This window comes from Zingiber officinale, chromosome 3B (assembly GCF_018446385.1).
Source record: "Zingiber officinale cultivar Zhangliang chromosome 3B, Zo_v1.1, whole genome shotgun sequence".
In the NCBI taxonomy this organism is placed as follows: Eukaryota; Viridiplantae; Streptophyta; class Magnoliopsida; order Zingiberales; family Zingiberaceae; genus Zingiber; species Zingiber officinale.
In genome coordinates, this window is record NC_055991.1 from 94,489,842 (window position 1) to 94,556,129 (window position 66,288).

Consider the following 66,288-nt stretch of genomic DNA (forward strand, 5'->3'; position numbering starts at 1 on the left):
CATGGCATATTACATAACATAATTTCATTTCTTCTCATTATGTATAGCATTTCCTATGCTATAACATATCATAGCATATTACCTAACATAATTTCATTTCTTAAATTTGTTTCTAGCTTTAAAAATCCTCATAAAAATATATGAAAATACATAAGAAACCTTGTACCACAGGTGAGGGGAAGCTTACCTTCTTTGCTTAAGTTTCCTAGAGTTGAGAACTTGCTTGTGGACCTTTCTTCCTTGCTTGCTTTGTTCGGCACCAATGGAGGAAGAAGTGGCTAGGTCTTTTGGTGGAGAGGAGGAGGAAGAAGAGGAGGCTTCTTCCTCTTGTGTTGCTCGGCAACAAAAAGAAAGAAAGAAAAGAGGGAGTGTCTCGGCACCTCTAGGAGAAGAGGAGGAGAGTGAGTTGAGGATGAAGCCACCCCTCCATGCCTATTTATACTAAAATGAGGGGAGGAAAACTTGACTTGATTCATCCTCCTTATTTATTTCTCCTCTTTAATGATAAGAATATTCTAGAGAAATGCTTCTTGAGTTCTCTCTTTTCTTTCCTTTAATTTCTCTCTTTTCTTTCCTTTAATTAAAATTCCTATCTCTCCTCTTACAATATCCTCTCCTATCACACTTGGTTAACATATGCATGCATCCACAAGAGAACCAAGGATCAAAACTTGGTTATGTATATTTTTACTTCTTTTTACTTCCTTTTCCTTTTAAGTAAAAAGAATCCTTTCTTATTCTTAACTACTTAGTCCTTTTTCTCCTTATCAATAATTCTCCTATCCCCTTTGATATCCTATACATGTTCCTTACAAGAGGTCCAATGTTCAATCCTATTTCTCTTCTAACATATTATTGATATTCTTTTTGTACATAATAATTCATATATCACCATATTATGCATTATGCATAAATATTTCATACACATATATATTATCTCATATTCCTTCCTTTTGTTTACATTAATTCCATGTATTATAAATATAGATGATTTATATTCTCAACTTTATTTTCTTTCATAAAGTTTTAATCATCTAAATCCTTCCCATCTTAATATTCAACTTAGAATATTTACACCTTCTTTTCACTACCTTCAAACTCTCATTATCCTTACTTTCTTATCTAGGCTTTCTAGGGGTGTTACAGGGGGTGTGAATAGCCGACCTCAAATTATCGTTTCTTCCTACAATTTAGGTTAGCGCAGCGGAAATACAATGTAGAAACGAAAGTGGAGAAGATCAAACCTCAAACACGATGATGTAACGAGGTTCGGAGATGATACTCCTACTCCTCGGCGTGTCCGTAAGGTGGACGAAGCCTATCAATCCGTCGGTGGATGAGACCCCGGAAAACCGGATAACAACAACTCCTTCTGGGTGGAGAAACCTCGCCACAAACTCTTTTGCAACAGCAATAAAAGAGTACAAGATAGAGCAAGAAAACAAGAAGAATATGAATGTAACAACACTTTGCTTGCCTTCTTGTCGACTGGAGTTCGATGAAGCAAAAACTTCACGATGCCAGCAGCAACTTATCAGCAAACCAGCCGAGGGAAGCTCACACGAAGCTTCAGAAACACAGAGCTCAGCAAAGCTCAGATCATAAGAGTGAGGAACAAGAAGAACCATTTCTGTAGAGGCCCTCGACCTCGATATATATCCTGCACCTGCTGCACCTTTGAAGAAGACAAAGAGCAACACAGAAATCTAGCCGTTGTGTCGCAACGGCTAGGCCTGGACCGATCAGGCTCCAACCTGATCGTTCTGGGAGACTCCTGATCGGTCCCCAGACCGATCAACCAACTCTCACAGAGAGTTGGCTTCGAAGTCTGATCGGTCTGTGGACCGATCAGACTATAGGTGGATCGGTCCACTGACCGATCCCCTCCTATCGCTCTCTGAAGTCCATCACTTCCTAAACGGTCTACAGACCGATCAGTTAACCCACAGAAATATTCTGTTTGGTTACTGATCGGTCACCAGACCGATCCAGACAATCAGAGTATCACTGGATCGGTCACCAGACCGATCCAATGCCTTAGAGCTTCCCAGCCCTAAACCCTAAAGCCTTCCCGGTCTAGAGAACGAGCTACCGAGCCCTCTCTGACCTAGTCCGGAGAACGAGCTACCGAGCCCTCTCCGACTTCCACGTTCGGTCCAGAGAACGAGCTACCGAGCCCTCTCAGAGCTAGTCTGGAGAACGAGCTACCGAGCCCTCTCCGACTTCATCCGGTCCAGAGAACGAGCTCCCGAGCCCTCTCCGACCTAGTCCGGAGAACGAGCTACCGAGCCCTCTCCGACTTCGTCCGGTCCAGAGAACTAGCTCCCGAGCCCTCTCTGATCTAGTCCGGAGAACGAGCTACCGAGCCCTCTCCGACTTCGTCCGGTCCAGAGAACGAGCTACCGAGCCCTCTCCGACTTCGTCCGGTCCAGAGAACGAGCTACCGAGCCCTCTCCGACTTCGTCCGGTCTAGAGAACGAGCTACCGAGCCCTCTCTGACCTAGCCCGGAGAACGAGCTGCCGAGCCCTCTCCGACTTCGTCATGCCAAGCTTCCATACTTGGACTTTTCCAGTGCCAAGCTCCCTGCTTGGACTTTTCCGTGCCAAGTCTCCATACTTGGACTTTTCCCGTGCCAAGTCTCCATACTTGGACTTTTCCCGTGCCAAGATCCCTGCTTGGACTTTTCCGTGCCAAGTCTCCATACTTGGACTTCTCCGTGCCAAGTCTCCATACTTGGACTTCTCCGTGCCAAGTCTCCATACTTGGACTTTTCCGAATCAGGTCAACTCAAGTCAGGTCAACCAGGTCAACCTTGACCAAAGGTTGCACCCACAATCTCCCAAGTTTGTATTCTTGTCAAACATCAAGATACAACTTTTCTATTCTCGTCAAACATCAAAATACAACTCGAGTCAGGTCAACTCGAGTCAGGTCAACCAGGTCAACCTTGACCTAAGGTTGCACCAACACTATGCCCTTGGCAAAACATATTTCTAATCTCGTGCATAGCATACATTAGGCTTCCGACAGCCGAAGCATAAGGAACTGCCTTCATTTCCTCTATCTCCTTTGATATCTTCGGAGACATCTCTTTAGATAAAGCTACTCCATGCTGAAAAGGTAAGAAACCTTTCTTGAAGTTTTGCATGCTTAAAATGAGCAAGGATTGTTTCGATATATGAAGCTTGGGATAAGTAAAATATATTCTTTTCTTGCGATCCCTTTGATTCCAAGAATATATGCATTCTCCCAAGTCCTTCATATCGAATTGTTTGGACAACCATACCCTTACTTCTGACAACACTTTGATATTGTTTCCAACTACCAAAAATATTATCTACGTATAGTACAAGAAATACCACAATGTTTCCATCACACTTCTTGTATACATAAAATTAATTTGATTATAAAATAAATCCATAGGTCTAGATTACTTTATTAAACCGGATGTACCAAGACCTTGAAGCTTTACTTCAGTCCATAGACTGATTGAGCTTACACACAAGATGCCCTTTGCTCTTTGCAATGAACCCTTCTGGTTGCTTTATATGGATGTTTTCTTCAAGACTTCCATTAAGGAAAGCTGTCTTGACATCCACTTGCTAAATCTCATAGATAAAAGAATCCGGGTAGACTTAAGCATGGCTACTAGTAAAAAAGTTTCCTTTTTCAACAAGCCTTGCTTTGAAAGTTTCTACCTTCCTGTCTATCCCTCTTTTCCTATTGTAGACTTATTTTCACCCAATGGCTTTTACACCATTTGGTGATTTTATAAGCTCCCAAACTATACATATATTCTAATTCTGTATTCTTTGCAAAGATGCTGCATCTTTATCTTGGAGTGTTTCGTCATATGTCTGGGGATCAGGTTCATGTCTACCAGGGATCAAGTCCAAAGACTCTTCCAAAACATGAATCTTTTAGGTTGCCTAACAACCCTCCCACTACGACGAAACACTTTCTGTAATTGTGCATCATTTGTGATACGTGTTGCAGTTTCTTGTGATATTTCATCTTGTACAGTTGGTACTAGATTAGACGTGTCCTTTAAGAGCAATTTTTTTACTCATGGGTTAGTGGTTCATAGTATAGTCCTTTTCTAAAATCGGGCATTGGTGCCAACAATGACCTTCCGATTTTAAGGACTATAAACCTCTTTTCATTTTTCTAGGATAACTCACAAACAAGTGAACCCATGTCTAACTTATCAGTGTCTCTCATGTGCTAGACCACCCAAATCCGAATATGCTTCAAACTAGGCTTACGCTCATTCTACAATTCTATGGGAGTAGAAAGTTCTGTCTTAGAAGGTACTACGTTCACTTCCGTTTCCAGTGTATATCCTTAAAACGAATTTGGTAATTTTCTGAATAACTCATCTTCGATCTAATTATTCTATAAGAGCTTTATACCTTCTTTCTACTACACCATTCTGTTGGGGTGTATCAGGTGCAGTTAGTTGGGATTAAATCCCGACTTCTGATAAGTGACTCCTAAACTCTCCTAAGAGGTACTCATTTCTACGATTTCACCGTAGTGTCTTGATACTTTTATTTTGATGTTACTCCTCATCAGCTTAGTACTCTTTGAACTAATCAAAGCACTTAGACTTGTGGCGCGTCAAGTAAATGTATCCTTATCTCAAATAGTCATCTATAAAAGAGATGAAATATTCGAAACAACCTCTTGCCTGGATAGTCAAAGGTCTACACAAATCAGAATGAACCAATTCCAACATATCTTTAGCTCCATACCCCTTAGACTTAAAACCTTCTTGGTTATTTTTCCTTCCAAGTAAGACTCGCAGGTTGGAAATATTTCCACTACCAATGAACCCAAGAGTTCATTGGTTATTATCCTTTGAATCCTACTCAAGTTAATATAACCTAGCCTTAGATGCCAAAAATATGATTGGTTCATTTCCAAAGGTTACTTTCTCTTATTAAAGTTAGAAAATGTGTTATTAATTTCCATTTATTGCATCGTGGGAGTTATTGGATTATAAATTGTCAACCAACGTACCAGAACAGATAACTTCCTATTTTCTTTATAACAATTTTGTTACCAAAATAGAAAGAATAGTTTTAGAAATCGAAATCAAATTCTTTCTAAACTTAGTACGTAAAGATAATTTCTTAAAATCCATATTTTATTCCTATCAGAAGATAAACATCTCCCACTGCAACAGCTACTACTATTGCAGCAGTGCTCATGTAGATGGTGATTTATATAGTTGTCAGGTTTCCTGGAACCCCTGTAATGAATTGCAGACATAATCAGTGGTTCATGTATCTACACACCAGGTACCGGTAGATAACACTACTAAATATGTTTCAACAACTAATAAAATACACCTAAATTGTTCTTAGTTCTAAGAAGTCAGTCTACCTTAATGTCCAAGTCCTATTTCCAATCATTATAATTGAAATACTAAGTCTTTTCTATAGTATAACAACTAGGGGATTGACTAACATTTGAAAAACTTAAGAATCACAAAAATATTTGGTCAAGACCAACATCTCAAAATCCCCGTATACAAATTCTAAAAGGAGATTTTATCCATTAATTTTATTATCTTATCAACTTATGACAAATAAAATTAATAGTTGGTCTGTCTTTAATCAAATATTTATTTGGTCAAGACTCTAAATTTAAAATAATATTGATTCCTCTAACAATACTATTTAAATTTACCAACACCTCAAAACACCGTGAATTTTGCATGCCACGTTAGTGTGGACGTATACAAAATCAACATTTGTAAGAGGAGGGTTTTACCCATTAATTATTTTGTCAACCTAACTTTATGACAAATAAAATTATCTGTAACGACCACCCTTCTTACTACTACTACTACTCTCTAAGAGTGACCGTTACTTAACTACTAACTCTACTTAACCGGTATAATTAAAAACCACGAGGAATTCCTACCGAAAATTTTGACAAAATCTCCCCTGTACCGGTGACCAAATCAACAATACAAACAAATTATACTCAGCCACAGGCGGCTGGAACGTATATTTTCACAACCACGCAGTGTAATATCACAAATAAAAGAAGGAAACTACTCTACCAATATCAAACAACTATATCACTCCATCAATAGAACCAAACTACAAGTGCGGAATAAACTTAATTACAATCTTAACTCATAATAACATTTAAAGAAAACTAAAAGAACTCTAAACAGAAAAGTCTTGACAATTCCTTAGCAAACTCTTGATCTCCCCATAGTCCAACCATCACACACCTTCATCACCACCACCTTGTCGCCTTCCTTGCTAAATCTTTTCCTTTCCTTTATCTGCAGTAGGAGGAAATGCAGTCTATAAGCATAAAGCTTAGTGAGCGCTATCTACTCACAAAAACTCGATATGCATGTATATAAATAAAAACATGCTAAAACTGAATGCTAACATATAAAACTACTCATGCTCATAAATAGCAAAGGAACCATACTAACTGAAATACTAAACATGTATAGCTAATCATGCTCAAAAACCAATAAAGGAATCATACTAATTGAAATACTAAACATGTAAAGCTACTAAACATGTAAAGCTACTCACGCTCACAAGAATAAAACTATAACTGCATGCTAAAAGCAAATAAAGCTAAACATGCTGAATAATCTAATAGCAAGAAACAAATAAAACTACTACTGCATGCTTCAAATAACAAGAAACTAAACTTTCTAATTCTAAACATATTTGAAGCTTGTTTCATTTGTTTCAAAACTTATACTTTAATACTTCAAAATAATAATAAACTTCTTTTGGGCCCGGCATTGTACCAATTTGCGCGCATCCTTAATAAGAGTCGAGGTAGCTAATCCCGAAACTACTAAGGTACTTCTAGGCGATCTTGTGCCTAGGGGCGATCTAGGAGCCCACCCAATGGACCTTGTGTCCTGGACCTTGTGTCCGGTACATGCCATTAAAAGTAAAATACTTTCTTTTTAACTATAACTTCTTTATACTTGCCCTTACTTGGCATTTAAGCAAACACTTTGTGTGCGCTTTTGATATTCAACTTCTGGAATTGAAATCAAGCCTAGACCTTGGTCTTTCTGGCTTATAGTTACTCAAAGACAGAAACTCATGCTTATGAAATAGCAAAGAAACTAATCATTGCATGCTCAAGATATACTAATAATCTAAATCTGCATATATTCATGTTATTTATTAAATCCAAATAGCAAAGGAACTGAATGAATATAAATGCTCACTTGAATGAATCTGCTCATGCTCATGCTCATGCCTACTAGTGGGAGCTGTCTATAGTTCCACGGCAAGAAAGCAATACAAGGGAAACAAAATGCTATACATAGCTATTCCAACTAGCTGTTCTTTTTCATTGCAGCAAGGAGAAAGAAAGAACAAAATCTAAAACCGAGATAAACAAATCCTTTTCCTTTCATGTTCACTGCCTAAACAACAAAACCAAAATTTCCAAGGCTACATATAATCCGATCAACACTTATATAACAATAGAACCAAAAACTTAGCTGCTCTTAATAAATCTGTACTACTACAACCAGAAACTGCTCATATTTAATCTGCAAAAGATCTAAAACTAGTATGAAATTTGTGGCTGTTTCTTGCTTATGGAGATATAAAAGAAATCCGGACTGCACACTTGAATTAAAGTTGTTCATGCTCAAAATTAACGCTGATCTAAAACTAATCTGGATTTGGCACTAATCTGAGATCAAGCTAAACTGAGGAATTGTAAAGCATGATCCGGAAACAAGAAAAGAAACTAAATCCCTAATCAACTCCAATTCTGTACAACATGATCCGTAGACAAGGAAGAACTAAATCAAAGCTTGAAACTGATCAGATCATCTACATGTTCCGAAACAAGCAAGAAGGCTAAATCCCTAACAACTAAATTCCGAAATCAAAAGGAAAAGAAGATCAATGTCGCGGAACTACTCCTACTGCATGTGAGAAGTAACTCACTGAGCGTTCTTGGACTTACAACCGACGGAGACGACCTCTAGGGCTTCGGAGGTGTGGCTGTTTCGGCGAGCCCTTGACACCCGTGTGCTCTCCTCAACGAGGTGACCACCACCGTGTGAAGATCTCACGGAAAAGGTGCTCGGCCGGCCGTCGAAGTCGATGCCCTAGGCTCGGCGTTGTTTCCGCCCGAGCACAGGAACGCCGTCGCGCGTGAAGAGAAAGAAGAGAAGAAAAATCGGGTTCTCGGCAAGAAAGAAAACCTAATCCCTTTATAGCTAGGTTTTCTATTACTAACTATACTTTAAATATAACCCGTTCTTTCCTTAATTAACAAAAACTAGCTGGCTCAGCTGGTTAACCGGCTTTTAACCGAAGCAAGGGGTCTCGGCTTCAATCCCTCAGCCGCGCATTTTTTCCCAATTTATTCCCTAATCATTAACTCTGTTATAAATTTAATTCTCACTATATAAGGTTAACAAAAGCATGTAGCTCAGCTGGTTGGGTCGGTTTTGCTTGGGTCAGCCCGACCCGAGGTCGTGGGTTCTAATCTCACCTTCAATATTTTTTTTAAAAACTTCTTTCTTTTTGTAACCCTACTAAACGACCTCTAAAAATTACGTAAAAATCTCTAGAATATTTTAAAAGTATTTCCAAATATTTTTATGGACTTTTAGAACTTGAAATAGGGAAAATTGGGTCGTTACATTATCTCAAACACCGTTAATTTTGTATGCCACGTTCGTGTGGACGTATACAAAATCAATCATTTGTAAGAGGGGTTTTAACCCATTAATTTTATTATCTTGTCAACCTAGTTTTATGACAAATTAATAGTTGGTTTCCTTTTGGTCACACAAGTAATAGCAGTGACTCCGTTGGGGAGGATACTATTAGATGCATCTAAGTGTATACCATTACTTTGATACTAAGTCCATTAAATAGAATTGTGCCCCTTCAGTTGGAGAAGATCACACACATCCTAAATAATTTCCTATAACCATCCATTAAGGAAGTTTGATCTAGTGATCCGCAAACAAACTCATCCGTTGTGGAGGGAGGCACTCAGAGCCAACACGCAAGCTTGTTGCATCACTTACAAACTAGTAATGGAGACCGTGGGATTTATATACTAATCCCTCTCCCACTTAGTTATTTAAAATGAGGAATTTTCACCTATGTAGCATATAACACATGCACACACACAGTAAATAAAAGTAATAAATTTGAAAATTAATTTTCCAACTATTATGGCATTTTCATCACTGTCCTCCGTGTGCTCCAACCCTAGCTGCTGCCATCTTTAGCCACCTCCATCAGGTCGAGTTGTTGCATCTATCTTGCTTCTTATTCCGCTACGCCTCTGGTCCTCCGATAGCACCACGCCTCACAAAGATACGATCCACGACAAATATAGAATTTTACATACATCGATCCTATATTCCATAAAGGAATGTACATGTATTCTAGATCGAACAAAAATAAAATTCTAAAAATAATACAACTCCTGTTGTATTTGATACATACAATCATGCACACAAAATAATGCCCTTGACATGTCCAAGGGTCCAATCACACAAAATATCTATATGTCATAATAGTTGGAGCCTGCAACCAAAGAGTCTGCCTAAATTATGTATGACATGTGCATAATCTATTTGAAAACCAAACACACAGAGGCAAACCCTAGCTCTGATATCAATTGTTGGTTAGTCCTATGAAAACGTATCGGTTCCACTGTACAAAATTTTTTTGTACAAGTGTCGAACCTTTCCTTAAATAACCTATTGTGTTCTTTAGAAGTTAAATTAGGAATCGCAGACGGAACTTAACATCATTGATTCCAAATTTAACTTATCTGTTCTTAATGGTTTAGATTTGAATCGCAAGTGGAACTTAACACTATTGATTCAAATCCACCTATGTTATTAATTTCATTAAATAATAATTTCCAAAATTAGCTTCCAGAACTGCATGACGAGGCACATGACCTTCTTGGATATGGGAGCAACCACCACCGCCTAGACAAAGCCTTTTAAGGAAAGCTAATATTTAATTTCCTTAAATAACTCTAGGTTAACTAAAAGGAACAATCGAATAACAAATTCAAAAAAGAAGAAAACACAAACTAAAAAAAATTATTCGAAAAACTAGATCTAATGCCTCTTGTGTTTGGAATTCATACAAAGAAAAATAAACTAGCATGATGCGGAAAATAAATACTAGTAATACCTTTCTTTGTAAACTTTAATGACCTCTTGATCTTCTACCGTATTCCTCTTCTAACCTCGGACGTTGTGTGGGCAACGATCTTCCGAGATGAGAACCACCAAACACCTTCTTCTTCCTTCTAGCTTTCGGCCACCAAGAGTCCTTCTTGATAGATAGGTTCGGCCACCACCAATACTCCAAGGGATGCTAGAGACTAGGCTTCCTTTCTCTCCTTCTTCTCCTTGCTTGATCCGGCCACCAAGAGAACTCCACCAATGAAGAAGTTTTGGCCACAATAAGGAGAGGAGAGAAAAAGAGGGGGCCGGCCACACCACCAAGGAAGAGAGGGAGGAAGAAAAATAATAGAGTTGTTCACCATGAAGGCACCTCACCCCTTTTTTATATTCTTTGGTCTTGGCAAATAAGGAAATTTTAATAAAAACTTCCTTAATTCCTTTTCCATGAAAAAGAAAACTTATTTAATTAAAAACAATTTTCTTTTCTTAATTATAATGGTTGGCCACTTTTAAACCCCAATCAAGGAAAGTTTAATTCACACAAGAATTAAAACTTCCTAATTTGTTTCCGGAAATTTATAAAAAATTTCTCTAATAACTTTTCCCTTCATGGTGGTTTGTAAAAAGGAAATTTTATAAATTAAATTCTTTCTTTTAAACATGTGGATGATTTCCAAAAGAGAAAGTTATCTCTAAAAATTAAAATCTCCTTTTATTCTACAAATAAGGAAAGATATCAAATCTTTTCTTAATCTTTTGTAGAATCTAATAAAAGAGAATATTTAATTTTTAAACTCTCTTTTAAATCATAAACATGGTTAAAAAAGGAACGTTTTCTCAAAATTAAAATCTACCATTCAATCTACAAATAAGGAAAGATTTCAAATTTTTTCTTAATCTTTTATAGAAATCTATAAAAGGAAAGATTTAAATTTTAAATTCTCTTTTAAAACTATGGAATCCACATAAGAAAAATTTTTAAAAATAAAATTACTTTTTATTTTAATAGGGGCGGCCACCTAAGCTTGGGTTCAAGCTAGGGCCGGCCACATCATGAACCCATGAACCATGCCTTTGGCCGGCCCTAGCTTGGACTCCAAGCTAGCTTGGCCGACCCCTATAGGATGGGTAAGAAGGTGGGTATAGATGGATATAGTACTCTATAATTAAGAGGCTACGATAGGGACCGAGAGGAGGAATTGGTTTTGGTCTCCCGATGAAATTAAGCATCCCGTGTTCGCCCCGAACACATAACTTAATTTCATCAATAATAATTCATTCTACTAAAGAACTATTATTGAACTACCTCACCAATCCCAAATTACATTTTGGGCTCCTTCTTATTATGAGTGTGTTAGTCTCCCTGTGTTTAAGATATCGAATGTCCATTAATTCAAATGAGTTACTGACAACTCACTTAATTAATATCTAGTTCCAAGAATAGTACCACTCAACTTTATCGTCATGTCAGACTAAGTCCACCTGCAGGGTTTAACATGAAAATCCTTATGAGCTCCTCTTGGGGTCATTCTCAGCCTAGATTACTAGGACACAGTTTCCTTCTATAATCAACAACATACACTATAAGTTATATCATTTCCCAACTTATCGGCCTTATTGATTTATCGAGCTAAATCTCACCAATTGATAAGTCAAAGAAATAAATACTAAATATATATGTTTCTTATTATATTAGGATTAAGAGCACACACTTCCATAATAACTAAGGTCTAGTTCTTTTATCTAGTCAGTATAAAAAGAACTTACCTAAAATGGTCCTACTCAATACACTTAGAGTGTACTAGTGTAATTTATTAGTAAAGATAAACTAATACCTAATTACACTACGACTATTCCGATGGTTTGTTCCTTTCTATCTTAGTCGTGAGCAACTATTTATAATTTATAAAGAACTGATAACATGATCTTCTATGTGTGACACCACACACTATGTTATCTACAATATAAATTAATTGAACATCTACATTTGGTATATATAAATGTAGTCACTTGACCAATGTGATTCTTATAAATGTTTATACAAAAGCTAGGCTTTTAGTATACACTTTAACAGCCTTTTCCATCACTGTCCTTCGCGTGCTGTCAGCCCTAGGGTTCATGTCGTCAGGTCCATTGAGCTTCCTTTTTTGCTGCGCCTCTGGTCCTCCAATAGTACCACGCCTCGCAAGGATACGATCCATGACAAATATAGAATTTTACATATATCGATCCTATATTCCACAATGGAATGTACATGTAATCTAGATCGAAACAAAAATGTAAAATCCTAATAACTAATACAGCTCCTGCTATATTTAATATTACAATCATGCACACACAATAAAATGCCCTTAATATGTCCAAGGGTCCAATCACACATAATATCTATAAGCCATAATAGTTGGAGCCTGCATGTCACGCCCCAGAGGAGTCCCTGTCCGAAGAAATTTCGGCAGCATCTCCCCTGTACTGAACTAGATAATAATTAAATAATAAGATTAATGGGCGAATAATCTTATTGGAATTTTTAGAAATTTTTAGAAATTTTTCTGGAATTAATCAGAGCTCGTACGACGTATTTAATGGGGATGCATTACAGGGCTTGAGAAAAAGTCTGTTTGGAATACCTATTTATTAGGGAGTCGATTATTTTAATTAAGCTAAGGTTTATATTAATTACCCTAAGTTTTATTCCTCGTGCCCAAGCTAGTACCGCTGCCCAAACTCCCTCTCCCGATTCCACCTTCGTCCCGCGCCCTCTGCTCGCGCCGCCAAACCTCTCCCTCTGTCGAACTCCTGCCTTCTTCGTTCTCCCTTGCACGGGCACCCCCGGACGCCGCCGGCCTTTCCTCCTTCCGCCAGCACCAAAGATGCAGCATCAGCGCCGGTCACGATGAGTCCCAGCCGCCGGTCCTCCTTCCCTCAGGCGAGCACCAGCCTTCGCCTCTCCCTCGCGATCTCGCTACGAAAAATGCCTTCTTGCGCCGACCCTTCACCTGTGCCCTAGTTGTCCCCGACGCCGAGCTCTTCTTCTTCTTCTTCCTGCTCGTGTCGCCACGGTGGCCACGACCAACATCGGTCGCCAGCCAAGTCTTCCATCATCGCTGCCCTCTGCTCAGGTTCATCATCGTAGCAGAGGCGCCATTAGCAGCTGTCGGCAGAGCAGCTAACCCTTTCTGGCAACAAAACCCTAAACTGTGCAGTGGTAGTGAGCTTGAGGTAAGATGCTTAATTTTGGTTGATTTAGGTTTAGACGTAAATCAATTGTATAGTGGGTTGTCTAGGGTTAAGGAAACTATTTCTAGTTAACCAATTGATTGTATTTAATGAGATGATGTTTTGCTCTTTCCAATCTTTGCTCCAAAGTTTTAATCTGACTATTAGTGATTTGAACCTTGAATGAAGACACACAGGTCTGTTTGGAAGTGATGGGTTCATTTGATTGTTGTTTTCATTCATCGAATAATTGTGGGTGTTGTGTGATGTATTCCGTTGATGAGTTGTTTCTTCAGATAGTTATGGGATAGCGCGATTGCGATTGGAGGTTTGTTCTGTGGTATCCTTGTCTTTGAGTTAGCAATGAACTTGTGGTCTAATCTAGTAGGTTGAGGTGTGGACCCAATATGGTTTTTGCTCTTAGTATTGGCTCTTGAAAGGTAGTTGGGAATTTTGATAGATTTAAGTGAATTGAGATTCGTTGGATTAGGGTTTTTCCTTAATTAAGTTGGGTTTCGGTTTAGTTAGTGTTGTTTATGAAATTAGCTAAATTGTACATCACATGATTTGCAGGACATTGATTGAAGACGGTTAGCTCGATCTCCACATAAGGTGAGTACTTCTTGCTTTGTTTTCTTTTAGTACTTTGACCTTAGTGCATGAATTATTTTGGATAAGGACTGTTTACCTTGACTCCACTCTTACTTTCTTGCGCTTGATACTTCCACGCAATCTTTGAGAAATTCGTTCCATATCTATACAGTCTCTTGTTGTTATCCATGATCAGTAGCAAATACTAGATACCATGTTTGTATGCTTGAACTGTTGCTTATTTATGTACGATATTGAGCATGCTGGCTTCATGTAGCATACCTGTTTCTGCTTATATATATATGATGAATGTTGCATTGTTCGCATCATGTCGTTACATGCATGCCGCATCCTCGGCCACTCGAGAGAGTGGTAGCTGGAGTTGATGTCGCTTGTCCTATCGTGCCGCACTCGGCCACTCATGGAGAGTGGTAGCTAGAGTTACGAGCAACAGGGACCCCGTCGCAGATGTAGCTAGTTAGCTACTATGCAACTGTCCCCTCGGCCACTCGTGTGAGTGGTAGCTGGAGTGGTGTACAGTCTGTCACTAACCCGGCATCTCGACCATACAGGGGTCATGGTGCGGAGAGGTGGGCGGGAGTGGCCATCCGTGCATACGCTGTTTATTATTATATTTGCTTTGGCTGCTGCTGTCTATATATGTTGTTATTGCTTACTGTTGTTGTTCACATATGCTGATATACTTACTTAGGTTGAGATATATTCTCATTGTAGATGTTTAGTCACTAGAAATTTGTATATACCTTGCTTATTACCTCTTTAGTATGAACAGTACTGTAGCAGATTAGTACCAGTTCTGACCTATTATACCTAGCATAGGATATGGTTTCAGGTATGAGCATTTATTTTGGTTCTATTATAGTATATGCTATTTCTCTTATGAGACTATATACTGTTGACACTCTCTACTTACATGTTCATGCACTATCTCTTTCCTTACCCGCTGAGTTCTAATACTCACCACCCCATAAAATGGTTTTCTTTCGCCAGGTAACAGGTAGATGAGTCATGGATGCTTGGAGAGATGTCGGCTGCCAGTCCTGGGTCCTACGTCACACTCGAGGATAGTTTTCGTTTTGGTTTTGTTATCGTTTCGGGTGGTATATTGATTTTGTGTATTCTGTTTTCCAATAAGTCGATGTGAATTTTGGGTCAAGTCTGTGATGACAGGTATTTTGGTTAGTGTCGTTGTTGGTTTTACGTTCGTATCATTTTATGTCTTCCGCTGCTGTGTGCTTACGTTCAGCCGTGTAGGCTTGTTAAACTGTGTGGTTGTATTTATTTTGTTCCAACCGAGTGGGCTGATGCTATAAACTGCGTGGTTGTGTTTATTTCATTTTGTATATATATTCCAACCGAGTGTGGCTGAGGTATATTTTGTATGTAGTAATGCTTCACATTGTCACCCGTACAGAGGAGTCCCTGTCCGAATAAATTTTGACAGCATCTCCCCTGTACGGGTGACAATATGAAGCATTACTACATACAAAATATACCTCAGCTACACTCGGCTAGAATATATATACAAAATGAAATAAACACAACCACGCAGTTTATAGCATCAGCCCACTCGGCTGGAACAAAATAAATACAACCACACAGTTTAACAAGCCTACACGGCTGGACGTAAGCACACAGCAGCGGAAGACATAAAACGATACGAACTTAAAACCAACAACGACACTAACCAAAATACCTGTCATCACAGACTTGACCCAAAATTCACATCGACTTATTGGAAAACAGAATACACAAAATCAATATACCACCCCAAACGATAACAAAACCAAAACAAAAACTATCCTCGAGTGTGACGTAGGACCCAGGACTGGCAGCCGACATCTCTCCAGAAAACCATTTTATGGGGTAGTGAGTATTAGAACTCAGCGGGTAAGGAAAGAGATAGTGCATGAACATGTAAGTAGAGAGTGTCAACAGTATACAGTCTCATAAGAGAAATAGCATATACTATAATAGAACCAAAATAAATGCTCATACCTGAAACCATATCCTATGCTAGGTATAATAGGTCAGAACTGGTACTAATCTGCTACAGTACTGTTCATACTAAAGAGGTAATAAGCAAGGTATATACAAATTTCTAATGACTAAACATCTACAATGAGAATATATCTCAACCTAAGTAAGCATATCAGCATATGTGAACAACAACAGTAAGCAATAACAGCATATATAGACAGCAGCAGCCAAAGCAAATATAATAATAAACAGTGTATGCACGGATGGCCACTCCCGCCCACCTCTCCACACCATGACCCCTGTATGGTCGAGATGCCGGGTCAGTGACAGACTGTACACCACTCCAGCTACCACTCACACGAGTGGCCGAGGGGACAGTTGCATAGTAGCTAACTAGCTACATCTGCGACGGGGTCCCTGTTGCTCATAACTCTAGCTACCACTCTCCATGAGTGGCCGAGTGCGGCACGATAGGACAAGCGACATCAACTCCAGCTACCACTCTCTCGAGTGGCTGAGGATGCGGCATGCATGTAACGACATGATGCGAACAATGCAACATTCATCATATATATATAAGCAAAAACAGGTATGCTACATGAAGCCAGCATGCTCAATATCGTACATAAATAAGCAACAGTTCAAGCATACAAACATGGTATCTAGTATCTGCTACTGATAATGGACAACAACAAGAGACTGTATAGATATGGAACGAATTTCTCAAAGATTGCGTGGAAGTATCAAACGCAAGAAAGTAAGTGTGGAGTCAAGGTAAACAGTCCTTATCCAAAATAATTCATGCACTAAGGTCAAAGTACTAAAAGAAAACAAAGCAAGAAGTACCCGCCTTATGTGGAGATCGAGCTAACCGTCTTCAATCAATGTCCTGCAAATCACGTGATATACAATTTAGCTAATTTCATAAACAACACTAACTAAACCGAAACCCAACTTAATTAAGGAAAAACCCTAATCCAACGAATCTCAATTCACTTAAATCTATCAAAATTCCCAACTACCTTTCAAAAGCCAATACTAAGAGCAAAAACCATATTGGGTCCACACCTCAACCTACTAGATTAGACCACAAGTTCATTGCTAACTCAAAGACAAGGATACCATAGAACAAACCTCCAATCGCAATCGCGCTATCCCATAACTATCTGAAGAAACAACTCATCAACGGAATACATCACACAACACCCACAATTATTCGATGAATGAAAACAACAATCAAATGAACCCATCACTTCCAAACAGACCTGTGTGTCTTCATTCAAGGTTCAAATCACTAATAGTCGGATTAAAACTTTAGAGAAAAGATTGGAAAGAGCAAAACATCATCTCATTAAATACAATCAATTGGTTAACTAGAAATAGTTTCCTTAACCCTAGACAACCCACTATACAATTGATTTACATCTAAACCTAAATCAACCAAAATTAAGCATCTTACCTCAAGCTCACTACCACTACACAGTTTAGGGTTTTGCTGCCGGAAAGGGTTAGCTTCTCTGCCGACAGCTGCTAAGGGCGCCTCTGCTACGATGATGAACCCGAGCAGAGGGCAGCGGCGATGGAAGACTTGGCTGGCGACCGGTGTTGGTCGTGGCCACCGCGGTGACACGAGCAGGAAAAAGAAGAAGAAGAGCTCGTCGTCGGGGACAACTAGGGCACAGGTGAGGGGTCGGCGCACGAAGGCATTTGTCGTAGCGAGATCGCGAGGGAGAGGCGAAGGCTGGTGCTCGCCTGAGGGAAGGAGGACCAGCGGCTGGGGCTCATCGTGACCGGCTCTAATGCTGCATCTTTGGTGCTGGCGGAAGGAGGAAAGGCCGTCGGCGTCCGGGGGTGCCCGTGCAAGGGAGAACGAAGAAGGCAGGAGTTCGGCAGAGGGAGAGGTTTGGCGGCGTGAGGAGAGGGCGCGGGACGAAGGTGGAATCGGGAGAGGGAGTTCGGGCGGCGGTGCTGGCTAGGGCACGAGGAATAAAACTTAGGGTAATTAATATAAACCTTAGGTTAATTAAAATAATCAACTCCCTAATAAATAGGTATTCCAAACAGACTTTTTCTCAAGCCCAGTAATGCATCCCCATTAAATACGTCGTACGAGCTCTGATTAATTCCAGAAAAATTTCTAAAAATTCCAATAAGATTATTCACCGATTAATCTTATTATTTAATTATTATCTGGTTCGGTATTTTACATTCTCCTCCACTAATAAAAATTTGGTCCCCAAATTTATTACTCAACTCAGGGATCCTCATCCAAGGATAACTACCATGCAACATACTTATATATCACTCCATCCAAGTATCATAATCTCCAACCGCAAGGAATAACTCTGTGGGTTATAGGCTCATCATGCTTCCGCTACGCTCACACTACTGTCTAGCCAACTATAGGTAAATCAACTACTTCCGAGATACATAACATACCCTATCAGTAAATCTTCCAATATCCATACTGAACTATCCAGAGGGATCCATCTTTATAAGCACCAGAGCAAATAACAACTTGATCTCGGACTCTGCCTTTCTAGATCAACACACAAAAATCAACAATGGGGCCTAGATTGTCATATGCTTCAAAAACTTCAGCATATGGTCCCTTTGCATCAGTTGAGGACCCCCACAACTAGGAAATTAAATTGTCACGCAATGGTTGTGTTCCTAACTACCTAAACCACGTGGTTAGGAAAAGCTAATATTTTCCTAAGCATATCGTTATAAAGCAAGCAAAAACATTAGCACGCATGACTAAGGAAAAGGATTTTCATCAAGCTACTATTAGCAACAAAATTCTACAGCCATTTTGATTGGACTTTCACCCTAAATGCCAAGGTATAGAAACTATAGGATGTGCAATTCCAAATCCTGGACAACCATTTCTTTCTATCATCCTAATGCCTATTTTTCTTTCTCACAAGAAATGAGATATCACTAATTTCTTATGCCATACTATACATATTTACTAGATCTTTTGAATATTCATTGCATACCATATATTTAAGAAAATTGCAAGATCATTGATTGTGATCCAAAAGCTTTGATTAGGTAGTATATAAGCATCGCTCATTTTGATAACTACCTTTATGTTTGTAAAAAAGGCCTCCTGATTGTCACACCTCTAACCATTTGATTACCATGTCTCTTAAGCAAATGTACATGATCATGCATTACTAAGTACAATCCAAATATTAAGTTTTCTCAATTGGAAATTTTATAGAATGGACCATTTTCTACATTTTTTATAATGTCTATGCCTAAACACTTCATACACACACAAACAAGGTTGATTGATACCTTGCAAGAGAAGCAATCCAATTGGCAACTAGCACCGGATCTGGAATAATCATATAGTAATGTGATGAATGAATAAACAGCGCTAAGAGAAAACTGAAAGGAGAAGGCTTAACGATACTCTATGATCCTCATAAATAAAACCATTATCCTCTACTTCCTTTTATAAATAACTGTGTTAAATATTTAGTTCCATACAGGCAAAATCCAAGTAACAGAAAGAAACCAGTGCACTCGATACTAAATCCGTGCATCTATTTTAGTGATCACGCATGCATCCAATATAACCTTAATTTCTATGCCTTTCAACTTGTCTAACAATAACCTAAACAAGATAGTGAGTATAAGAGGTATAATAACTAAAAGTATACCTTACTTCCTATAGCTTGGAGATATCCTGCCGCTGCCTGGTCCCAAAACTCAAGAGTCACATCAAGGGTCGAAGCCAAATCGAAATCTCAAAAAAAAAATAAAACCCAGAACACGGAATCAACTCGAACAATCATAAAGCCAAACAAGATCGAAACTGCTCTGATACAATAAAATTGGTATCAGATTAACTTGAAAATCCATAATACGAAAAACAAATCACAAAATTTGAAACATAAAAATAGGCTTCGCAACTTGGCTCTGATACCATAAAATTAGTATCATATTAACTCAAAGAATCCAAAACGAAAAGCAAGTATCGTATACCTGGCTCTGATATTGCAACCACAAAGTTAGCACATTCTACTATTATCCTGCCTAAATTATGTATGACATGTGCATAATTAAACTGAAAATCAAACACACAGAGGCAAACCATAGCTCTGATACCAATTATTGGTTAGTCCTAGGAAGATTGTACCGGTTCCACTGTACAAAAATTTTGTACAAGTGTCGAACCTATCATAATAACCTATTGTGTTCTTTAGAAATTAAATTCAAAATTGCAAACAGAACTTAACATTATTGATTCCAAATTTAACTTATCTGTTCTTAATGGTTTAGACTTGGATCGCAAACGATGCTTAACATTATTGATCCAAATCCACCTATGTTATAAATTCAATTAAATATTAATTTCAGAAATCAACTTCCAGGTTAAACATGGTGAGGCACTAGGCCTTCTTGGATATGGGAGCAACCACCACTTTCTAGACAAAGTCTTTCAATGAAATCTAATATTTAATTTCCTTATATAACCCTAGGTTTAACCAAAAAGAACAATCGAATCACAAATTCGAAAAACAAAAAAAAAACACAAACTCGAATCACAAATTTGAAACCTAAAATTATATGCCTCTTGTGTTTGGAATTCATACAAAGAAAAACTAGTATGATGCGAAAAATAATTGCTAGTTATACCTTTCTTTGTAAACAACAACCTCTTGATCTTCTACGTATTCCTCTTCTAATCTCGGACGTTGTGTGGGCAACGATCTACCGAGATGAGAACCACCCAAACCCTTCTTCTTCCTCCTTGCAAGTTTTGGCCAAGCTCCTCTCCTTGAGATGAAGAGTTTCGGCCGCCACCACCAAGCTCCAAGGGATGCTAGAAACAAAGCCTCCTTTTCTCTCCTTCTTCTCCAAGCTAGAACCGACCACCAACAAGTGCTCCAAGAGAGGGATGAAACCAGCCACTAAAGAAGAAGAGAAGAGGAGAAGAGCAAGGTCTAGGGCCGGCCACCACCAAGGATGTCACGCCCCGGGAAAGTCCCTGTCCGAAGAAATTTCGACAGCACCTTCCCTGTACAGCGGACAAACTGAAACTTTCTACATCCACAATATACATCAGCTACATGCGGCTGGAATATATACACAACGAAAAATAACAGAAACCAAATACAAACCAAAACACAAAACTGCTAGCCGGCTAGACTTTACACAACCAACAACCAATACAAAATACCACATAACAACCTCAACACTCCAAAAACAACCGGAATACAGAGCTAAACAAACTGATACATAAACAAATAAAATATAAGTGAAACCGATAAGTCTTCTGATGTGACGTGGGACCAGCAGACAGGATACTCCAAGCGACACCATAAACAACCTGGTACCTGAAAAATATAGTGTCCACGGGGGTGAGTTCAACAACTCAGCAGATACCTAGTTGACATGTATAGTAAACTATAACAAATAGTAATAACTATGGTGTACAGTCTCCTGAACAAAAGAAGGTAATGCATAATAGAAAAGACTGAAGAGTACTGTACTCACCAGGGCCACCTATCAGAAAAAATCAGGTTGTCAGACCGGAAGTGTCATAATTCCTGTATACATGTCAAACATATGCATCCATCCAAATGCAGCATATAAGTGCAGCAAACACAAGCATTAAATGCATAAATGCATATGATGCCAATGATGCGTCCTGGTCACCCCTGACGCCAGTCAGTCATCTCACACACAATTGTGAGGCCGAGTGGGTAGGGCTGTGACAACCGTGCACTCTGTCGTCACTACTCCTGATGAGTGACCGAGTGGACGAGATGCTGTCGGAGTACACCTATCCTCCTACCCCAAATCATAAATGGGGAAGCGCAATGCTCTCAACTCCCGGTACACGATGACGGGGAGGAATCCCTGCCTGCTAACACGTTGCATCACGCTACCCATGAGCGGACCAACGGAGCCAAACAAAGTCCCTGCTGCAACACACACTGCCTGAATCGACCACTAACCCATGAGTGGTGGTGTGTGTAGATCCATGTAACTGGTGATGTGCTCAACAATAATGGAGCGGACTATCGCACAGCATGCAATCATGATGCATGACACTAAGCATAACAATAAACTGATCAGCATAACCATATCCATATATATAAAATGAGTACCGTAATATCGATGGTCAAATACGAAGATCTAAAGTACACAAGTCAGATAGGATATCAAAAACCTAGGTCCTGAACATAACCAACATGGTATGTCACTACCTCTCTGAGCATATATATATATATAATCATGTGGGTACTAGCATAAAAGGCATATCAGGAGCAAACAAGCATGTAACAGGTATCCGGTAGTGACGTACCGAAACAAGGACGAACATAATTATTACTAAAGGCTATAACCTACTAGACATATCAACATGACAGATCAAAAAGATAAGTCAAGGTACCCACCTCCGATAAGAGTATCATATCCGGTCCAATCTGACATCGAGATGCTCGTCTCGCGTCAAAGTCCTGTGTCAATAATACATATACATTTTTATTTAGCTAACAATTCATTAAATAGCTAAATAAAAATCTGTACGACTAATTTAGGGTAAAACCCTAATCACATCATCCAAATCTACCAACATAATTGATTGTATTCATTAAACCTTACCTTAGGATCAAACCAAAAAAAAAAGATCACAGTGGTTAGTGCTCTCACCAACAATGTCTGCCAAGTAAAACACCATACAGGGCCTACACAGAAGTTAATGTAATTAACCCTATGCTTACCTAATAAAAAGAAATACCAATAACTCAAATTCTGATCTACCTAATGTCACATGGTTAGTTCTGTCAAATCTGCTGAAATTGAACAAAACCAGCACTGATCTAATACTTAGACATTTCATTGCTCAAACCATAGAAATCATTTAATTCATCTTCCAAAACTCACCTAGATTTGGAGACTCCTCAGTTGAGCCACGGAAGAGATACTTGCAGACAGAAATTCATGGCCAAAGCTACCGTAAAGCTGCTACCAAGGCAAAGCTGGAGCTACAGCCATCACCCACCAACTTAGCACAAACCTCTTATACAAAAAATTGGAATTTAGATCTCTATAAATCTAAAACCAAAATGCCTTACCCAATTTCTGTGCCGGCAGTTTCCTCTCTGCAAGCGATTCAACAAAAGCAGATAGATGAGATGAGTGAAGAAAGAACCGGCAATAGAAAAGCTAGGGCGCGGCGCAGATGGCGGATCAGCTCCGACCGACCAAAGGAAGTATGCTCATCTCTTGGCCGGAGAGGAGTTCGGCCATGGACTCGAGAGGAAGAGGAAGAACCTCTGCTTTGGCTGGTTGCGTGGATGAACGACAACCGCGGTGTCGGGATCACAGCTAGGGAAGAGATGACCGGCGGCGTTAAGTGGCTAGGGCACGAACACTAGGCAAAGGAGAGGTGCTCGGCTGCCGGCGCTTAGAAGAGGAGAATGAGGGTCGGCGCTATGGCTGAGAGGCCGGCGGATCGAGGTTGGCGTCGCGACGGCCAGAGGAGAGGAAGAGGAGGGGGAACTATTGCGTGGCAGTTTTGGCAATAGGGTCGGCGACTTGGTGTTCGAGAGAAGGGAATAAGAAAAACAAGGAAAAAAGAAAAATAAAAATCGAACTTTTCCTCTTTAAATTAGGTAGCCTAAACAGGCTTTTCCCGGACCCCATTTTTATCCCCGTTAACTTGTCCATACGAGCTCCGAAAAATTCCCGAAAAATTTCCAAAAATTTCGGAAAATTCCCTTATTATTATTCTCTATTTTTTCGGTATTTTACAAAGGAAGAGAGGGAGGAAAATAGAATAGAGTTGTTACCCATGAAGGCACCCCTACCCCCTCTTTTATAATCCTTGGTCTTGGCAAATAAGGAAAATTTAAATAAACACTTCCTTATTTTCTTTGCCATGAAAAGGAAAATTTAATTAATTAAAACCAATTTCCTTTTCTTAAATCCACATGGTCGGCCACCTCATTGCTCCAAGCAAGGAAAGTTTTAACATAAAATTAAAATTTCTTGATTTGTTTCCGGAAATTTTAAAATAAAAATTTCTCTAATAATTTTTCCCTTCATGGTTGGTTATAAAAGGAATTTTATAAATTAAAATCTCTCTATTAAAATATGTGGATGATTTCCAAAAAGGAAAGTTATCTTTTAAAATTAAAATCTTCCTCTCAATCTACAAATAAGGAAAGATATCAAATCTTTTCTTAATCTTTTGTAGAAACTTATAAAAGGGAAAATTTTATAATTTTAAAACTCTTTTAAATCATGAACATGGTTACAAAAAAGGAAAGTTTTCTTAAAATTAAAATCTTCCTTTCATTCTATAAATAAGGAAAGATATCAAATCTTTTCTTAATCTTTTGTAGAAAGCTATAAAAGGAAAGATTTATAATTTTAAAACTCTCTTTTAAAGCCATGGAATCCTTATAAGAAAAATTTTAAAAAATTAAAATCCTTTTAATTTGATGTGGCCGGCCACACCAAGCTTGGGTTCAAGCTAGGGTTGGCCACACAACTTGGCTCATCCTATTTGCTTGGCCGACCCAATCTTGGGTTCTAAGCTTGCTTGGCCGGCCACCTTAGGATGGATATAAAGGTGGGTATAGGTGGGTATAATACTTTATAAATAAGAGGCTACGATAGGGACCGAGAGGAGGAATTGGTTTTGGTCTCCTGATGAAATTAAGCTTCCCATGTTCGGCCCGAACACCCAACTTAATTTCATCAATAATATTTCATACCACTAAAGAATTATTATTGAACTACCGCACCAATCCCAAATTACATTTTGGGCTCCTTCTTATTATGAGTGTGTTAGTCTCCCTGTGTTTAAGATATCGAATGCCCACTAATTAAATAAGCTACTGACAACTCACTTCGATTAATATCTTAGTCCAAGAGTAGTACCACTCAACCTTATCGTCATGTCGGACTAAGTCCACCTGCAGGGTTTAATATGACAATCCTTATGAGCTCCTTTTGGGGACATTATCAACCTAGATTACTAGGACACAATTTCCTTCTATAATCAACAACACACACTATAAGTAATATTATTTTCCAACTTATCGGGCCTATTGATTTATCGAGCTAAATCTCACCCTTTGATAAGTCAAAGAAATAAATACTAAATATATGTGTTTGTTATTGTATTAGGATTAAGAGCACACACTTCCATAATAACTAAGGTCTTGTTCTTTTATTAAGTCAGTATAAAAATAACTTACCTTAAATGGTCATACTCAATACACTCAGAGTGTACTAGTGTAATTTATCAGTCAAGATAAACTAATACCTAATTACACTACGACTATTTCAATGGATTGTTCTTTCCATCTTAGTCGTGAGCTACTGTTTATAATTTATAAGGAATTGATAACATGATCTTCTGTGTGTGACACCACACACCATGTTATCTACAATATAAATTAATCAAACAACTACACTTAACTTATAAATGTAGATATTTGACCAATATGATTCTTATTTCTAAGTAAATGTTTATACAAAAGCTAGGCTTTTAGTATACATTCCAACAGAACCTTGGATAAGCGGTGACTCAGTCGAGCCGGGTTGATCGGATGGGAAGAGGTGAAGATGTAACGACCCAATTTTTCCTATTTCAAGTTCTAAATATCTTCAAAAACATTTAGAAATACTTTTAAAATATTCTAGAGATTTTTAGAAATTTTTAGAGTATTTTTACGTAATTTTTGAAGATCGTTTAGTATGTTTACAAAAAGAAAGAAGTTTTGACCAAAAATGTGGAAGTTGAGACTCGAACCCAAGACCTCCGGCCGAACCCGACTTAACCGAACGCAGCCAACCAACCGAGCTGCGAGTGTTTTGTTAATAAGTATGAAGCAAGAAATATATATGTTATAGTTGATAAATAAACCCCTAGTTTTAAAAAGACCTAATTTCTTTTCCCCGAGACCAAAACCTTCCCTACCTTTCTCCCGACGCGTGCGACGGCGCTGTGCTTGGGCGAAGATGAAGCCGAGTTAGGGCTCTTCCTCTGGCGGCCAGCAAGGGGGTTTTTCCGAGAATCCTTCTCATCCGCGTGACCTCCTCGACGTGGAGAGCACGTAGACGCGAAGAAGGTGCTGTGATTTTGAGTCTCGTCGAACCCTAGCAGCCCTTTCCTTCGGCTGTAAGTCCAAGAAATCGCTGTAAGTACTACTCACCTGTGGTAGGAGTTGCTCCGAACTTTTGGATTTTGTTTCCTTGCTTCCAGATCTTGCTGTGCCAAGTAGAAGTATATGCTAGGGTTTGCGTTTGCTGTGCTAAATTACTGTGTTAAGGTGTGCTGTACCGAATTTGCCATGTTAGGGCATTAAGTTTTCGGATTTTTATGCTAGGGCTTCCCTTTTGAATAAGCTAGGGTTGCTGTGTTGAAATTTCTACGTTAGTTTTCCTTTAGAGGTTGCTGTGCAGAATTTACCATGCTAAGTTGCTGTGCCGAAAGTTTCTTGCTTGGGTTGCTGTTGAACAGGATTATAAGCTAGGGTTTTCCCTTTCATTCCTTACCTTCCGTAGCATACATATTAAGCATGCTAATTTATGGTTTAAGTTTAAATGTATAGAAGGAGTTCATTTTAATTCTTAGCAAGTAAGCGCAGTAAGAAACGTTTAGATTACCTGTTATGCTGTTTCCTACTGTGAGATACAAATCAGTGGCGTAGCTAATCTATAACATTTGCTAGGTATGCTAGTTATTGTTGAGTTTAGTTCTTTTCTAGAAGGTTTGCATGATCTAGATTGCAAATCAAAGTGTGTAAACAAGTTCTATTTATGCTTGCTGATTTTTGAGAATTTCGGCTGTTCACTTTGTAGTATTAGTGTTTCATCTCGTTGCCATGTATAAGAATGGGATTAGTATCTTCTTTGCAACTCAAAAAGGCAAGAATAGCCTTTATTTAAAGTATGCAGTATAGAATAGCATGAGCAGTATTAGTTCTTAATTCTGTTTTATTTGCAGATTTTTAATGTTTCACGTGTGCAGATTTTTGTTGTTCACATGTGCAGATTTTTAGTATTCATATGTGCAGATTTTTGGTATCCATATGTGCAGATTTTTATTAGCCATATGTGCAGATTCATATATGCAGATTTTTTATTAGTCATATATGCAGATTTTCTAGTGTTCATTTGCTATTATTGAGCACGTGCAGCTTTTAATTGCCATGAGTTGAGCATGATCAGTTTTCCTTACTACTAGATACACATGAGCAGTTTTTTTAGTTTCCATTTACTATTTTAACAAGCATGAGCAGCCAGGTATTTAGTGGAATGATTATGTGCCCTATTAAACCTTTTTAGAGGATTATGAGAAGTTATGAGTAGAGAAATGACCAAGGTCTAATTAGAAAAGATAACAAGTAATTTAAAGTAAGAGGCTAGTACCCGACTTCCGAGGTTGTCGTTAAACAAATCCAGGTGACCAATTCCGAGGTCTTAGCCCAGGTAAGACTAAGGTCTTTACCCTCATAGGACTGGAGGCTCGCTACCTCAGTCTCTATTAGAGAGCGCGCATAAGATGGTACTAAGCCTGGGCCCAAAGAAAAAGAAGAAGAAAGAAAAAGAAAAAGAAGAAGAAAGAAAAGTAAAAGTAAAAGAAATTAAAAGATTAATTTCAAGTATAAAGCTATAAGTATATGAAACAAGTACCACCTATGTTTAGAATCAACAGAAGTTTAGTTCCTTTAATTCTAAGCATACAGCATGAGTTTCATTACTTTTCTTATCAGTTTAGTGAGCATGTTTAGTTTTATTTCCAGTATTCAGCTTTATTCTGGTATATCATGAGTATGCAGTTTATTTGAGTACTTTGCTATTAGATGAGTACATGTAGCTTTTCTTTTAGCATTTCAGTTTTAGTATCGTTTGCATTTTTATGCACTTCAAGTTTTTGTGAGATAGTTTAGTACTTACTAAGCGTTTCGCTTATAGATTTCTTTTTCCTCCTACAGCAGATAAAGGAAAAGCTAAAGTATGAAAGGAAGGCGACAAGGTGGTGGTGATGAAGGTGTGTGATGGCTGGACTATGGGGAGATCAAGATTTTGTTAAGGAATTATCAAGACTTTCCTATTTAGAGTTCTTTTAGTTTAAATACTATTATGAAGTTGGGATTGTAATTGAGTTTATTCCGTACTTGTAGCTTGATATGTCCTATTGTTGGAGTTAGATATTTGTTTACTATTGCTAGAATAGTTTTCTTTTACTTACTGTGTTATTATTACTGCGTGGGCGTGGAAAAATATGTTCCAGCCCCTGTAGCTGTGTATATAGTGTTTGTATTGTTGATTTGGTCACCGGTACAGGGGAGACTCTGCCGAAATTTTTCGGTAGGAATTCCTCTAGAGCCGTGATAAATCTAAGTGTCGCTAATAATAGCATAAGTGACACTAGTGAGTTAGAGAGTAGTAGTTAGGTAACGGTCACCCTTAGAGAGTAGTAGTAAGAAGGGTGGTTGTTACAGTTGGTATCAGAGCAGTTCCCATTCTCTAGCATCATATACACATCAGCATCAGTCTTGCCGTCTTCAAGTAAGAAAGTATTTAAGTTCTTTCTTTATTGCTTTCCTTTATTATTATTTGCAGTATAGAGTAATTATTTATAAGTGCTTAAATCAGATAAGAGTTTTTGCTATTTTCTTTATTCATATACAAATATGTATGTTTAGAAAGGGTAGAGAAGATACCAAGTCTTTTTCTCTGTATAACTAGATGTCAAGAAGAGGACATCCCCGTACCGTTCGTACTGAGAACCAAGATCAGGAGAACGAAGAGTTTAGATCAACTGAGCCCAATCTCTCTGAAGTTGTTGCCCAACTCCAGAGACAAGTAGTAGAGCAGCAACAAGTGATTGCCAACTTGATGACCAATCAACAGCCAGTTCCTCCCACTCCCCCTAACCATCAATGTGGAGACCCTAGTGGTGACTGAAGTCCCATCAGCTGCCCTGGAAGTCGCAACAACACCTAGAAGACAAGAAGCATCCCTGATACAGTGGCTGAAGCGGAAGCCAGAAAGTTTCTCAGGCACGACTGACCCTGGGATGCCCAGGCTTGGTTCAAGACACTTGAGAGCACAATGGAGCTTCTTAACTGGCCAGAAGTCGAGAAGGTTAAGTGTGCCTCTTTCTGTCTATCTGGAGATGCTTGTATGTGGTGGGAGCGAGTTAAGAGTAAGAGAGCAATCAACCAGATGAGCTGGGTTGACTTCGAGACAGAGTTTTTGTAAAATACCGGAAAGTGGTGAATAATGATAAGGGAATTTTTAGAAATTTTCTGGGAATTTTTCAGAGCTCGTATGAACGAGGTTACGGAGATAAAAACGGGGCTCGGAAAAAGCCTGTTTGGGCTACCCCATTTAAGAGAGGAAAAGTTTATTTAATTTTGATTCTTTTCCTTTTCTTTTCTTTCTCCCCAACGCCGTTTCCTTCTTCCTCTCACTGCGCGCCTTCTCTTCTCCTCCCGTGCCCTAACCGGCGCCGTGGTGGTTTCCTTCCCCCTCTTTTCCTTTATCTTCGGTGATACCAAAGTCTTGCCTCTGCTCGACTCTTCTCTTCGTCTTCTTCATTGGGCCGGCCACCACAACCGACGCAGAGATCTCAGTCTACCGCCACCTTGTTCCTTCCCGAGAGCCAGCTATCGGCAAGTATTCCGTGCCCTAGAGCTGATGCCACCACCGCCGTCTTCACAGCAGCCGAGAGCCTCGTGTCTCTGTCCTATAGCGTCGTCGCTTCCTCTCTACCCTCTTCCAATCCGGAGGGTTTCCTTCGTGCCGGCACAGAGCCACCACAGCGAACTTTGGGCCGATTGCTACAGCCAACACCCACAACTTCTCTGGATTTTTCTTCGATTCATGCCCTAGCACTGTTGCCGATTTCATTTCTTTTCCTCTGGTTGCCGGTGGTTTGGGAGGTAGGTGCGCTACCTTTGTTGATTCGGTAAATTATTAGTTCATCATGTGGTGATCCTTTTCCAGTTCTAGTTTGGGAAATGAATCGGATCTTGGAGTTCCTTGCTGTTGATTGGGGTTACGGGATTGAAGAGAAGGAGGTTATATGAGTAGATTGTTTCTTGAACTTAATTGGTGATAGATTGTGTGTTGAGTTTTGATCTCTTTTGATCTGAATAATTCCATGGAGAGGTTGTATCCAATTGTTTGTTGTTCTGTAAAGGTGATCTTGAATTCCAGCAGCAGGGGACACACCGGTGATTTCCAGCCGTGGGTTACACTCTGATTACGAGGCGTCAATAATTTATCATCAGATTTGGTGAGTTTTAAGGTTGAAGTTATTGTAGGTTTAAAATGGCGAATTGTTGTTTAGAGGATTGATTAAGTTATTGGAGGAATTATGTGAGTGATTTCATGATATGTTGAAAATTAAGTAAGTGATTGATTCTTATGAGGTAATTGATTTATGAGGGAAATCTTATTGATTGGTTGAGATAGAAGGTCACATGATCATTTATAGGATTATGGGATTAGTATCATATGATTTGTTATGATGGATTGTTAATCAAATTGATAATTATTTGATCATTAGGTTTGTGTAGATTTATTTGGTTATCTGGATTTGGATCTTATAATTGTTATATGCAATGGAATTAAGTTTGAATTATTGATCTAATAGTGGATTGGGGATTTGGTAACTAGTCCTAAATTATTTTTTAAGGATTTTATTTAGCTATACAGTTGGATTTTAGCTAAATAAAAGTATATTGTTTGACACAGGATTTTAGTGCGAGACGAGTATCTCGATGTCGGATTGAGACCGATTGGACCTTTCTTATTGGAGGCGGGTACTTTTGAATTTATGTCTTTGATATACATAGTAGTGAATTTAACAAGTAGCAATAATTATGTTCTCTTATTTGTTTCGGTTAATCACTACCCGATACCTGTTACATGATTGGTTGATTGCTTGTTTTGCATCTCATGTATTCCTTACCTGTTGATACATGCTTATAGGGGTAGTGATATACCATGTTTCACCATGTTCAGGACCTAGGTTTTATACCTTCAGTGTACCTTTGATTTGATTCGTTGACCTATGATGCACTTTTATATATATATGGATTAGTTCAGGATATTTTGTGGTTAGTGCCATCCACCATTTGCATGATTGCATGCTGTGCGATAGTCCGCTCCATTATTGTTGAGCACATCGGCAGTTACATGGATCTGCACACACCACCACTCATGGGTTCGTGGTCGATTCAGGCAGTGTGTGTTGCAGCAAGGACTTTATTTGGCTCCGTTGGTCCGCTCATGGGTAGCGTGAAGCAACGTGTTAGCCGGCAGGGATTCCTCCTCGTCATCGTGTACCGGGAGTTGAGAGCATTGCGCTCCCCCATTTATGATTTGGGGTAGGAGGATAGGTGTACTCTGACAGCATTCCGTCCACTCGGTCACTCATCAGGAGCAGTGACGATAGAGTGCACGGTTGTCATAGCCCTACCCACTCGGCCTCACTATTGTGTGTGAGATGATCGACTGGCATCAGGGGTGACCAGGACACATCATTGGCATCATATGCATGATGCATTTATTACTTGTGCTTGTGCTTGCTGCATTTATATGCTGTATATTGTTTGGACACCTATGTTTGACATGCATACAGGATTTCTATGCCACTCAGACTGTTTGTCCTTATACCCAGGTCCTGGTTAGTACAGTTTTTCTCCTGTTTACTTCAGTTGCATTTCATCCTTTATATCAGGAGATTGTACGCATGATTAGTGCTAGATGTTATTTCCCTACTTTGCATATCAGTTGTACCTGCTGAGTGTTGGACTCACCTCGCCTCCATTGTTGTTATTTTTCAGGTTGATGCTGTCAGGAGAGAGTTCCAGTTGCTGGTCCCCTGCAGACCACGAGGATTTATTGACCCTTTTAGTTTTTCTTCTTATTAGACTATGTTTAGAATTGATTTATTTTGATACTTGGATAATGTATGGATTGTATTTGTCGATGGATTTTTATTCGATATGTTTTATTACATACCTTCCTGGATGGCAGAAGAGGTGAGTTTGTCGGATTTGTATTTTATGAGTGTAGTGGAGTAGGAAAAATCGGATTTGAGCTTTATGGGTGTAGTGGAGTAGGGTTGTTTTCGAGTCATCTTATTACTGCTCTGTTTGTCTACTATTAAACTGTGTGGGTGATTGTTTATTTACTGTTATTATTTCAACCGCATGTGGCTGAGGTATATGGATATGTAGATTGTTTCAGATTGTCCGTCGTCCCAGGGGAGATGCTGCTGAAATTTCTTCGGGCAGGGACTCCTCAGGGGCGTGACAATTTAGTGGTATCAGAGCTTAAGTTTTACAATCCTTTGTTTTCGTATTTTGGATATTTGGGATAACCTGATACCAATTTATTTGGTATCAGAGAGCCAAGTTTGGCGATACTTGTTGTTTTTCGTGTTACGGATTTTTGAGATTTAACTGATACCAATTTATTGGTATCAGAGCGGGTTATGTCACCTGCTTTTGGTATTCTGGATATTTGGGTTAGCCCAAGTTTGCGAGTCAAACTAGGTAGTTATTTTGGATTGCACGGATTTTCCATTATGTATATGTTATGGATTTCCGTTTCGGATTTATATGGATTTCCGGTGATTTTCATGTTCGAAATTTTGAGGTTAGAAGTTGGGGACTGGACAACGATAGAACATCTCCAGATAGCATATAGGTATGATGTTTAATTTTATAGTTTATGACATGTATTAACATTCTTTATTTAGTACCTGTCTGGTTGTTGTAACACATATTACATGCGATGGGTTAGCCATTGAGCATGGTTGACCTTAATAGAGATCAAGGATTATAGTCTCTGGTGATTTTTCATATCATACCATCAGTAGTTTTAGCTTCTGTTACTACTAGTAGGAGATGGAGGCACATACCAACCTCTGCTATTGTTAGCTGGCTAATGGATGATACATACATATTCCTGTTGACTTAGCCAGTAGAGTTTTTATACTCATATCTTTTGGATATTTGGGTACCCGATACGATAAAAAATTGGTCATTGGGGAGTTATCATGTTTGATCATTATTGAGAATGGTTTGAGGTTGAGGGATATTGTGAGATCAGATATTGTGATGTGTTGATTTCTAATGATTTATGAGAGTAAATGTTATGTGGTTGTCTGATGATCTATTACTAGATATTTGTTTTGATGATCTATTAGTGGATAATTATTTTGATGATCTATTATTTGGGTTGTCATTGATGGTGACATAGTGAGTGTCATGTATGATATTCACAGGTTTGATGATTATAGTTGGTGATCAGATATAGATCGGGTGCTAGAGAGTTTACGGTTGAGTGTGCCTATGAATTTTAATAAATCTGGTTAGTTGTGGTTAGGTAACAGGATGATAAAATTGATATTTGCTTCCTCTGATATTGGACTATGTGGATAAATAATGATTTGATGTTTTGAATGTTAACTTGCTCTCATGGGGAGTAGAGACTTATTCATCTGATATTATGTGGGCTGACATTTTTGAGGATAAAAATGAGAGTGTCTTGATGTTCTTGAATTCTGACTTTATCTTTTGGGTCGTACACATTTATACATATGATTATTATGGATTTCTAGTAGATTATACCCGAGTGGTTATACATACATGTCTGATTATTTATTGGAGGTATTTGTCAATTAAAACTATATTGTGAAATGTACACATATGTTTGAGTGTTTTATTGGATGTATCTTATCGATTTAATCTGAGTTGTGATATGTGCAGATGTGTTCGGTGTAATATTTGAGGTATCTTGTTTATTATATGATTGTTCTGAGAGTATACTCGTGTCGGTTATGATTTGTTGGAAGTATTACGTTGATTATACTCTTGGCATAGATGTATATATGTAATGTGAGTGTTGTTGAGGTGTATTGTTGATTATACCTATGTTGATATATGCACACGGGTTCGGTATGCATTGTTGGAGGTATCACGATGAATTATACCTATGTTGTGAGTAGGTGTGGTGTGTACAAATTGGAGGATTATGTCGATCATACATATGTTGTGTGAGCAAGTGTGCCAGGTGTATTGTTGGTAGCAGCATGATAATTCTACTTATGTTGAATGTAGGATGTGGAGTGTCTGCATTATGTCATTTGTTGGATTACCCTGTCAACCCATATTCTTATCAGTGGGTGACTCACTACGATGTTGATAGATTTGACGATGAGTTTGATTTGATTGCTGGATTGTTATACCTTTGGCTGCCCACAGTGATATGTGGTTAAGTGATCTCGTGCAGCCTCTAGTTGGATAGTTAGGTGCCTTGGACACTTAAGGATCGTTTGTGGTGGAGCGGAGCTCCCACATATTATTGTTGGTTTGTGATAGAGCATTTCTCTTACATATTTTGGATTGTTGTGATGGAGCGTTGCTCCCACATATTACGGATTGTTTGTGGTAGAGCGTTGCTCCCACATATGTGGTATTTCTTGTGATGGAGCGTTGCTCTCACACTGGTAGATCTATTCTTTGGTGATTTGTATTGTTGGTGATTATATTTCAGACTTATTGTCAGGGATCTAATGGTTAGAAATGTCTGTGATACGGACATTATGTGTCATGATTTTATCATTAGGATTTGGGAAGCCTTAGATGTTTTCAGAGACCTGATGATTTTGGTATTTCCAGGATGTTTGGATCGGTTTCCATTGTCTTGAAGACGATGTTGTGATCTATTTCAGATCCACGGTGAGTCACGCACATCATCTTTGCATAGTTCTAGAGATGTTTCGATGGAAACGTCTAGATGTGAAGATCAGTAGTGCGTATTTTGGTTGTCTTCTGTGAGATGTTTGAGACACACGGTCACCAGTAGGAGTATACCGTGGTTCCACAGGAGATTGAGGTTGTTACCGTTGGGAGTAGACGGAGTCTATAAAAGAGGCTCGCAACTTCCTTTGTGTGGCTCGATATTTCCGGAGATACGTTGAGGGTTTCTCTCGGATTGTTATGCCACTGACACGCCTTACCAGGAAAGGCGTGAAGTTCATGTGGTCCAAGGATTGCGAGACTAGCTTTCAGGAGCTGAAGCGGATATTAGTGTCGGCTCCAGTTTTGGTTTTACCTTTTGGAGAGGACGGATTTGTGCTCTATACCGACGCATCTATTCAGGGTTTGAGCGCCGTTCTGATGCAGCACGGTAGAGTATTCTCATATGCTTCTCGATAGTTGAAGGAGCATGAGAAGAAATGCCCAGTTTATGATCTGGAGTTGGCCGCTATTATTTTTGCCCTGAAGATTTGGCGGCATTACCTGTATGGTAGTACATTGAGATTCTCACTGACCATCAGAGTCTCAAATATCTGTTCACTCAGAAAGAAATTTATCTTCGACAGAGGAGATTGATGGAGTTCTTGAAGGATTATAATTGTACCATTAGCTATCACCCAGGAAAAGCTAATGTGGTTTCTGATGCACTTAGCCGGAAGTCCAGAGGGACTTTAGCTTGTCACCGAGTTGTGGTCACAGACTTGATTCAGGGTTTCTCCGAGTTAGACCTTGAGGAGCAGGGACAGACAGAGCAGGGTATTCTTGTTACCATGGTTGCTCAGTCGTTGATCAGGACGAGGATACGAGAGCCCTAGGCTACTGATCAGTATTTGTAGTTTATTTGCAGCCAGACAGCTTCCGGGCAGCAGACCGAGTTCACACGAGACGAGGAGGGTATTATATACTTCCGAGGCGGATTATGCGTACCTCAGTCTCATCCGGTCTTACAGGAGCTACTTCAGGAAACTCATCGTTCTTGATTTGCGATCCATCCAGGCGGGACCCGTATGTATCGAGGTTTGAGGCTTTCCTATTGGTGGAACGGAATGATGAAAGACATTGCGGATTTTGTAGCTAGATGTCTTGTTTGTCAGTAGGCGAAGGCTGAACACTAGAGACCTGTCGGATTACTTCAGCGGATTCCTATTTCCGAGTGGAAATGGGAACACATTACCATGAACTTTGTGGTGGGTTTGCCGAGGACACGACGAGTTCATGACGCGATTTGGGAAATCGTTGATCGATTAACCAAATCCGCGCACTTCTTGGCGATTCGGAGGACTGATTCCCTGGATCGATTGGCAGATCTGTATTACCGGGAGATCATCAGACTACATGGTGTTCCGTTGAGTATCATTTCGGATAGAGATCCACGGTTCACGTCTCGTTTCTGGCAGAGTCTGCAGCAGGCCTTGGGCACACAGCTCCGATTTAGTACAGCTTTCCATCCACAGACAGATGGACAGTCAGAGCGGACCATTCAGAATTTAGAGGATCTACTGAGGTCATGTGTTATGGATTTCGGAGGCAGTTGGGAGGACCATCTGCCGTTTGTAGAGTTTGCCTACAACAATAGCTTTCATTCGGCTATCCAGATGGCACCGTTTGAGGCGTTGTATGGTAGGCCTTGTCGGACACTCGTCCTCTAGGATGGGGTTGGAGAGGCCAGTTGTTGGGACCTCATAGAGTTCAGCAGGAAGGCAGAGTTGGTCCGTACTATCAGATGGAGGATGTCAGAGGCGCAGGACCGCCAGAAGAGTTACGCTGATCGGAGACGCAGACCTTTAGAGTTCTCTGTTGGCGACCATGTATTTCTGCGAGTTTCACCCACGAAAGGGGTGAAGAGATTTAGCCTCAGAGGTAAGCTAGCACCGCGGTACATTGGCCCTTTCGAGATCTTGGAGAGGATCAGAGCGGTAGCTTACCGACTAGCACTACCACCGTCCTTGGTAGGCGTGTACGATGTGTTCTACGTATTTATGTTGAGGAGATACGTACCCGACCCGATGCATGTACTGATAGATATCTCAGTTCCAGTTCAGCCTGACGTCACCTATGAAGAGGTTCCGGTACGGATACTGGTCCGGAAAGAGCGTCAGTTGCGGAACAAGACTGTCCGACTGGTTAAAGTCGGATGGCAGCATCATTCGGATGAGGAGGCTACTTGGGAGCTCGAGGATACGATCCGAGCTCGATATCCCCATCTTTATACTTGAGGTATATGATTTAATTTACCCTTCAGCATTTATACTTTGCCTGTTGTTAGTATTTGCTGATGGTAGATAACAAAATTTGGGGACCAAATTTTTATTAGTGGGGAAGAATGTAAAATACCGGAAAGTGGCGAATAATGATAAGGGAATTTTCTGGAATTTTTAGAAATTTTCTGGGAATTTTTCAGAGCTCGTATGAATGAGTTTACAAGGATAAAAATAGGGCTCGGAAAAAGCCTGTTTGGGCTACCCCATTTAAGAGAGGAAAAGTTTATTTAATTTTTATTATTTTCCTTTTCTTTTCTTTCTCCCCAACGTCGTTTCCTTCTTCCTCTCACCGCGCGCCTTCTCTTCTCCTCCCGTGCCCTAACCGGCGCCGTGGTGGTTTCCTTCCCCCTCTTTTCCTTTATCTTCGGTGATACCAAAGTCTTGCCTCCGCCCGACTCTTCTCTTCGTCTTCTTCATTGGGCCGGCCACCACAACCGACGCCGCTGTGCCCTAGATCTGCAGCGCGTCGACTGCTGCCTTGTTCCTTGCTTGAGCAGCCAACTATCGCCGAGGATTCTCCTCACAGTGTCGTGCCCTAGAGCTGATGCCGCCACCGTCGTCTTCACAGCAGCCGAGAGCCTCGTGTCTCTGCCCTATAGCGTCGTCGCTTCCTCTCTACCCTCTTCCGATCCGGAGGGTTTCCTTCGTGCCGGCACAGAGCCACCACAGCGAACTTTGGGCCGATTGCTACAGCCAACACCCACCACTTCTCTGGATTTTTCTTCGATTCGTGCCCTAGCACTGTTGCCGATTTCATTTCTTTTCCTCTGGTTGCCGGTGGTTTGGGAGGTAGGTGCGCTACCTTTGTTGATTCGGTAAATTATTAGTTCATCATGTGGTGATCCTTTTCCAGTTCTAGTTTGGTAAATGAATCGGATCTTGGAGTTCCTTGCTGTTGATTGGGGTTACGGGATTGAAGAGAAGGAGGTAATATGAGTAGATTGTTTCTTGAACTTAATTGGTGATAGATTGTGTGTTGAGTTTTGATCTATTTTGATCTGAATAATTCCAGGGAGAGGTTGTATCCAATTGTTTGTTGTTCTGTGAAGGTGATCTTGAATTCCAGCAGCAGGGGACACACCGGTGATTTCCAGCCGTGGGTTACACTCTGATTACGAGGCGTCAATAATTTATCATCAGATTTGGTGAGTTTTAAGGTTGAAGTTATTGCTAGGTTTAAAATGGCGAATTGTTGTTTAGAGGATTGATTAAGTTATTGGAGGAATTATGTGAGTGGATTCATGATATGTTGAAAATTAAGTAAGTGATTGATTCTTATGAGGTAATTGATTTATGAGGGAAATCTTATTGATTGGTTGAGATAGAAGGTCACATGATCATTTATAGGATTATGGGATTAGTATCATATGATTTGTTATGATGGATTGTTAATCAAATTGATAATTATTTGATCATTAGGTTTGTGTAGATTTATTGGGTTATCTAGATTTGGATCTTATAATTGTTATGTGTAATGGAATTAAGTTTGAATTATTGATCTAATAGTGGATTGGGGATTTGGTAACTAGCCCTAAATTATTTTTTAAGGATTTTATTTAGCTATACAGTTGGATTTTAGCTAAATAAAAGTATATTGTTTGACACAGGATTTTAATGCGAGACGAGTATCTCGACGTCAGATTAAGACCGATTGGACCTTTCTTATTGGAGGCGGGTACTTTTGACTTTATGTCTTTGATATGCATAGTAGTGAATTTAACAAGTAGCAATAATTATGTTCTCTTATTTGTTTCGGTTAATCACTACCCGATACTTGTTACATGATTGGTTGATTGCTTGTTTTGCATCTCGTGTATTCCTTACCTGTTGATACATGCTTATAGAGGTAGTGATATACCATGTTTCACCATGTTCAGGACCTAGGTTTTATACCTTCAGTGTACCTTTGATTTGATTCGTTGACCTATAATGCACTTTTATATATATATGGATTAGTTCAGGATATTTTGTGGTTAGTGCCATGCACCATTTGCATGATTGCATGCTGTGCGATAGTCCGCTCCATTATTGTTGAGCACATGGCCAGGATCTGCACACACCACTCATGGGTTAGTGGTCGATTCGGGCAGTGTGTTGCAGCAGGACTTTGTTTGGCTCCGTTGGTCCGCTCGGTAGCGTGATGCAACGTGTGAGCCGGCGGGGATTCCTCCCGTCATCGTGTACCGGGAGTTGAGCATTGCGCTCCCCCATTTATGATTTGGGGTAGGAGGATAGGTGTACTCGACATTCCGTCCACTCGGTCACTCATCGGGAGCAGTGACGACTGTCACAGCCCTACCCACACGGCCTCACTATTGTGTGTGAGATGATCGACTGGCGTCAGGGGTGACCAGGACGCATCATTGACATCATATGCATGATGCATTTATTGCTCGTGTTTGTGCTTGCTGCATTTATATGCTGTATATTGTTTGGATGCCTATGTTTGACATGCATACAGGATTTCTATGCCACTCGGACTGTTTGTCCTTATACCCAGGTCCTGGTTAGTACAGTTTTTCTCCTGTTTACTTCAGTTGCATTTCATCCTTTATATCAGGAGACTGTACGCATGATTAGTGCTAGATGTTATTTCCCTACTTTGCATATCAGTTGTACCTGCTGAGTGTTGGACTCACCCCACCTCCATTGTTGTTATTTTTCAGGTTGATGCTGTCAGGAGAGAGTTCCAGTTGCTGGTCCCTGATAAAGCCTAAAATCTATATTAAATGTCACAAATAAGCTTATCAAATTAACAATTGTCTATATTCACTGAACCCCTTAATTAAACAATAATGTTGTAGTAACGAGCCAAGGATCGATCCGAGGAACCAACGGTATGATGTGTAATTTAGGATTGTCTTTTATTCCTATTTTTGGGGTTTTCGATATAAAAATGGAGTTGGGGGGATTTAAAAGCTTTAAATCTAAATCTAACAGAGGAAAAACACAGCAATTAAGAAATTAATCTAAAGCAAGAGTGAAACCTAACTATGTACCAATGATCAAACCTCAACGTATTGTCACTCTACGTTGTGATTAAACCATCGACACACACTTAAACTAAAGATAAAATAGAAAAACACAATTAAATCTGATCTAAAGCAAGATGTAAACCCTAGCTTAGAATTTAAACACTAAACAAGTAACCAAGCATCAACTAAAACTTAAACTAAGCTTCAACAAGGAAAGAAATGCTAACTACTTACATAAAAATATAACAAAACATAAAAGTAATCTGTGCTAAGCTATAAAAACAATAACAAAATGAATTAAAATGTAAACCAATCCAACTCACAACCAATTCCACAAGTTTCACACTCTTGCCGTCACACAAGAGGCCGAAATTGAAACCACCCAATTTCGGACCTCAGTGGAGAATCTCAGCTGCGTCTCAGCTCAAGGAAGGCTCAGCTACACCGACGGACCACCCCCGGCGAGCTAAGAACAACCCTAAACCCAAGAATGGTCCGAAAATCTGTAAATCTGAGCTCTGGATCTGGGATGAAGTTGCGGATGATGGTATGCTGTCGGATGGAGCTCAGGAACACCGGAGGACCACCGCCGATAGTCGCTGATGTGAATCGGAGTCGCCGATTTGGAGGAACACCTCCAAATCGCGCTGAAACAGAGAAGATCCAAGAGCAGATTTCCGTCGGAGAGAACACCCAACGACGGTTCCAAATGATCGGGATGAGCTGCAATGAAGTTCTACAATGAGGTTGAAGCTTGAAAGAATTGATCGGAGAAGGAAAGGGGTCGAAATCCGAATAAATGCTGCCGGGACGAAGCTGCTGTGCGTGGAGAGATCGACGAAGAAGCTGTACTGTAGCTTCTGTGTTTTAAATCAAATTTGGATCTGATCGGACGGCTGAAATGATTCCGGGCTAAATCAACGGTAAAAAGTCATCCAAAATCCGATCTGAAGGTACTGATGTTGATCTAGGGTCTGGATCTACTCTCCCGTAGGTCGGATCGATCAGATCATCACTGGATGGCCCAGATCTTCCGATCTTCAATGAACGGCCCAGATTAATCCGGCTGGATCAATGGCTGGATGAACTCAGATCTGGATCAAAACTTCTGGATCTTCATCAATGGCTTAGATCTGCTCCCCATTAGGTTGGATCGGCCAGATCTTCAACGGATGGTTCAGATCTGTCCTATTCTTGATAAACGGCCCAAATCGACCCAAAGCTTGATCTTGTCTTTTGAACTCCGATTCGAGCCCAATTCCGGTCCAAATAGATCCAAATCTAAGATCTTTTGATGCCTACAAAATAAGAATCAAATATTAGCATCAAATAACACCAAAAATAATATAATTTGTAATTAAGTCCAAAATCTATGCAATGCACAAAAAATGTAATGTAACCATGATTTAAACTATGAAACCAACATCAAAACCATGCATAAATGAATCAAAATAATGCAGTAAAATCATGGTTATCAAATCCCCCACACTTAGTCTTGAACGTCCCGTGAAAGTAAAGAAAACTAAAAATCATCTCCATAGAAAATTCCCTAGCAATACCTAGAAGATAGTAAAAAGAATTTAACTAAGACCATCTAAAGATCACCAACAATCATGAATATAATCCAAACAATAATCAGTAGGTATGGTAGTTTCAACCCAAATGAAAAATAAAGCAAGTTGCAATCTCACAAGGGATTTACCTATTCTAGCTCTCACACTCAAACATATGTATAAGTGGAGCTCACTCAATGCAACTCACAACATTTCACTACCATAAGCTTGCTTATTTTCTACTTCTCCACCACTATAAAACATAGCATACATGAATCAAAAGGATTTATCATCAAGAATTAAAATGGAAGCAAAAAGAACAATGAAATGCATGAAATAGGCAAAAGAAAAGTATTTAATGAAGAAAATGAGAGATAAGAGTATTGGAGGAATATACTTGATGAGTTGACCATTTTGATGTGAAAAGACATGAATACCATTTGTTTTTATCAATTCAAAAGACCAAGCTAACCTCCCATTCAATTTGATGGCTAACATAGAATCTTGATACTCTATCTCCACACTTGATACACTCTTGATTTGCCATTTTTCTCTTTTCTATTTTTTTTTTTCACACTTCAATTTCAGAATCTTGAAGCTGAAACAAACTCACATCAATTAATGAAGAACTTCCTCCCCCACACTTAAACTTGGCCGTCTCGGACAATAAAACTCATTATGGCACTCATCTAACCACTTAAAAATACTTTCTTCATCAATTCTGCAGGTTCTATTCTCTTCCTGTGGTTTTTCATTAGAGGCAGAATTCTCACAGAAAAGTTCAGAAATTCTTCAGCAATAAAGTGGATGAGGTAGAACTAATGGAATTACATACAATTCTGGCACAAAATAGTGGTTATTAAAACTGACACAATTCAGCAATAAATGATACTTCTCTCCGATTGGCTTGAGAAGAAGCAAACAAAATTTAAGCATAACCCAGCTCCTGCTCATTTCTGCAACTATTAACTCAATTAAATCACACCATTGTTGATAGCAAATCCTCATCTTTAACTCTTACTGGCCAAAAACTTGCAACACCAACCTTCTGATACTTTCTTCAATATTGTTTCCTATTTTTAGATGACACTTGCCATATCTCCACTTCAAATAGAGATCATCTCAGCTTCAAACAGACTTGAAATTCCATAACCATTTCTGACAGCAATTCATCAGCACTGCACTGCTCTGCTTAAGTTCTTGTTTTGGTATCAACGAATGGTATAGCTTAGGAGAGAACATCTGATACCAGCAGTGAACACCTGAGCAAGGAACTGATCCCTACACTGTCTGAATTCAGAATCAATTCCAGAAATCAGGGTTGAACACAAAACAAAACTGCATTTTAATCTTTAAGCTTCAACTTCAGTGTTGATGATCCAAGGATATCTCATTGTAATCCATGAAAAGTTTAGCTTAGAAGAGAATAAACTGCAAACAACATTTAACATTAGCACCGGTTCCAGAATTCAGAGAGTTAACAATAATCAGCAACAGAATTAGCAATTGGCACATGAAATCCATCCACTCCAGCAACCAGATTTAGCTTCAATTCCAAATTTCAGAATTAACAGGTTTGAAGAAAACTGCAAAACACATCAAACTGTATCAAAATACAGCAACAAAGTCCAAATTCATCCATCCTTAATTTCTGAAAAATTCAGAACTTCATTCCTGCAGATTATCTTCCAGCATTTCTGGACATTTCAGATTAAAATCTCTGATTTCTAGGACCAATTCAACTCTGTAAAAGTACTGATTTGTTCCATTGCATTCCTGCACTACATCAATTCCAGAAACGTATAACCAAGTCTCTCATTTATCACTGATTAAACAGGATATTGACTTCTAATTACTGCTATTCAAAGATAACATACAAAATTGGCACCAAGCAGAATTTCAATTACAAATTTCAGAACTCAGATTTACAGCTTTAGTGTACCCATTCAAAGCCTTCACTTAAGTTTCATTCTTTTTACTTCTATGGAACTTCGAATTTCTGCATTTAACAGCTTCTATCAGACATTGACTCAAACCCTTGAGCTTCCCTTGACTTGAACTCTTACTGATCATGAAACATTGTAACAGCTTGATACAATTCAAAAATAAGAATTCCTTTCTGCATTCAATATCAGCATTTCAAATTCTATGTTCTGCACTTCTGTTTCCTGCACTTTAATTACAGCATTTCAAAACCTGAATTTCTGCAACTTCCTTTCCAGCAAAATATGACCTGGATTCCATATCAACTCTTTGCATTCTTGGTTCTAAGATGGAGTCAATCTTGTATCAGAAAAATCTAATCAGATTCCCCTCACTAATTAACCAACAAGAGTTCACTTCTGCTCAGATTAACATTACTCATTTCTTAGCTTTCTTCCTTCAGATTTTCCATAACTAAAACATTGAAGAAGAAGCTCTTATGATTCTAAATTTCTGATATTTTGAATGTTAATTCTGAAAACCTGCAAAACAGAATTATCTTACAAAATCAATTAGAAAGCTCACTGCAAATTCAGAATTCTGCACTTTGATGCTATTAGTATTCTGCCCAGCAGGTTTGTAGAGTATGGAAAGGAAAGTTAGCAACGTTTGCTGCTGGAAATACAAGAGTTTCAATAAATTCCCAAAGATTTCAAGGGCTGATAATGAAATAGTTGCACACACTTGATTCCACATGTAAACTGAATTCTGTTTCCAGCTTTTAACCTCTCTGTTTTGGAGTGTCAAATGTTGCCCTTTTCTTCAACTTTTTAGAGTAAATGATGCAATTCTCAAGTGCTTCACTGATGAAATGTTACCCACCAATTGAATTCCGAATTATGGTCCATTTATGTCAAATTTCAGTAACTACAAGTGATTCAAGGAAATATTCAAGAGTTCTGCCACTTCACAATTTCAGAAATCACTTGGCACATAACTTTGTATCAACTTTGCATTGTTTAGCCAACAAAAATCTCAATTCTTCTTCGTCTTGTTTCTTATGACCTTTTACAATGCATATTCAAGAGCTTTCCATTTTCCAGCAGCTTTTGTTCATCAAAATCCACTTCCCAATTGGCACAAGAATGTCAACTTCTTTTCTGTAAAATCTACATTTCTGGAGTTTCTGCCAACAGATTCAGTGATGTTTTAGTTCTCTTCATTAGTAGAATTTCAAAACAACTGCACAACAACAACTTCATATCCAGCCATGCTTCCATAATAACAGATTTCAAAACAAGACCAAAACAAGAATAAATCTGCTGTGCAGATTGCTTCTGACAAAATCCAGAAATGAATTTCAACTTCATTCGCATTTATGCAGAATTAAGCAAATCAAAGGAACTCTTCTTCCAACATGTGTTTCCTAGAGTTTGAACGTGTCAACATAGTATCAAGTTTCAAAACTTTAGGCAATTGTTCTTCATAGCAGCACAAAAGGAAACATGGCACAAACAACTCACAAAATGGCACACTTGTAACCCTGATATATCCCTTGTATCTGATCTTTAAATGCAGAATTTTCAGCATCATTGTTAGCCATCAATCCTGCCCTTACATCTAGCATTCATCTTCAGCAATCCAATTCCAGCAGGGGTTCTCCAAAATTCCAGATTCCATTATCCCAGCAGAATTCAGTTACAATTCCAGCATTTTAACAAATTGGGCAGATTAAGTTCCCTGTTTTCAGCTTCTAATCTTAAGTGAAAGGAAGTGCAAATGCCAGGACATACACCAATTAGGCATACCTCCAGTCTGATTTTGTTTTCTGCTTTAAGTTCCCAGTTTGTATCTCTGTTTTTCTATCAAATTCTCAATTTAAAAGTCTTGTAAACTTTGGAGCAGAAAGTATCAGCTGGATTTCAAATTTTCCATGAACAAATGGTTTTTAACTCCATTTCTGAATTCTGCAAAACAGCTTCAACATCTATTCTGCACATTGCAATTTCTGCAATTTTTTTTTCTCTCTGCTGCATAAATCCACAGCTTTTAGCAGCAAAATCTGTTTTCAAAGATTAAATGAACAGAAAAAACCAAATTCTCTAATGTCAGCAACTTCCAATAGCTTGGTCAGAGTTCAGAGTTTCTGAAATTCCCATATTTCAGACTGCATTTTTCCTCACTGATTTGTGCTACTGATACTTACTGATTTGTGATGCAGCCTTCAAACTTTTTCATACTTCAATGGCACAAAAATTTCAGCTTGGATTTTACTTTTTCTCACTGCAATAACAGTCCAAAACATCAAGCTGCAGTTTTTAATTCCGTTTCTCCTTCCAAAACCTTGATACAATCTTGCAATAGATACCTAATCCTTGGTTAGGTAGTGAAGTTTCAACCCAAAGCTTTGCATCTAGTTCAATATTTCCAACACCAGATCCAACACAGATTAAGAAATCCGTAGTTCAGTTTCAGAATTAGGTAGCACACACTTCTTCCAGCAACTTCAAAAATCAGAAATCAGATTCAGTTTCCTTTCACTGCTGTTCAGATTGGTACTGCAATTTCAGAATTCCAGCATTTGAATACTGCTTGCTGTCCAGAATTGGCATGAAGAATCCCTCTCTGTTTCTGCACAATCAACTTCAACTTGCTGAATTAAATATCAGCAGCGAATACTTAGGTTAAATTCAGCTTGAAGCATATTTTTGAGTAGTCAAAAACTTCACCAAGTCTTCCCACTTATCAGTAACTTGCCACACAATCTTGGCACGTAATTTGACAAGGTTGATACATCACTGCACATTCTGTGAAATTCCAGCACTTTAAAAACCATTTTCATTCCCTCACTTCAACACATCCAATTCCCTACAGATTTTGAAACTGATTTCTGAAGTGGCAATCATATTCTCTCCTTCAGAATTTCATTACTGAAATTAGTCTTCATTCCGGGTGCTTCCCTTAGTTTCAGAATTTTAGCAATGTTACCTTGTTGTTTCAGAATTTCAGCAATGTTACCATCATCAATTAAGAGGTCTCTACATGGATTTAATCTCTGCAACTTCTAGCACAACTGAGATTGGACCTTACTGATCAAAAGCTTGGTATTCAGCTTCCACATAAACAGCAATTTCAGTGGTTCTCATTCCTTTCCATACTTAGAAATTTCAGTAGACTTTTGAATTAAAGAAGTTTTGAAATGCCACATATGTTGAGCATTTAATTTCCATTTAAACATCCTCTAAAGCAACCAAAGCAAGGTGAAGACAGGCAATAAACAAGACATAAGCTCAGCATTTCAGAATCCATTCAAACTCCACTTATGCATATTGATGCTAAGTTCTAATTAGTAGCCACTGCCAAATTCAGTGTAGCAGATTTAAATGTGCCATCACAGATCTCATCTTAAGGATTTGGTGTGGAATTGCCTTGAGATTAAGGAAATGAACTTGATTGAATTCTGGACAGAATTTTGAAGTATTAAGTTGCAATTGGCACACAAAACTTCCAATTGAAATTACAGTAAAATCTGATAAAGAACTTGCTGGTTGTTAATTCCAGTAGCTTGAATTCCAAATTGAGATATTTTTGAAATCAAAGCTGTAGCTAAAGTGATTCCAGCCTGCAGTTTAATTGGAATCTGTTGCTGCAATTAACTTAAATTTCTGAATTCTTAAATTCTAAATTCAGAAATGAGTCACAATATAAATTCAAGTGAAATCAGAATTTGAGGTTTGCAATTGAACTTTCTGAACATGACAAAATGTGCAAATTCAACATGACAAGGTGAACCAGATCCTTGCTTTTGATCAGCAACTCCTACAGTAGTCAAGATTTCAGCATTTCCAAAACTTTCTTGCCACATAGTTTTGAAAGTATCACAAAGTATCAAGTCTTAAAATTCAAAGAAATTGGAGCTTGCTCTTCACATGATAAAGCTCAAGATATGGATTCATTTAGCATATAATCTTAAGAATTCTTCATTCATAACAGATTTTCAACATTTTTTTTTTTTAAACAGTAGCACTCCAACCATAAAACCCTTAAGCATTTAACTCCATTACATCTTCCCAAAACTTCATCTTTGGCTTGAATTTGAATCCCATCCATTAACAAATGAATCCAAGCATTCAAAAGCTCTATACATCTCCCCCACACTTAAAACTTGGTCAACTTGCACAATCTAACTCATCAAGAATTCAACCAATACTCTCAATAGAAACATATCAAGCAAAGATGATCAAAGGTTGAAATGCTAGAGGATGATGTTTCAAGAAAATTGTGGAGAAAGAAATTAGAATTTATGATGGAATAAAAATGACAAATATCCTTTCTTTTCATGGATACATATGCTATTGTGACTTTGAAAAGAAACTAAGCAAGTTCTAGAGTTTCAATTGTTGTAAGTGCATGTCACACAAAGAAAATAATGGTGTATAGGCTTAAAGTGGACCTCACTAGGTATTTTTATGCAATCAAGCTTGATTAATCAAAATGGAATCCTCTACCAAATTAACCAATACCATGTAAGAAAAGCGTCCAATCATGTCAAATGACCTAAAATTGATGATCAAATTTAAAAGACTTTACCATCTTAAAAATATTACTAAACAATTCCCATGGTGCCTTTTATTTAAATGAAATGCTATGAACTAATAAAATGCAAAGTATGAAAGTAGAATGCAAAATAAAATGCAAAGTGTAAAAACAAAGTGCAAATGCAAAGTACGAAACCAAAGAAATGTATAAAGAATTTATTAAAGAAAAACTAAACACAAAGCATGAATTTAAATGCAAGAGTAAGCAAAATTGGAACTAACTCCCCTTTCATTCCTGGTGGTTGAAGAAGGTTTAGAAGTAGTAGCCACCCCGGTAATGGAGTAATCATGGTTCCACTTAAATTCTTCTTATTAATCCTTTTTCCCTTCAAAATTCTTTCTGGAGGTCTAAGTCGGTTCAGTTTAAGCACCCACTCCGGAAGCTTAATTTCTCCTACACAATCAATAAAAGAAAATACCTCCCACACACATGTGGGGTAAAAAGAAAATAGGAGAATATTAGTATGGGTAAAATATATATCAAGAATTGCATCACAACTAATAAAATCAACAATTGGTACCTCAATAAAATTCTCTGAAAAATTACACAAAATACTCACCTTGTCATCTTGAGAGGTACCTGGAGTGGTGTTTGTTACCTCTTTCTCCTCAAATAAATGCTCAGACTCCAGTTCTGGTGAATGTTCAACTTCATGTAGTGATTCTTGGGTGCTTGGCTCCATAGCACAAGTCCCTACACTTACATCCTCTATTTTTGGTGATTCTTGAGGTAATGCTTTCAGTAAGCAATCCCCTACACTTAAATCATTTTCTGCAACAAAACCTGCATCATTAATAACATCTAGAGCAACATCATTAGTAGTAGAATCAAAAATAGGTTCAACTACATCATCACAACAATAAAAAGTAGATAAAGAATCTAGTGAAGAAGTAGATGCAGTGTCAGGCCTGACAAGAGCTCCACAATCCAACTCCTCACTGGCATTTTGTGTTGGTAATTGGTTGATGGATGATGCAATTTGATCTAACTGACTCTGAATATTCTGTATCCTTGCAAATTATTGCTCTTGATGCTCTCTCATTTGTTGCATAACTTCATTGCATTTCCACATTGATTCTTCAATTTGTTCTTGTACATCCTCATACCTATTCCGCTGCTCCATAGGTAGGTAGGACTGATAGAACTGAGTCTGAGGCTGATAAAAATAATTCTCCATCCCATCTCCAAAATACTGATGATATGGATCCATGGTCAAATAAATCTCCTGTTCTTACACTGAAACACTAGTAAATAAAATCAGAAGACTTAGGAACAAATACAATCAAACACATGGATATATAAACATGAAAACAATCAAACAACAATCCTAAAATTACCAAACATTGCATATTAATATTTCCCCGGCAACGGCGCCAAAATTTGATAAAGCCTAAAATCAATATTAAATGTCACAAATAGGCTTATCAAATTAACAATTGTCTATATTCACTGAACCCCTTAATTAAACAATAATGTTGTAGTAACGAGCCCAGGATCGATCCGAGGAACTAACGGTATGATGTGTAATTTAGGATTGTCTTTTATTCCTATTTTTGGGGTTTTCGATATAAAAATGGAGTTGGGGGGATTTAAAAGCTTTAAATCTAAATCTAACAGAGGAAAAACACAGCAATTAAGAAATTAATCTAAAGCAAGAGTGAAACCTAACTATGTACCAATGATCAAACCTCAATGTATTGTCACTCTACGTTGTGATTAAACCATCGACACACACTTAAACTAAAGATAAAATAGAAAAACACAATTAAATCTGATCTAAAGCAAGATGTAAACCCTAGCTTAGAATTTAAACACTAAACAAGTAACCAAGCATCAACTAAAACTTAAACTAAGCTTCAACAAGGAAAGAAATGCTAACTACTTGCATAAAAATATAACAAAACATAAAAGTAATCTGTGCTAAGCTATAAAAACAATAAAAAAATGAATTAAAATGTAAACCAATCCAACTCACAACCAATTCCACAAGTTTCACACTCTTGCCGTCACACAAGAGGCCGAAATTGAAACCACCCAATTTCGGACCTCAGTGGAGAATCTCAGCTGCGTCTCAGCTCAAGGAAGGCTCAGCTACACCGACGGACCACCCCCGGCGAGCTAAGAACAACCCTAAACCCAAGAATGGTCCGAAAATCTGTAAATCTGAGCTCTGGATCTGGGATGAAGTTGCGGATGATGGTATGCTGTCGGATGGAGCTCAGGAACACCGGAGGACCACCGCCGATAGTCGCTGATGTGAATCGGAGTCGCCGATTTGGAGGAACACCTCCAAATCGCGCTGAAACAAAGAAGATCCAAGAGCAGATTTCCGTCGGAGAGAACACCCAACGACGGTTCCAAATGATCGGGATGAGCTGCAATGAAGTTCTACAATGAGGTTGAAGCTTGAAAGAATTGATCGGAGAAGGAAAGGGGTCGAAATCCGAAGAAATGCCGCCGGGACGAAGCTGCTGTGCGTGGAGAGATCTACGAAGAAGCTGTACTGTAGCTTCTGTGTTTTAAATCAAATCTGGATCTGATCGGACGGCTGAAATGATTCCGGGCTAAATCAACGGTAAAAAGTCATCCAAAATCCGATCTGAAGGTACTGATGTTGATCTAGGGTCTGGATCTACTCTCCCGTAGGTCGGATCGATCAGATCATCACTGGATGGCCCAGATCTTCCGATCTTCAATGAACGGCCCAGATTAATCCGGCTGGATCAATGGCTGGATGAACTCAGATCTGGATCAAAACTTCTGGATCTTCATCAATGGCTTAGATCTGCTCCCCATTAGGTTGGATCGGCCAGATCTTCAACGGATGGTTCAGATCTGTCCTATTCTTGATAAACGGCCCAAATCGACCCAAAGCTTGATATTGTCTTTTGAACTCCGATTCGAGCCCAATTCCGGTCCAAATAGATCCAAATCTAAGATCTTTTGATGCCTACAAAATAAGAATCAAATATTAGCATCAAATAACACCAAAAATAATATAATTTGCAATTAAGTCCAAAATCTATGCAATGCACAAAAAATGTAATGTAACCATGATTTAAACTATGAAACCAACATCCAAATCATGCATAAATGAATCAAAATAATGCAGTAAAATCATGGCTATCAGTCCCCTGCAAACCACGAGGATTTATTGACCCTTTTAGTTTTTCTTCTTATTTGACTATGTTTAGAATTGGTTTATTTTGATACTTGGATAATGTATGGATTGTATTTGTCGATGGATTTTTATTCGATATGTTTTACTACATACCTGCCTGGACGGCAGAAGAGGTGAGTTTGTCGGATTTGTGTTTTATGAGTGTAGTGGAGTAGGAAAAATCGGATTTGAGCTTTATAGGTGTAGTGGAGTAGGGTTGTTTTTGAGTCATCTTATTACTGCTCTATTTGTCTACTATTAAACTGCGTGGGTGATTGTTTATTTACTGTTATTATTCCAGCCGCATGTAGCTGAGATATATGGATATGTAGAATGTTTCAGATTGTCCGTTGTACAGGGGAGATGCTGTCGAAATTTCTTCGGACAGGGACTCCTCCGGGGCGTGACAGTTTTACGATGAAGTCTTCCATCAACGGATCACCAATAAACAGTATGACGAGCTTATGGAATTCAGACAAGGTGACCTACCAGTAGGAGAAGCGGTCAAAAGATTTAACATGCTAGCTCGCTTTTGCCTAGAGTTAGTAAGTATAGTGAAAGAACGAGTCAGACTGATGCTCCGAATGCTGAGACTAGAAATAGCACCTAATGTGAGTTGTGAAACTCACCGACCATAGGTTGGTGAAGAGCTGGTCAGCAGGGCATTAGTGAGCACTATCTGAACAACAACAAGGCACAACAAACGCAACACAAGCCAGTCAAAATAGAAGACAAGACAGTGGGGAAACAGAGACCCCAGTCAAATAATCAGAACTGAAAGGACAAAGATAACAAGAAAGACCCAAGCAGGAAGATGTTCGGGTAGTCCGTGAGTATCCAAAGGTATTTCTAGAAGGGCTACCTGGACTACCTCCCAACAGAGAAGTGGAGTTTGAGATTGAGTTGGTCCCGGGTACCGGACCAATTTCAAAGGCTCCGTACCGAATGTCTCCAGCAGAGCTGAAAGAGTTACAAGAACAACTTCAGGAGCTACTTGACAAAGGCTTCATCCGCCCTAGTCATTCACCATGGGGAGCTCCTGTGTTGTTTGTCAAGAAGAAAGATGGATCTATGCGAATGTGTATAGATTACAGAGCTCTGAAACAAGTGACAATCAAGAACAAGTACCCCCTTCCCAAGATCGACGACTTATTTGATCAGTTAAGAGGGGCAACAATGTTCTCAAAGATAGACCTGTGCTCTGGGTACCATCAGCTAAAAGTGAAAGAAAGGGATATGTCCAGAACAGCTTTCAGGACCAGATACGGACACTACGAGTTTGTGGTCATGCCTTTTGGTGTGACTAATGCACCAGCGGTCTTCATGGACTTGATGAACAGAGTGTTCAGAGAATACCTTGACAAATTTGTCATTGCGTTCATCGACGACATTCTAGTCTATTCAAGGACCCTAGAGGAGCATGACACGCACTTGAGAATAATACTGCAGACTCTACAGCAGAAACAACTTTATGCTAAATTCTCAAAGTGCGAATTTTGGTTAGATCAGGTGGCATTTCTAGGTCACATCATTTCTAAAGAAGGTATTCAAGTGGATCCAGCCAAAATAGAAGCGGTCAACGACTGGAGTAGACCCAAGAATGCCAGGGAGATCAGAAGCTTCCTTGGTTTAGCTGGGTACTACAGGAAATTTATGGAGGACTTTTCCAGGATAGCCTCTCCACTAATAGCTCTCACCAGAAAGAACAAGAGGTTTGAATGGATAGATAAATGTGAGCAGAGTTTCCAAGAGCTCAAGAAGAGATTGACCAGTGCTCCCATTCTGACTGTTCCAGAAAGTGACAAGAGTTTTGACATCTACAGTGATGCTTCCAAGATGGGCTTAGGAGCTGTACTCATGCAAGAAGGAAAAGTTATAGCTTATGCTTCCAGACAACTCAAAGACTACGAGAAGAACTACCCCACTCACGATCTTGAGCTGGCAGCTGTGGTCTTTGCACTGAAACTCTGGCGACATCATTTGTATGGAGTTCAGTGTAGAATCTTCACTGACCATCAGAGTCTTAAGTACTTCTTCACTCAGAAGGACTTAAACATGAGACAGCGTAGGTGGCTAGAGTTAGTCAAAGACTATGACTGTGAAACCCTCTACCACCCAGGCAAAGCTAATAAAGTGGCAGATGCACTAAGCAGAAAATCCAGTGCATCCCTGATGTCTTTGTCATCATTAGCCCTGCCACTGCAGAAGGAGTTGTCAGATTTCAGACTTGAAGTTATTTATCGACAACTCTCCGCATTGACCTTAGAGTCTACCTTGCTTGAGGATATACCGAGAAAGCAAAGTGAAGATCCAGATATCCATAAGATCAAGCAAGGGATACAGAAAGAAGAAAATTTGGGGTTTCGAGTATCAGACAGTGGAATTCTTTATCAGGGGAGCCGCCTTTGTGTCCCCAATGATGAAGAGCTGAGAAAGAAAATTTTGGAGGAAGCTCATAGTACACCTTACTCCATGCATCCTGGTTCTACCAAGATGTATCAAGATGTGAAACAAAGGTTCTGGTGGTCTGGACTCAAAAGAGATGTTGCTAAATATGTCAGTACCCGCCTGACATGTCAGAGGGTCAAAGCAGAACACCAGAGACCAGGAGGAGTTTTACAACCTCTTCCTATACCAGAGTGGAAGTGGGAAGACATATCCATGGACTTCATAGCAGGTCTCCCAAGAACCACGAATGGATATGATGCGATATGGGTAATAGTAGACCGATTGACCAAGTCTGCTCATTTTCTAGCCATCAAGGTGTCCCACTCTATAGAGCAGTTGGCACAGTTATATGTTAAGGAGGTGATCAGACTTCACGGAGTTCCTAAATCTATTGTTTCAGATAGAGATGGACGTTTCACCTCTCACTTTTGGGATTGTGTTCAGAATGCACTAGGCACCAAACTCAAGTTCAGCACAGCCTTCCATCCTCAGACTGATGGATAGACAGAGCGAGTAAATCATATTCTAGAAGATATGCTCAGAGCTTGTGCACTAGATTTCAAGGGAAGTTGGTGCAAGTATCTATGCTTAGCTGAGTTGCCTACAACAATAGCTATCAGGCCACCATCAAGATGGCATCTTATGAGGCGTTGTATGGCAGAAAGTGTAGATCACCCATATGCTGGCAAGAAGTAGGTGAGAGAAAAGAAATGGAAGTAGAGCTAGGCATTCAGACAGAGCTGATAGATGAGACTACTCAGGTGATCCAGAAAATCAAACAGAGAATTGAGACTGCCCAGAGCAGACATAAGAGTTATGCTGACACGCGTCGTAGGCCACTGGAATTCCAAGTAGGAGATTCAGTCTTTCTCAAGGTTGCTCCTATGAAGGGAGTGATGAGATTTGGCAAGAAGGGCAAATTAAGTCCTTGCTATGTAGGACCTTACCTGATCATAGAGAGGATTGGGAAAGTAGCTTACAAGCTAGATTTACCACAAGACATGTCAGCAATACATAATGTATTTCATGTCTCTATGCTAAAGAAGTGTCTCCATGACCCAAGCCAAGTGATTCAGCCTCAGTTAGTGCAGATCCAAGAGGATCTTAGTTATAAGAGAAGACCTACACAGATAGTGGACAGAGCAGTCAAGAGACTAAGAAATAAAGAAGTGCCACTAGTGAAGGTCATCTGGCAGAACCAGAAGCACGAGGAAGTCACTTGAGAGCAGGAGGACAGTATGAGACAGAGATATCCAGAGCTATTCTAAGTTCGAGGACGAATTTTTTATAAGGTATGGGAGATTGTAACGACACAATTTTCCCCATTTCGAGTTCTAAATGTCTTCAAAAACATTTAGAAATACTTTTAAAATATTCTAGAGATTTTTAGAAATTTTTAGAGTATTTTTACATAATTTTTGGAGGTCGTTTAGTATGTTTACAAAAAGAAAGAAGTTTTGACCAAAAATATAGAAGTTAAAACACGAACCCAAACCTCCGGCCGAACCCGTCTTAACCGAACGCAGCCAACCAACAGAGTTGCGAGTGTTTTGTTAATAAATATGAAGCGAGAAAAATATATGTTATAGTTGATAAATAAAACCCTAGTTTTAAAAAGACCTAATTTCTTTTCCCCGAGACCAAAACCTTCCCTACCTTTCTCCCGACGCGTGCGACGGCGCTGTGCTTGGGCGAAGACGAAGCCGAGTTAGGGCTCTTCCTCCGGCGGCCGGCGGGGGGGTTTTTCCGAGAATCCTTCTCATCCTCGTGACCTCCTCGACGTGGAGAGCACGTAGACGCAAAGAAGGTGCTGTGATTTTGAGTCTCGCCGAACCCTAGCAGCCCTTTCCTTCGGCTGTAAGCCAAGAAATCGCTGTAAGTACTACTCACCTGTGGTAGGAGTTGCTCCGAACTTTTGGATTTCATTTCCTTGCTTCCGAATCTTGCTGTGCAAAGTAGAAGTATATGCTAGGGTTTGCGTTTACTGTGCTAAATTGCTGTGTTAAGGTGTGCTGTACCAAATTTGCCATGTTAAGGCATTAGGTTTTCGGATTTTTATGCTAGGGCTTCCCTTTTGAATAAGCTACGGTTGCTGTGTTGAAATTTCTACATTAGTTTTCCTTTAGAGGTTGTTGTGCAGAATTTACCATGCTAAGTTGCTGTGCCGAAAGTTTCTTGCTTGGGTTGCTGTTGAACAGGATTATAAGCTAGGGTTTTCCCTTTCATTCCTTACCTTCCGTAGCATACATATTAAACATGCTAATTTATGGTTTAAGTTTAAATGTATAGAAGGAGTTCATTTTAATTCTTAGCAAGTAAGCGCAGTAAGAAACGTTTAGATTACCTGTTTTACTGTTTCCTGCTGTGAGATACAAATCAGTGGCGTAGCTAATCTATAACATTTGCTAGGTATGCTAGTTATTGTTGAGTTTAGTTCTTTTCTAGAAGGTTTGCATGATCTAGATTGCAAATCAAAGTGTGTAAACAGGTTCTATTTATACTTGCTGATTTTTTAGAATTTCGGTTGTTCACTTTGTAGTATTAGTGTTTCATCTCGCTGCCATGTATAAGAATGGGATTAGTATCTTCTTTGCAACTCAAAAAGGCAAGAATAGCCTTTATTTAAAGTATGCAGTATCGAATAGCATGAGCAGTATTAGTTCTTAATTCTGTTTTATTTGCAGATTTTTAATGTTTCACGTGTGCAGATTTTTATTGTTCACATGTGCAGATTTTTAGTATTCATATGTGCAGATTTTTAGTATCCATATGTGCAGATTTTTATTAGCCATATGTGCAGATTCATATATGCAGATTTTTTATTAGTCATATATGCAGATTTTCTAGTGTTCATTTGCTATTATTGAGCACGTGCAACTTTTAATTGCCATGAGTTGAGCATGATCAGTTTTCCTTACTACTAGATACACATGAGCAGTTTCTTTAGTTTTCATTTGCTGTTTTAACAAGCATGAGCAGCCAGGTATTTAGTGGAATGATTATGTGCCCTATTAAACCTTTTTAGAGGATTATGAGAAGTTATGAGTAGAGAAAAGACCAAGGTCTAATTAGAAAAGATAACAAGTAATTTAAAGTAAGAGGCTAGTACCCGACTTCCGAGATTGTCGTTAAACAAATCCAGGTGACCAATTTCGAGGTCTTGGCCTTGGTAAGACCGAGGTCTTTACCCTCATAGGACTGGAGGCTCGCTACCTCAGTCTCTATTAGAGAGCGCGCATAAGATGGTACTAAGCCTGGGCCCAAGGAAAAAGAAGAAGAAAGAAAAAGAAAAAGAAGAAGAAAGAAAAGTAAAAGTAAAAGAAATTAAAAGATTAATTTCAAGTATAAAGCTATAAGTAAATGAAACAAGTACCACCTATGTTTAGAATCAACAGAAGTTTAGTTCCTTTAATTCTAAGCATACAGCATGAGTTTCATTACTTTTCTTATCAGTTTAGTGAGCATGTTTAGTTTTATTTCTAGTATTCAGCTTTATTCTGGTATATCATGATTATGCAGTTTATTTGAGTACTTTGCTATTAGATGAGTACATGTAGCTTTTCTTTTAGCATTTCAGTTTCAGTATCGTTTGCATTTTTATACGCTTCGAGTTTTTGTGAGATAGTTTAGTACTTACTAAGCGTTTCGCTTATATATTTCTTTTTCCTCCTACTGCAGATAAAGGAAAAGCTAAAGTATGAAAGGAAGGCGACAAGGTGATGGTGATGAAGGTGTGTGATGGCTGGACTATGGGGAGATCAAGAGTTTGTTAAGGAATTATCAAGACTTTCCTATTTAGAGTTCTTTTAGTTTAAATACTAGAGCGATGATATGCTCAAGGAAAAAAAACTCAAGGAAAACCTCAAAGATAGACACATAAAGTCATGGCCCACCATTTCACTTTTTGTGGGCCCCATCATTTATGCGTCTATTCTTGAGATTTTCCTTGAGTTTTTTTCCTTGTGCATATCATTTTTCTAAATACTATTATGAAGTTGGGATTGTAATTGAGTTTATTCCGTACTTGTAGCTTGATATGTCCTATTGTTGGGGTTAGATATTTGTTTACTATTGCTAGAATAGTTTTCTTTTACTTACTGTGTTATTATTACTGCGTGGGTGTGGAAAAATATGTTCCAGCCGCCTGTGGCTATGTATATAGTGTTTGTATTGTTGATTTGGTCACCGGTACAGGGAAGATTCTGTCGAAATTTTTCGGTAGGAATTCCTCTAGAGCCGTGAGAAATCTAAGTGTCGCTAATAATAGCATAAGTGACACTAGTGAGTTAGAGAGTAGTAGTTAGGTAACGGTCACCCTTAGAGAGTAGTAGTAAGAAGGGTGGTTGTTATAGAAGATCATCAGCTGATCGGTCGACTGAATGGCGGGATCGGTCGACTGAACGAAGGCGTTATCCGGAGAGGTTGCATCTGGACGGAAGGCTGGGAGGATTCAGTAGGTTCGCTCGATCGTGTTAGAGTGTATACTAAAAGCCTAGCTTTTGGTATAAACATTTATCTAGAAATAAGAATCACATTGGTCAAATGTCTACATTTATGATAAATGAAGTTGTTCAATTAATTTATATTGTAGATAACATGGTGTGTGATGTCACACACAGAGGATCATGTTATCAGTACCTTATAAATTATAAACAGTAGCTCACGACCATAATGGAAAGGAACAAACCATTGGAAGGTCGTAGTGTAATTAGGTATTAGTTTATCTTAACTATATAATTACACTAGTACACTTAGAGTGTATTGAGTAGGACCATTAGAGGTCGTTTCTTTTATACTGACTTTATAAAGAAACAAAGACCTCAGTTGTTATGGAAGTGTGTGCTCTTAATCCTAATATAATAACAAGCACATATATTTGATATTTATTTCTTTAATTTATCAATGGGTGAGATTTAGTTCAATGAATCAATAAGCCCGATAAATTGGGAAATGATATCACTTATAGTGTGTGTTGTTGATTATAGAAGGCGTGTCCTAGTGATCTAGGTTGAGAATGTCCCCAAGAGGAGCTCATAAGGATTGTCATGTTAAACCCTGTAGGTGGACTTAGTCCGACATGACGATGAAGTTGAGTGGTACTACTCTTGGAGCTAGATATTAATTAAGTGAGTTGTCAGTAACTTACTTAATTAGTGGACATTTGTTATCTTAAACACAGGGAGACTAACACACTCATAATAAGAAGGAGCCCAAAATGTAATTTGGGATTGGTGCGGTAGTTCAATAATAGTTCTTTAGTGGAATGAATTATTATTGATGAAATTAAGTTGTGTGTTCGGGGCGAACGCGGGATGCTTAATTTCATCGGGAGACCAAAAACCAATTCCTCCTCTCGGTCCCTATCGTAGCCTCTAGTATATAGAGATTTATACCCACCGCATACCCACCTTCTTACCCATCCAATGGGGCCGGTCAAGCTAGCTTGGAACCCAAGCTAGGGCCGGCCAAGACCAAGTGGATGAGTCAAGTAGGTGGCCGGCCAAAGCTTGGGTCCCAAGCTTAGGTGGCCGGCCACTAGAATATTAAAAGGATTTTTATTAAAATTATTTCTTATGTGGATATCATGATTTTAAAAGAGAGTTTAAAAATTAAAAATTTCCTTTTATAACTTTCTATAAAAGATTAAGAGAAGAGATTAATCTCTTTCCTTATTTGTAGATTAAAAGGATGGTTTTAATTTTTGGTAAAAACTTTCCTTATTTGTAAAGCATCTACATGTTTAAAAGAGAGTTTAAAATTTGAAATCTTTCCTTATTTGTTGATTAAAGGAGGATTTTAAATTTTAAGAAAACTTTCCTTTTTAATCATGTTCATGATTTAAAAGAAAGTTTAAAAATTAATAATTCTCTTTTATTAGTTTCTACAAAAGATTGAGAAAAGATTTGATATCTTTCCTTATTTGTAGATTAAAAGAGATTTTAATTTTTAGAGATAACTTTCTTTTTATCCACATGTTTAAAAGAAAGATTTTAATTTATTAAATTTCCTTTTTATAAACCAATCATGAAGGGATTAAATTATTGAAGAAATTTTATAAATTTCTGGAGACAAATTAGGAAGTTTTAATTAATTAAAACTCTCCTTGTTTGTAGCTTTGGCCGGCCATGTAAATTGAGAAAAGGAAAATTATTTTTAATTAAATAAATTTTTCCTTTTCATGGCAAAAGAATTAAGGAAGTTTTTAATTAAATTTCCTTATTTGCCAATACCAAGGATTATAAAAGAGGGGGTAGAGAAGGCTTCATGTGAACAACCTCTATTATTTCTCTCCCTCTTTTCCTTGGTGTTGTGGCCGGTCAACCTCTCTTCCTCTCTTCCTCTTGGTGGTGGCCGAACCTTCTCTATTGGCTTGGAGCTCTTGTGGTGGCCGGATACTACTTGGAGAAGAAGAAGAAGAAGGAGAGAAAGCTTATATCCCTTGGAGCTTGGTTGGTGTTTTGTTCTTCGTCCTTGGTGAAGCTTCTTTGTGTTGGCCGAACCTAGCTAGGAGGAGAAGGAGGTGCTTGGTGGTTTCTCATCTCGGAAGATCGTTGCCCACACAACGTCCGAGGTTAGAAGAGGAATACGGTAGAAGATCAAGAGGTCTTTCTAAAAGGTATAACTAGTAATTTTTTCTTTCCGCATCATGCTAGTTGTTTATGGAAATAATACCAAATACAAGAGGCTTACGATTCTAGTATTTCGAATATGTTTTTCGAAGTTGTGTTCTTTTGTTTTTATTTTTCCTTGTGATTTGATTGTTCTTTTCGGTTAACCTAAAGTTATTTTAGGAAATTAAATATTAGATTTCCATAAAAGGTTTTGTCTAGTCGGTGGTGGTTGCTCCCATATCCAAGAAGGCCATGTGCCTCGCCACGTCAGTACTGGGAACCAATTATGGAAATTAATATTTAATGGAATTAATAACTTAAGGTGATTTGGGTCGAACGTGTTAAGTTCCGCAGGAGATCCAAGTCAAAACCTAAAAGAACAAATAGATTAAGTTTTGGATCAAACGTGTTAAGTTCCGCAGGCGATCCAAAATTTAATTTAAAAGAACACATGGTAGCTAGGAAAAGGTTCAGACCTTTGTACAAAATTTTTGTACAGTGGAACCTCTAGGCTTTCCGAGTAGCAACCAACAGATCGAACCTGGGGATTAGTCGACTGATCTGGGTCGAGTCAAAACTTGATCTTGAGATCAGAGGATCTAGATCAAGTTTGAAGAGGCTATAAAAAAGGGGTCTCGACCATCACTTCAGGCACATCGAAAATCAGACTACTTGCGCTCCTGTATGTTGTTCCGAAACACTTTAACAATGCTCAACTGCTGCTCCGACATTCGATGACTCTTTTACTCATCCTTATATTGTCGGTATACTTTGTTTAGTTTTGTGCTTGTAATTGCTTACTTATAAAGAATTTTTGGGCTATTAGTGATTGCCCAATGTAAGCGATCAACGATTGCGGGCCTTGGAGTAGGAATCGTCACAAGCTCCGAACCAAGTAAAAGAAATCGTGTTAGCGATTGCTTTTGTGTCTTTCTTTATTCCGCTGCGTTCTTACTTTGTTTTATCAATAAATGAACGAATTAGTCACGATGCTATTTTTTGGATTGTGAAAGTCGATAGAGGGGGGGGGGGGGAGGGGGTGAATATCGATTTAAAAAATTATCGAGAGTACACAGCGGAAAAAGAATAAGCAAGAAAAGAGCAAGGCTAATACAAGTGACTTTTACTTGGTTCGGAGCCTGTGTCGACTCCTACTCCAAGGCCCGCACACGAGGGTGCTTTCGATGGGAAATTCACTAGCAATTCGAAGTATTTGTTTACAATTTAAAGTACAAGAAAGCTAATGAAAATAAGTAATATTGACAAGAAAAGTAAGACTAAAAAGTAGAGTGTTGTCAGCAGCGTCGCAGGAGCACCAGAGATCGAATCTTTTGTTGTTATGAGAGCTCCGCCTTTAACCCTCCTTATATAGGAGGCTTGGGGCGCCTCGACCATGACGTAGCCGACCCAACCAGGAGGCTCCACGTGGCGGCGATGCGAAGATGATAGAATTTGCCTCCGGGCGCCCGGACCTCCGGGCGCCCGGACCTCCGGGCGCCTGGGTACCTCCCGGGCGCCCGGACCCAAGTTTTCCAGCAGACTCCTTCCTTCCTGCAAGAAAAACTTTAGTCCGAGGCAATTATAGCCTGCAACACAGATTGTTAGCACAGTTTTATAGATAAGAAAAATAGTAATTAGATTCCGTCTCTCCGAGACCGGAATCTAGTCAAGATCTCGACTTAGAGTTCCGAGATGGTTCTAAGTCGGATTGACGCCTAAATTCCCTTCCCGGGAATGCGTCCTCATAGTCACTCCCCTCCAGTGACTTACCTCCACTTACCTGCTAGACGTTCGGTCAACCCTTCGACCCGTCTGGACTTCGTGCCAGCTATCCAGTCAGCCCGTCGATCTAGCTGGACTTCGTGCCAAACGTCTGATCAACCTGTTGACCCATTTGGACTTCGTGTCAGCTATCCGGTCGGCCCGTCGACCTAGCTGGGCTTCGTGCCAGACATCCGGTCAGCCTGTCGACCTGTCTGGACTTCTCCTGCACACTCCGTCAGAGTGTTAGATCAACAGCAAAACTAACTTAACATATTTTGTCATTCATTAAAACCTGGGTTAGACTGTTAGTTCTAACCGCACCAATACTATTCACCCCCTCTAGAATGTCATCAATCGTACAATTAAAACCTTATTAATAAAACCCAGTGGAAAAAACTTGAATGAAAGAAAAAGAATATAACAATAGATACTCCCCCTTATTTGAATCACTGAAAATCTTTTAATTGATATATCCCTATCTTATGCACCAATTTCTTAAATGTCAATGTCGGTAATATTTTTTTGAATAAATCAGTTACATTATCACTAGAACGAATTTGTTGACATCAATATCACATTTCTTTTGAAGTTTGTGTAGAAAATTTTTGATGAAATATGCTTTATTCTATTCCCTTTAATATAGTCTCCCTTTAGTTGTTAGTAGTCCACATGATTCTTTAATATGTAGCATCATCGATCTCAATCATATATATTATCGACTTACTTCGTGCATTGCAATTATTTCAAAGTGATTTGATGATGTCATTACTAAATCTTGTTTTGCTAACTTCCAGGATATAACGATCTCTCCTTGTGTAAACATATAACTTGTTTCAGATATAACTTTATGGGGATCTAAAACATAACCTACATCTATATATCCTACTAGATAAATTTGATCTTATCGAATAAAATAATCTCATATTTTTTGTACCACGAAGTTAACGAAATGTGTTTTACATCATTCCAATGTCTTCGAGTTGGAGAAGAACTATATTTTACTAGAAGGTTAGCAGAAATTGCTTTAATTCATATAATGATTTTTGCAACTTTATAGAAAACATGGTCTTGGGAGTTGCATCATTTACTTCTAGTGGTTTGAATCCTTTGAGGATTTTCATGTATATATCACTATTGAGTGAACCATATAGTCGCATGTCTAGTTTTTCGGATACAACCAAACTAATCAAGAATTGGAAAGTAGTGGTATTCATCACAAGTGAATATGTTTCATCTTAATCGATTCCAGGTCTTTATGGGAAATTTTGGGCTATAAGTTGGGCTTTGTATCTCACAATTTCACCATTTTCATTATTTTTTTCATACAAATGCCCATTTCTATTCTAGTAGGATTACATATATAGGTGTTCGAACTACGAGCTCAAAAACTTTACATTTCTCTAGAGATTCTAATTCAGCCTGTATAGCCCCCTTCTTCTTGCGCCAAAGATCTTACCATTTCTGAAGGAACTGGAGCTACATTCCTTTTCAATTTCCATTCAAGAGTTTCTATGTGTTTCCACACCCTTTTTTGAGACCTCGAAAAAGAAAATGGACAAATTCCTTTTCTTAGGAATACATACAAGAAAAAGGAGCCGCCTTCCATTTTGTCTAGTCATTTCTTTCTTTACAATCTTTAATAGATTATGGTTTAGGATCTTTATCACCTTGCACGATGTTAAGGGTCATATTGAAGGCGAAAACATCATCAATAGTTGTATTATTTCAATCCCATATTTTACGAGATATCAAATAATTTATTAAAATCTCATTATTTTCATGTAACTATGATTATTCAAGAACAATATTTTTCACATTTGATTCATTGATTTCTCTTATTGTATCATCTAGAATTGCTTATTCTGGAGCTTTTGATTATTCTTTTTCTTGTATCTTTCTATTTTGATGTATAGTATCTTTCAAGCCAATTGGTCGACCATGCTTCTGTCATGTTCTAGATATATTTGTAAGTAGAGTAATAGATGGTCCTGCATGGACATTGATTTTTACTGGAGTATTCTTTACTTGTATGTATGACTTTGTCATAATTTTGGTATTAACAAAATAATCAGGCAATTGGTTTGCAATTGTTTGCAAGTAAATGATTCTTTCCACTCTTTGCTCACATTGATTACTGCGAGAATCAAAATGAGATAATTTTTTTTCCATTCCAACAAATTTTTCGTTGTACTTCAAGATACAACTTTGCTCCTCTAATGATGGAAAATTCGTTTCATTAAAGTAGCAATATGTAAATCTTGCAGTAAACAAATTGCCCGTTAAAGGCTCTAAATATATAATAATGAATGATGAATCATATCTCACGTAAATCCCAAGTCTACTTTGTGGACCTGTTTTGGTTCATTGTGTAGATGGGATAGGAACCTGTACTGTACAACCAAATACTTGAAGGTGAGAAGCATTGGGTTCTCAACTATAAACAAGTTGTAATGGTGATTATTGGTGAGAATTAGTTTACACGAATCAATGATGTAGCATGTATTATGGCATGACCCTAAGCAGAAGATGGAAGTTTTGTTTTCACAAGTAGTGGTCTCGAAATTAATTGCAACCATTTATAAATAATTTTGCTAGGTCATTTTGTGTATGAAGACGAGCAACTGAATGCTTAATTAATATTTTAATTGACATATAATAATCATCAAATGCTTGTGACTTAAACTTAGCAACATTATCAAGGTAAATTGTCTTGATTGAATAATCAGGGAATTGAGCTAGTAATTTAATAATTTCCCAAATAGTCTAGCGAAGACTATATTTTGAAATGAAAGCAAACTAACATATGACCATCTAATTGAAGCTTCAACTAATACCATGAAATATCGAGATGGTCCATATGGTGGATGCATAAGGCCATAAATATCTCCATGAATTCTCTCCAAGAAGAATGAAGTTTTCAACATCAACTTTTGTGGAGGAAGGTCTTATAATTGTTTGCCTTGTGAACAAGCCACACATGAAAATTATCATGTACGTAAAAAAAATCTTCTGGTTCTTTAAAGAATGTCCACGTGAATTATTTATTATTCTTTGCATTATTATTGTCTCAAGATGACCAAGTTAGTCGTGCCATAATATGAAACCGTGTTTGTCAACAAACTTTTGATTTGTTACTATGTCATGTCTCAACTATTTTTATTGGTGTACAATACATCACAAATATGAGTATATGTAATCTTTCTTTTATTTGCTTTTACTTAAATATAATAAATATAATGTAAAGATATTCAGTATTATTTTCATTCAATATTTCAATATGATACCCATTTTGGAAGATATCTTTAAAGTTAAGCAAATTTCTACTAGATTTACTAGCATAGAGTACATTTTCAATATATAGGTTTGTATCATTTTGTAAAATATTTTTTTACTTTTCCATGGCCTTCAATAATTTTTTTATACACCCGATATTGTTATAACATTATTTCTAGCTAATATTAACTCCAAACCTTTTTCTTTAAAGAATGGTGTGGATTGTACCACTAGTTACTAGATATTCGTCTTAATATTATATCATTAATCTTAAAGAATAGAGATATAAGTAAAAGATTTATAATTCCAATATAATTTCATGCAAGATTTATAAATGAAACACTTTATTAAATAAAGATCCAAAGTAGTCACTTCTATTGACAACTTAAAAGAAAATCGAACTTCAAAATAAAAAAGACATTGCAACTAAAGGACAATCATTTCATATTTTCTAATACACCATCACTAATCAAATGCTCAATATTGTCATTTGGCTTGGCAAAAAAAAAACATCAGAGACATCCAAATGAGTTATGTTAACTGGACCATATTTATCAACAAAATTTATCTTTATTTTTCCTTTTACTTTGATTGAATTTTGGTATAAATTCACAAGATGTCTTGTTGTACAATAGGTACGAGACCAATACCTCTCCATCCCACATTTAAAACATTTATCTTCATATTCTTTTATGTTTTTCTCTTTCACTTCTTCATTGTTAGAACTCCACTGCTAGTGGCTTGCTTAAGTCTTATACCATTTTGTTACTGATAAATTTTCCTTTAGCCACACCCACGGTCATACCCACGACTTATACCAATTTTATAATTTTGAGATAAGTTAACATTCACTTCATGGGAATAATATTCTATTTACTTCAAAAAACGATATA

The 66,288-nt window shown here is 38.5% G+C and overlaps 2 long non-coding RNA genes across 3 annotated transcripts; both read left to right on the forward strand.

Annotated features, from left to right (window-relative positions):
* The first annotated feature begins 29,883 nt into the window (after nt 1-29,883).
* Nucleotides 29,884-30,289, forward strand: LOC121968450. Its single transcript, XR_006108148.1, has 3 exons — nt 29,884-29,932; nt 29,997-30,070; nt 30,193-30,289. It is a non-coding gene; the product is annotated as an uncharacterized LOC121968450 (long non-coding RNA).
* A 7,074-nt stretch (nt 30,290-37,363) lies between these two features.
* Nucleotides 37,364-38,757, forward strand: LOC121968451. Of its 2 annotated transcripts, none has more exons than XR_006108150.1 (4): nt 37,364-37,878; nt 37,943-38,016; nt 38,102-38,234; nt 38,697-38,757. It is a non-coding gene; the product is annotated as an uncharacterized LOC121968451 (long non-coding RNA). The 2 variants fall into 2 exon arrangements; XR_006108149.1 differs by having other exon boundaries at nt 38,139-38,234.
* Nucleotides 38,758-66,288: the final 27,531 nt, after the last annotated feature.